This window comes from Pecten maximus, chromosome 15, assembly GCF_902652985.1.
Source record: "Pecten maximus chromosome 15, xPecMax1.1, whole genome shotgun sequence".
Lineage (NCBI taxonomy): Eukaryota > Metazoa > Mollusca > Bivalvia > Pectinida > Pectinidae > Pecten > Pecten maximus.
The window spans coordinates 10103834-10175922 of NC_047029.1; the positions used below are offsets into that span (position 1 = coordinate 10103834).

The 72089-nt window shown below is 36.7% G+C and overlaps 2 protein-coding genes across 2 annotated transcripts in view; one reads left to right on the forward strand and one right to left on the reverse strand.

The window, feature by feature from the left end:
- Nucleotides 1–7612: 7612 nt before the first annotated feature.
- Nucleotides 7613–40814, reverse strand: LOC117344188 (ceramide synthase 5-like). The gene is made up of 9 exons (XM_033906844.1): nucleotides 40607–40814; nucleotides 38841–38967; nucleotides 23327–23433; nucleotides 22061–22118; nucleotides 16738–16788; nucleotides 15004–15225; nucleotides 14554–14660; nucleotides 11423–11591; nucleotides 7613–10774 (listed from the first exon to the last, which is right to left on the reverse strand). Exons 1-9 carry the CDS (start codon nucleotides 40786–40788, stop codon nucleotides 10637–10639), a joined length of 1161 nt encoding a protein of 386 aa, XP_033762735.1. The 5' UTR covers nucleotides 40789–40814; the 3' UTR covers nucleotides 7613–10636.
- Nucleotides 40815–64509: 23695 nt separating this feature from the next.
- Nucleotides 64510–72089, forward strand: part of LOC117344170 (sodium/calcium exchanger 3-like) — a 12487-nt gene continuing 4907 nt past the window's right edge. Inside the window, exons 1-6 of the mRNA XM_033906825.1 lie at nucleotides 64510–64582; nucleotides 69002–69234; nucleotides 70244–70349; nucleotides 70587–70688; nucleotides 71403–71507; nucleotides 71772–72004. Coding sequence (XP_033762716.1) covers nucleotides 64510–64582; nucleotides 69002–69234; nucleotides 70244–70349; nucleotides 70587–70688; nucleotides 71403–71507; nucleotides 71772–72004 — 852 coding nt within the window. The remainder of the gene's footprint in view (nucleotides 64583–69001; nucleotides 69235–70243; nucleotides 70350–70586; nucleotides 70689–71402; nucleotides 71508–71771; nucleotides 72005–72089) is intronic.

Here is a 72089-nt window from a genome sequence, read left to right on the forward strand (position 1 = left end):
ATTTACATATTAAATATATATACATGTATGGGGCCTACACGTTCAGTATGAACTACCCGAATGGCGTATGTATGTTTTTAATCAGAAACTGCATTATACACCAGGCCCTGCATGGTTTCATCAATATTCCAAAATTGCAATTTATACAGAATATTAAATATGTGTGTTTTATGTGTGTGTATAGCTGTATATATTGTTTTATGTGTGTGTATGGCCGTATACATTGTATTATATGTGTGTGTATGGCTGTATACATTGTTTTATACACGTGTGTGTATGGCTGTATACATGAGAGTGTGCTGTATATGTTATTTTATACATGTGTATGGCTGTATACATTGTTTTATACATGTGTGTATGACTGTATACATTGTTTTATACACCTGTGTATGGCTGTATACATTGTTTTATACATGTGTGTATGACTGTATACATTGTTTTATACACCTGTGTATGGCTGTATACATTGTTTTATACATGTGTGTATGGCTGTATACATTGTTTTATGTGTGTATGGCTGTGTACATTGTTTTATACATGTGTGTATGGCTGTATACATTGTTTTATGTGTGTATGACTGTATACATTGTTTTATACACCTGTGTATGGCTGTATACATTGTTTTATACATGTGTGTATGTCTGTATACATTGTTTTATACATGTGTGTATGGCTGTATACATTGTTTTATACACGTGTATATGTCTGTATACATTGTTTTATACACCTGTGTATGGCTGTATACATTGTTTTATACACGTGTATATGTCTGTATACATTGTTTTATACATGTGTATGGCTGTATATATTGTTTTATACACGTGTTTATGACTGTATACATTGTTTTATACACGTGTGTATGGCTGTATACATTGTTTTATACACGTGTGTATGGCTGTATACATTGTTTTCTATACGTGTGTGTATGGCTGTATACATTGTTTTCTATACGTGTGTATGGCTGTATATATTGTTTTATACATGTGTGTATGGCTGTATACATTGTTTTATACACGTGTATATGTCTGTATACATTGTTTTATACATGTGTATGGCTGTATATATTGTTTTATACACGTGTTTATGACTGTATACATTGTTTTATACACGTGTGTATGGCTGTATACATTGTTTTATACACGTGTGTATGGCTGTATACATTGTTTTCTATACGTGTGTGTATGGCTGTATACATTGTTTTCTATACGTGTGTATGGCTGTATATATTGTTTTATACATGTGTGTATGGCTGTATACATTGTTTTATATACGTGTGTATGTCTGTATACATTGTTTTATACACGTGTTTATGGCTGTATACATTGTTTTATACACGTGTGTATGGCTGTGTACATTGTTTTATACATGTGTGTATGGCTGTATACATTGTTTTATACACGTGTGTGTATGGCTGTATACATTGTTTTATATGTGTGTGTATGGCTGTATACATTGTTTTATATGTGTGTATGGCTGTATACATTGTTTTATATGTGTGTGGATGGCTGTATACATTGTTTTATATGTGTGTATGGCTGTATATATTGTTTTATACATGTGTGTATGGCTGTATACATTGTTTTATACACGTGTGTATGGCTGTGTACATTGTTTTATACGTGTGTATGGCTGTATATATTGTTTTATACACGTGTGTATGGCTGTATACATTGTTTTATATGTGTGTGTATGGCTGTATACATTGTTTTATATGTGTGTATGGCTGTATACATTGTTTTATATGTGTGTGTATGGCTGTATACATTGTTTTATATGTGTGTATGGCTGTATACATTGTTTTATACACGTGTGTATGGCTGTATACATTGTTTTATATGTGTGTGTATGGCTGTATACATTGTTTTATATGTGTGTGTATGGCTGTATGCATTGTTTTATACGTGTGTGTATGACTGTATACATTGTTTTATACACGTGTGTATGGCTGTATACATTGTTTTATACACGTGTGTATGGCTGTACACATTGTTTTATACACGTGTGTATGGCTGTATACATTGTTTTATATGTGTGTATGGCTGTATATATTGTTTTAAACATGTGTGTATGACTGTATACATTGTTTTATACACGTGTGTATGGCTGTACACATTGTTTTATACACGTGTGTATGGCTGTATACATTGTTTATACACGTGTGTATGGCTGTATACATTGTTTTATACACGTGTGTATGGCTGTATATATTGTTTTATACACGTGTGTATGGCTGTATACATTGCTTTATACACGCGTGTATGGCTGTATACATTGTTTTATACACGTGTGTACGGCTGTATATATTGTTTTATACATGTGTGTATGGCTGTATACATTGTTTTATACATGTGTGTATGGCTGTATACATTGTTTTATACGTGTGTGTATGGCTGTATACATTGTTTTATACGTGTGTGTATGGCTGTATACATTGTTTTTATATACGTGTGTATGGCTGTATGCATTGTTTTATACACGTGTGTATGGCTGTGTACATTGTTTTATACATGTGTGTATGGCTGTATACATTGTTTTATACACGTGTGTGTATGGCTGTATACATTGTTTTATACATGTGTGTATGGCTGTATACATTGTTTTATATACGTGTGTATTGCTGTGTACATTGTTTTATACATGTGTGTATGGCTGTATACATTGTTTTATACACGTGTGTGTATGGCTGTATACATTGTTTTATACATGTGTGTATGGCTGTATACATTGTTTTATACGTGTGTGTATAGCTGTATACATTGTATTACACATGTGTGTATGGCTGTATACATTGTTTTATACATGTGTGTATGGCTGTATACATTGTTTTATATGTGTGTGTATGGCTGTATACATTGTTTTATACGTGTGTGTATAGCTGTATACATTGTATTACACATGTGTGTATGGCTGTATACATTGTTTTATGTGTGTATGGCTGTGTACATTGTTTTATGTGTGTATGGCTGTGTACATTGTTTTATACACGTGTGTATGGCTGTGTACATTGTTTAGATATAGTTGTTGTAAGATACATTGTCACATTCCTGTCAAGTCTCCAGTGTTAGACTGTGGCCTCCATTTATTATTTAAAACAGAGATTACTGATTTTAATGAAATATATCTATATCTTTTTCATTTATGATGTTTTTATCCTTCAATGATTAGAATACAATACGTAAAGTTGTGTTACGATAATTCTGCAGCCAAATAATTGATGAATTTAACAACACCTATTTTTTTCCAGTTTTTGAAGACCAAACTATAGTGATCTCCAGTTTTCTAGTTTTGACCAATCGACAGGTTTGTGGCTAGTATTACACGTTTATTTTAAGTGAAGTTTCAGACAGACTAGATCGTGAGCCAACTTGATATGCCTCTTCTTGACCATATCCACCAGTACTGGATATAAAATTGGGTACTATTGTTTGAACTGGCTATAGAAACGTCACTATTGATATATTTGTTTTTGTGGTGACAAATATTATCTTTTTACATGTTTTTCTAGGAAAGACATAGGCTTCCATCTTCCATGTAAATGTTGAATCCATTTTGTAAAACAGTGAAAGCTTATTGTGACGTTCACGTAATAAAAATAAAACAACTGTGATAACTACAGTATACATAATGGCTGTTTGAAATTAATAGCATTTGTCACAGTAGGAAACTATTTATAAACATTGTGTTTGCAAAATTATTGTACATACTTGCCAGCCTTTTTTTTTTTTTTTTTTTTTGCGATTTCTTTATTATTTATATATTTTAGAAAATCATTTATATTAGTAAGTCCACGAAATAAGAAATACACGTTGATTTGTTATTAAGCGGTAATAAGATGATTGAGATTTAGGTAGTAATCTCCCTTGTTTATCACCGGTAAAAGCCAATCCGTATAGCGGCTCTGTGGCGACACAGTATCTCCGGCTATTGCTGTTGACATTCATAAGATGCTACATCGCCGAGAGTGTATGCAAGGTAATGCATAAAATGGTACCTATGGTATAGAAATATCAAATCAACACCAACAAATGACATCCACAGTATGGAAATATTAAATAAACACCGTAAAATAGTAGCCTTTGTATAAAAATATCTAATAAACACAAATGACATCAATGGTATAGAAATATTAAATAAACACCATAAAATAGTAGCCAAGGTATAGAAATATCGAAAAAAAACACCATTAAATACAATAATATAACGACGTTCTAATAATGATTACTTATAAGACCGAATTATATACAAAATAGGGAGACAGAGCGGACATCTTTTTTCGGGATTCAATTTTGAATCAAAAAATGAAACAATAAATATAAGAAGATCATAATTTTGGAGGATTGTATTAGTTTAAAATGTGTAACTTTTATTGTATACAGTATACAAAAGTCTATTCTTGTTTTCAATTGATCTTAATTACTCTGTCGTAGATGTAGCATCTTTAAACAAAGGATCCCCTTGAGAATGGATTAATTGCTCTCCAGTATATGAAGCCATCACGATGTTACCATGTGATTTAAAGGATACAGTGATGGTCATTTTTTAATTAGCTCTGTCAATATTTGTGATGTCTTTATAGGTTTATATGAGAAATGTATGAGCACCTATATGTGTTTATGTAAACCCTGGGTGTGGTGGATTGTTTAGTGCTTGTATGACTGCTGAAATGTGCAGTTTTGTTTTAATAAAATATTCATCTTTTATCATATGCTGTTTATTTATGTCTGTTTCTGCTTACCTTACCAAATGCTTCTTAATTCTTGTTTTGTCCTCCTATGACTCGTCTGTTATGCTAAGGCTTTTCAGATCCGGAAACTCGAAATCTGAGCAATCAATTAAAATGTGTTCTACTGTAACAGGTGGGTCTTCAACCCGTAATAGAAAAGAATGGCTATATATGTATGTCCTGTTCGAAGTCGGGAAAGGACTACTTTCTCCCTACATTTTGCCTTTTAAGAAAGGTAAGGTTTCACCGTTTCCGGAGTTTTGAATAATTTATTAGTCTCTTGTGACCATCGTTATCGTTGCTTCATCTAACGTTGCACACATATTAACAAGGAACAAAACTCATACGAGAAATTATTACGACAAATACATGCCCGTCTTTGATGGCTGGTTTCAAATTAATGTCGGGTCTTTTTGAAAGTTTCACTAACGATTCTAACCTGTGTTGGAATTCACAGGAACTTGATCGGACTTTGTTTTAGAGCTGTATATTCTAAATATCAAAACGTCTGATTATGGCATCCTCAGGTCAAGTGATTTTAAACTTTCCAAGACAGACAGCTTAGAGAGTCCGAGCACATAATTGCTCTTTTGACACGGTTATCTTCGAGTGTCGAATCAATGGCTCGTGCTTCACCAGAGAATATAAAAGAACTTTGTATCATCAGGAAGGCGAATGAAAAAGGTGCAGTTCCTGGAACAGAATTATATCTGCTGCAACTCGCTTTCCGTCTTTTCACCCGTCATTGTGTAGTACAAACTATGGAGGATGATCTGAAAAGTTCGCTTTGTGTGCATTTGGAATTGTGTTAGACATGTCATGATCACGTAAGTCGTCTTTACATGGTGTTATAGTCCACGACTGGGCAGCAGAGATGTTGGTTGAAGCAATGTGTTGTCATTCAAGAGCGTGTATACTAAACCGACTTTAATATTAAACTTTTCTACTGTGTGACTTTATTTAGATGTACCGAACGAGGACAAGTTATCATTAAGGATGAACGCAATTTCCTTCTTGTAAAGTTTCCCTTTCGGTAGGACATTTATTCTTCCTTCCAAAAGTTACCCATACAAAGCATTCAAGTGCTTGGTCGCATCATCAAGATGCTCGACTGCTTATACCAAAATAAGCATACATGGGATTTTGAGAAATACGTGTCGACGAAGGAATGTACAAACGACGCTTTGTGACTTGTTTGTTCCTTTACACTTTGCAGACGATATTTTGAATTTCAGTAGATATGACAATAACATTGTGTATTGTAATTGTTTGATATCTTCTGGCATAATGAGTTTATGGCCTATCAATAGTTGATACGGTTGATGACCTAAACATCCTCAAAATGGACATATTTGCAATATTATATCTTGGAAAACAGGCCTCTCCCCTAATCTACTCTAAAACATCATCGGGGTAGGTCATTTCCATGAAAAATGTTCGTAGTCGCTGACAAAATGATAATCAAGAAATTGAGAAGTTAACTTACTTTTAGTAGAGTTCCAAAGCAGACATTACATCATATTGCTCCTGTAGGCCAGACTCGCAATGAGATTCTTGGATAAGTCTGTCACTCCCAATTCCCTTTGATTGTAAACCAGTTCCTGGTATCTCCAGGCTTCGTATTGGGTGTTGTAGCTACACCTGAGGTAAGTCATATATTTGCATCACGTGCAGAAACAAACTCGAACCGTTTCTTGCTATAACAATGCTCCAAAGGGAAAAAATATTGTGCATATCGCTGCCATATAAATGTATAATAGATTACAGTAATTGCAATTTTAGGTTTTGCAGTCTTTCTGCATACACTTGAAAACTCTAAATCCAGATAGCAGCTCCATTGCCGTTCTTGGTCCCCTCTTCTATTTGGTGGCCGTGATTCTGAATGGTGATCATTCTGGGCTTACGAAACTCCTATGTTTTCTACTATTGCCAACATTTGTGATCTCGCCATTGAAAAAGAATCTCCTGAGAATGATAAACACAAAGTTGAATTTGCCTTCTTTCACATTTATGTGGCATGAGAAGGTATTTTGAGATCGCTGCTGTGGTGCTCTTTTTTCGCTTTCGATCTTGACTAGTCTTATGCTGTATTGTACATTGTATGTTTCCATTTGCTCAGCATTTGTTCATTGCCACAATGATAAGAGGCAGTTGCCACCATACGCCTATAACACACAGTGCCTCGGGCTTTAACAGAAGCGGGTCATGTGCCATTAAAAATGGCGGTAATTTTGTGTTGATTCAGTTTTCAAAATTCAACGAAAATGGTAAGGCAGTGTAAATAAAAGTATTGAAAAGTTGTTTTAATGTTATAGTCGATATGGCAGCAAATGCATGATGGACAAATGCATGGGAACCCTTCCTAACAGGCTCCCATGCTGCATTTGCCCACGACACATCTTGCCTAAATGTTGCATGTTGTAGTATCCTCAACTGCATTATCACGCTTTGTGTGTTTCGTTAATAGTCAGTGTTTGCTTCGTCTCCCGTATTTTCTACAGGGTTTTCAGCAGGACGACATCGTCCTTATTGTCCACAAACATTCATTGGCGAAAAAATGTAATAAAAAAAAACCGTATGATTGCGCCCTGCGAGTTCCTGACATCACATTTGACCAGTTCTCCGTTTACAGTCAGCGATCGTATCTGCTATCTTCGAAAGTGTCTCAAATTAATGCATTCTTAGAGTCCAAAGTATCCAATGTTTCCATCGACTTATTCATAACTTCCAAGATTAATACTGTTTCGGAACCTGGTATTATTTCTATATGTAAACCTATATTACCTTCATATTTTGGTATGATAATGTTAGGATAGCGGCCCCTCACCAGTATCCCCATTTATACATTGCTGGACATGATAACCATAGAGAGAAAACATAACCAGTGAATCATGTGAAAATGTTTATTTATTAGTGAAAATATTTCTCACATAAACGTCAAATCGTCTCGGTACAACTTATCATGCCGGAGAGTCGTCTGAATATTCCTTCCTATCATATATGCTGTTTTAGGATTTTGATGTTGAAAGGACGGGTTAAAAAGAAAGGACGGATTCAGAGGAAATTTACGTGGCATTCCAAGTCGGATAATAACTAAACTCGTCTTCCAGTGAGTGAAGAACAGCAAGCCTCAAACGGACACAGGATTCACTGTTTTAGGGTTCATGTCTCAATGCTTAAGGTTGTGCTTTGAACTGATTATCGAGCATAGCTGTTTTTGTATTAGTTCAACCATTGATTTAAAGAAAACCTCATCATAACGTGATAATTAATCTTTAATTAATTTTAATTTCACGGGGAGTCACAATTCCCTTTTTTGTTCGTAATGAAGAATTTTCTGCTCTTGTTGGCAAGTACTGATTGTTACGTCGTTGATTTGCGTGAGAACATTGAGCCGTTTTCTCACAAACGGATGACGTAACTCTCATAAACAAATGACGTAACAATTAATAACTGCTCACAAGAGCATATAACTTACGAAAAGACGGAATAGGAACTTCTCGGGTGTACGTCAAGCATGTAACACATAATAAGAGTCGCACTTGTTCCAAGTGGGCGACATGGTAAAATCGTCAACTTTTCTTTGAACACAACATAAATCATTATTAAACAGCTGAATTATCTAAAATACATTGACACATTTATATATAAAATCGTATGGCAAGTTCTATGTATAATTGTAGCCATCATTTGTGGCTAAAGTTTTACATAAATTTAACAACAATTAACGACGACGGCTTAAAAATGTCCCGTATAAGATGTCTCGTTATTTTAACAATCAATTTTAAAAGAATATTGAGTACGTACAGAGGATGACGCGAAAACAATAACCAATGAAAACAATAAAAGTAAAATAATCATTTGTTATTCCTTCATTTAACATCTAAAAAAATATTTCATATAATATATCCTCATACGTACCTCTCTATAAAACCATATATTAGATATCATCGTATGCAATGATATTTAAATGTGGTAATAAACTATACTTGAATCTATAGATGTATCTCTATGATCCACAATCACAATCTACGTAGTGGAGACATTTGTTTGTTAATGAGGGCGCAATACTAAATTTGCCTCCCCGAATCCCAAATAACTTATAATTTACTGAACTGTAATGTCTATCGCCCGTTACGTATACGGCGTATATTGTACTCAGCTGTTTTTACCTTATTCAATCTAAGTGCGGTTAAATACATGTCAGTGGAATTTCAGAAAATTTATTTGAGGAAAAAACCCAGATTGTATGGAATGATGACCGTTTGTTCCGGAGACATGAGTAAACACATTTTCCTGAGCATATTTATGTTTTAAGAACATTTTTGATTCATATTTACTTTTTAGTAGTTAAATATAACAATTTCTACCTGAGTTTACTTTGCTTTAGTATAAATAGATTTGTTATTAAGCATAATATGTTAGTTCTTGAGCACATATAAATTCCTTATTGACTGTCATAGCATCTTTTAACCATGATCTGATGTGAATGATAGTAATTAGCTTGATGTTAATTGGCTTGCTTTCTAGCGTAATTAGCCTGAATGGTCCTAATTAGCTCGACTACTAGCTTAATCAGGGTGAAGAATGTTAATCATCTTGATTACTAGCTTAATTAGCGTGAATGATATTAATTAGCCTGATTAAGCTAAAAACACAATTGAAAGTGTTTGCCATTAGTGACTGGCCTGATCGTATGTATTTTGTACGGATACAAATGTATTACATACATATAACATTCCTCTAAATATTAGGTATCTATGGTGTTCATATCAGTCAATGCATTTGCGGGACTATATACCATACAAAACATCGACAAACAACAAGATATAATATAGTAGGGCAAATAATATATAGATTTGGACAGTTTCTTGATGATTATCAAATATATTTCACACGTATTTTTTTAGGTTTTCTTTTGGGATGCAAAGCTTTGGTAAAACTGCAAAATTTGCTTTATTTTCAATAAAAATTTCATAAAAATAAAATATTTTTTAAAGATTCTGAACCATCCCTCATGTAAGTAGTGAAACGTATTAAATAATAATCAATTGTTTTCACAAAGGAAAACGCGTACTGTTTTATCAAATATCCGAGAGCTTAATATATGTTTAACCACATGTATTAGTTCATATCTTATCGCCAATTTACAGCAAAAGGATTGGACACCGGTTCCTAATAACATAATCAACCGTATGCATACATCATACAGCTTCGAACTGGGAAGCATGAAACTGTTACAGTTTTTGTTCGATCTTAAAATGCAATTTGAATTAACTTCAACATACTCATACTTTATTGCTATATTGATGTCCCTAATGTTGTGGAAGATGTCCAATGTTAGTTCATGATAAGATACCTCGAATATCAAGATATGTGATCAATATTGTTCATATGTCGGATTCGTTAAATTTAGGAAGAAAACAGAAACGGTGATACAGTTTGTAAAAAAAACATTGCATATGCCTACACATCTTCGCTAACCAAGGGTTGAAATGGAGCTTAGCGTAGAGTAACCCTCGGTTAGCGAAGATGATGCCTACACGGCCGTAAAACCAAGCCGAAAGTAAAAAAAAAAAAAATAGCAGTAAGACACACGAAGAAAATCTGGGCGAGCGACCTGACATGAAATTCATCATATTGTCATATTTACAACATTGGTAAGGGAACCCTATGGAATGGCTTTAATGAAAGCCACGCTTTTTGAGTTTCGGGAGACAGCTCTCAAAATTCAAAAATGATTTGCTCATAGCAACTCGTCACATATAACATTATTTAGATATAACAAAATACAACATCAAATATTGTATAAATATGCAAAAATATCTGCCATCAAAAATAAGTCTTTGTATTTTACACATTTGTAGCAATCCTTTGAAATGTCACGATATAATAAGTATTTTACTGTGTCCATTAACCTCGGTTCCCTGTCGTTTGAGGTCGTCGACTCAGGCCGTTAATGGCGCCAGTGTTGTTGATGTCAGTTTCCTGTGCGATATCGTCATCCTCGACACCGGTGGAATCCTCGGTGTCGCTTCTCACGTCTCTCATCTGGTTAAAAATAGAACATATATTTGTCACCACATGATATGGAATGTAATTCATACTTCCTTAAAGAACGGTTGATACATCGAGTGCAGTGGGTTTTTTTTTCTCATGGTAACTATTTAAGACAAAACATATTCTACATAGATATATTTTATCACAAAACTGGGTGTTTTTATCAATAAATTATCCCGTGTGATATTTCGCATATATGTCTCTTACGTAATATACATAATAATGTACCATGGGGCTTTTTTCATTGGCAGTGCCAGTCCGAAAGTAACTGTGATATCATAATGAAATGGGAATTGCGCAACAAAATGGCTGTCTCCGTTTGGTTAATACCTCTACGTTTTGACAATAAAACCTGTCAAAATGGACCCTTTCTCAGATATGTGATTAAAAGTATATTGAGTTAGTTTTCATTTCCTGAGATTTTATCAAACGAGTCTTATTTTTGCGAGCCATGGTATATTTTAATCTTATCATTTAAAGATTCTATATATAGTAATAGCTATTTTATAAGTCTTTTTGCATGTTTCAGAACGGGGTCAGATCGCTTTCGCTCTCCGGACAGAGCGAACGTCATCGTATCCCCTGAAGTATCGAGGATGGATTTGTACCAACTGAAATGAGAGTCATTGAAACACTCACCTTCTTGTCACCAGTAAACTTTGAGGCGAGGATACCGACAATCATGACTGTCCAGATAATGTGTAACAACTGGAGTATCCACAGCAAACCGTTTAAGAACCAGTAACATGGATATCGCTTGACATTTTCTATATATCGTTGTGATTCGAAGGTAGCAGACCACACTATCCTGTAACATTGCCAAACGATTTTAGATACAAGGCATGGCGACTGCTCCTCAATCAAGAATAAAAAAAAATCACGTGTTATGTATATAGATGTAGTATATAAGTAAAGATATACGTAATGACAAGTAAATCTTGTCATCATGCATTTATGAAATACTCATCATGATAATCCCACCATGACCATCGTTTGTTAATGCTGTATTAAACTGCCATGGCAATTCTTACATTGTTTTTAATACAGTTTATTTACATTACACTAAACATGACAACCTGATGTTGTCGCCCTGCGACAATATACACCTCAAACCTATTTTTTAACGATATACTCTGGCTATAACAATACCGGACAATACACATTGACTATATACAATACCGGACAATACACAATGACTATATACAATACCGGACAATACACAATGACTATATACAATACCACACAATAAACAATGACTATATACAATACCTGACAATACACAATGACTTTATACAATACCTGACAATACACAATGACTTTATACAATACCAGGCAATAAACAATGACTATATACAATACCGGACAATACACAATGACTATATACAATACCGGACAATACACAATACTATATACAATACCGGACAATACACAATGACTATATACAATACCGGACAATACACAATGACTATATACATCCCTACAATACACATGACTATAGAAATACCACACACACATGACTATATACAATACCGGACAATACACAATGACTTATACAATACCGGACAATACACAATGACTATATACAATACCTGACATATCACAATGACTATATACAATACCGGACAATACACAATGACTATATACAATACGGACCAATACACAATGACTATATACAATACCGGACAATACACAATGACTTATACAATACCTGACAATACACAATGACTATATACAATACCTGACAATACACAATGACTATATACAATACCTGACAATACACAATGACTATATACAATACCGGACAATACACAATGACTATATACAATACCGGACAATACACAATGACTATATACAATACCGGACAATACACAATGACTATACAATACCGGACAATACACAATGACTATATACAATACCGGACAATACACAATACTATATACAATACCTGACAATACACAATGACTATATACAATACCGGACAATACACAATGACTATATACAATACCGGACAATACACAATGACTATATACAATACCTGACAATACACAATGACTATATACAATACCGGACAATACACAATGACTATATACAATACCGGACAATACACAATGACTATATACAATACCGGACAATACACAATGACTATATACAATACCAGGCAATACACAATGACTATATACAATACCTGACAATACACAATGACTATATACAATACCGGACAATACACAATGACTATATACAATACCGGACAATACACAATGACTATATACAATACCGGACAATACACAATGACTATATACAATACCTGACAATACACAATGACTATATACAATACCGGACAATACACAATGACTATATACAATACCGGACAATACACAATGACTATATACAATACCTGACAATACACAATGACTATATACAATACCTGACAATACACAATGACTATATACAATACCTGACAATACACAATGACTATATACAATACCTGACAATACACAATGACTATATACAATACCTGACAATACACAATGACTATATACAATACCTGACAATACACAATGACTATATACAATACCGGACAATACACAATGACTATATACAATACCTGACAATACACAATGACTATACAATACCGGACAATACACAATGACTATATACAATACCTGACAATACACAATGACTATATACAATACCGGACAATACACAATGACTATATACAATACCTGACAATACACAATGACTATATACAATACCGGACAATACACAATGACTATATACAATACCTGACAATACACAATGACTATATACAATACCTGACAATACACAATGACTATATACAATACCTGACAATACACAATGACTATATACAATACCTGACAATAAACAATGACTATATACAATACCTGACAATACACAATGACTATATTCAATACCGGACAATACACAATGACTATATACAATACCGGACAATACACAATGACTATACACAATACCGGACAATACACAATGACTATATACAATACCGGACAATACACAATGACTATATACAATACCACACAATACGCAATGACTATATTCAATACCTGACAATACACAATGACAATATACAATACCGGACAATAAACAATGACTATATACAATACCTGACAATACACAATGACTATATACAATACCGGACAATACACAATGACTGTATACAATACCAGACAATACACAATGACTATATACAATACCTGACAATACACAATGACTTTATACAATACCTGACAATACACAATGACTATATACAATACCTGACAATACACAATGACTATATACAATACCGGACAATAAACAATGACTATATACAATACCGGACAATACACAATGACTATATACAATACCGGACAATACACAATGACTGTATACAATACCGGACAATACACAATGACTATATTCAATACCTGACAATACACAATGACTATATACAACACCTGACAATACACAATGACTATATACAATACCTGACAATACACAACGACTATATACAATACCTGACAATACACAATGACTTTATACAATACCTGACAATACACAATGACTATATACAATACCTGACAATACACAATGACTATATACAATACCGGACAATACACAATGACTATATACAATACCTGACAATACACAATGAATTTATACAATACCTGACAATACACAATGACTATATACAATACCGGACAATAAACAATGACTAAGTAAAATACAATTTGGCAAACATTTCCACTACTCACCAGAATGGGTAAATATACAGCTTTGAGATAAACCACATCAGAGCGAATACCACAAACGTAATTTCAGCTAATCTCTGTTTCTTCAGATAGTTGATACTCTTTGAAGCCTGAAATTTGAAAAAAAAATTGTCCTGTTGAAGTTAAGACCTCTCGCGCTCTCCCTAACGGACCAGCAATCGTGATCAATATACAATAAATGCACAATTAAGTGTTTCGAAATTATTGTAAAATGAATAAAGCCTTCATAGAATTAAGAGAGAAAGTTGTGTTACATTAAATCGATATATAGATTATAAGAAACACAGGTTTTGTGTTAGTATCTTAAAACCATGAAGAAGAAAAGCTGAACAGTATTTAGCTTTGAATATAACCAGCTGGCTAGTGTTTTGTATTCCATGTTACACGTGTGGACCAATAGGTCTATATGAAGAATAAACAATGGTTACGTACCGCCATCCATACATCGTTGGAATCGTGTAGCAGGATAACAAGGGCACCAATACGAACTTGGTTACAGGCGAAGGAGAAATAAATGAGTATGATAGTGACTATATGATGGGCGACCATTTCTGGGAAATCTGATCTTTTCACGTCAGACATCAAGGTAAACAGTAACTGCCAGTAGAAGCCCATCTCAATGGTGTAGTACCAATACACATCGTTGGGTACATGCTAAAATAAATAAACAAATAAATAAATAAATAAATAAATAAATAAATAATAGCTGGCTATATATCCCCATCTCAATAGTGTAGTACCAATACACATCGTTGGGTACATGCTGAAATAAATAAATAAATAAATAAATAAATAAATAAATAAATAATAGCTGGCTATATATCCCCATCTCAATAGTGTAGTACCAATACACATCGTTGGGTACATGCTAAAATAAACAAACAAATAAATAATGAATAGATAAATAAACAAATAAATAATAGCTGGTTATAGAACACCATTTCTATAGTGGAGTACCAATACACATCGTTGGGTACATGCTAAAATAAACAAATAAATAAATAAATAATAGCTGGCTATAGATCCCAATTTCTATAGTGTAGTACCAATACACATCGTTGGGTACATGCTAAAATAAACAAATAAATAAATAAATATTAGCTGGCTATAGATCCCAATTTCTATAGTGTATTACCAATACACATCGTTGGGTACATGCTAAAATAAACAAATAAATAAATAAATATTAGCTGGCTATAGATCCCAATTTCTATAGTGTATTACCAATACACATCGTTGGGTACATGCTAAAATAAAGATAGATAAATGAATGAATGCAAATGAATGAATGAATGAATGAATGAATGAATGAATGAATGAATGAATGAATGAATGAATTGAGTGAATGAACGAATGAATGAATGAATGAATGAATGAATGAATAGCTGGCTACAGAGCCCCATCTTTATGGTGTAGTACCGAAGATAGCTAGATAAATGAATGAATGAACGAATACATTACTACTTCGTTAATTAATTAAATAAATGAATAACTGAACATCTACCAGTTCATACGGGTTTAGAAATCTATGTAACATCAATACACGATGTATTGCAGTAAGGAATCAGGTCTACGCCGTAAACCATCCATCACCATCGAACAGCAATCTTCAGAAAAACATAGACGTTAAAGTAAACACCAAGAGAACATGTGCAAAATAAAAATCAGGTGTTAAATTTTGATGAGAAAATAAGAAACGTGAATCTTAAATAGGTATACTTATAACATGTACTTATCTAAACCAAACATACCTAGATCAGGTTTACTTTTTTTTTTTCTTCTTCTTTTTTTGCACGGCTGGTTAATATGATTTTTTATCGGGAATCACGTTACTATATTTTAGCCAATCAGAGATTGTGAAAATTTATAATAAAAGTTTGTATACATTTTCTAACTTGTTTCGCTATTGTTATAAAATAAAATAAACAAAGTTTACAAGTATACCTAAATACTTCAAGAAAAAAATACAGAAAGTGTTATTACCGCGATCATAATAAGCGAAATGTTTTTATTACTCAAATTAGAATACAGGTGTACTACTTTAAAAAAGTACGTTTATATATCTACCTGTTCTTAAAAATAGATTCACTGCGGAACAACATACATATTATTTGAAATGTAACATATTTAAGTCGTTGCCATGGTAACATTGTCAAGATTACTTACCTGTTTTCCAGTGTTTATCCAGCAATACTTTGTATCCCAAAAATAAGGTTTCTACAAGTTAAGCAAAGTACATGTATCATATATTGCCTGTCAGTTACGTCATGCTGTTCTCAGTCAATCACATACCAAAGGTTGGTTAAATTCAGATATCATATAATCCCCTGTCTAGTCCAAAGTGCATGTCTTAAATCAGATTAAATCAGATAGAAGAAAAATATGTTTTGTTGTACTACATGTGCATGGAAAATGAACATAGTTTAGATGAATCTTTTAAGGAAAAGCGTAGCACTAACAACCACCATGGTCATACATGGAGAGAAAAAAAGCATTAAGCATGGTTGAAATTAAGAAAATGACCCCAATTTTGTTCGGGGGACTTTATAAGATCACTTGATATTGAATGATGCTTAAATGCCTAATGGTTTCTATTGCAAGTTTTGGTTGTAGAAATGGATTGTTCTAGGATGAACATTCTGTAAACGATTAAGTAGTTATACTTCTTATCGGTGGATTTATCCGGTCAACTGAACAACTGGTATGCAATAAATGTTCTTTGATCTTTTCCCCCCAAAATTTTATGATATTGACGTAATGCTTACTTCCAATGGTAAATTCGGGAAGCCTCGGCAGAATGAAGCCGAAAAGGGGGATAATGAAAGTATGTCGTAATAACTTTTAATCTTCAAGGTTTTCGATATAAAACCATCTCACCTGATGGACCTTAAATCTGATGACTGTACGAGGGAAAGTTGCTAACACTTTTGTCAAAAATGTATTGAAACTTCGAAATGCAATTTTTATAAATTTATTTGGACAAATTATCTACTCGATTTTTAAAGAGATGCTATTAACATCTTTGTCCAAAATGTATTGAAAAAATCCTCTTCAAAATGTAATTTTTATAAATTCATTTGTAACTAATGCTACTATCAGCATTGTCTGAGAGAGTCATCGTAGTCAGACAGACACTGGTAAAATAGGAATATATCAATTGATGATTAATGTGTCAAAACTGGGAACAAATCGTAGGTTGTGTCAATTTGCGCCCCGCGAATCTTTGGAGATATATTTCCATTGTTATAAAGATCCCTGTCAATTTTATCCGATAAAATATTATAATATTCACAGTGTAGGATTGTTTCCGAGTCAGAATATGTAAAAGTCCTGACATAAGACATTAAGAATATCTCAAACATTGCCAGACTTTTTAATGCTCCAAAATAAGATGATTGTATGATGTTTGAGCTTCATTCATTGTGTTAAACAATTGTCGGTGTTTTGTTTTTTTGGGTTTTATTTTTGTTTTTGTTTTTGTTTGTTTGTTTGTTTGTTGTTGTTTTTTTGTTTGTTTGTTTTTTCTTTTTTTATGTTACTCTTTTTCAGAGTGATATTAATCTACTTGTAATAATGCTTCCTAAAACTAAATACTAATTAAATTGTATTTATTTTGTACGTATGCTTACGTCTTTTAGAGTTGACTTTGACTTTCGCCGTTTGTATAACTTCTTGTTTTTTTGTTTTTGTTTTTGTCGAAATATATTTTTACCAGACATTTGAAGTAAAACTGTATTTGTACGTTATATCATAGATTCGTTCTATGTACACCTATCTCACCTGTGTGACACATCACCTTATCAATTGTTTTATCGCTGACGATCGATTCCCAGAAACGGTTGTATGAGGCAGTTTTATACTTATATATACGAGGGCTGATTTATTATTGTGAGCCTCGTATTGAAGGAGGTACTCAAGGGTGTTCTTTTTAAGTCCTACTCTTCTCTGACTATATAGGACCGTGTACCCAAGGACTGGTCTCATTTGGTTAGTTTATATCGACGAGATAGCACGCACTCTAAAGTAAACAAGACAAGTGGCTTTTGCGAAATGGACAAAGTCGGTGAAATAGCAGTGATCCAATATTTGCATAACAAAGGGTTTAACACCTAAGGATATCCCATCTTTACGAAAGCCGGTTGGGACCATTTTCGTAGAAAAAAATAAAAAAAAATTCGCGTAATAACGCGTTAGTTTCGCGTTATATCGCGAAACTTTCGCGTAATTACGCGAAACTATCGCGTAATTACGCGAAACTATCGCGTAATATCGCGAAACTTTCGCGTTATTACGCGAAACTAACGCGTTATTTCGCGAAACTTTCGCGTTATTACGCGAAACTAACGCGTAATATCGCGAAACTTACGCGTTATTACGCGAAACTAACGCGTAATTACGCGGAATATTATTATATGACTGTGATTTCCCCCCTTTCCAGATTGGGTAATTCTAAACATTATCCCTTTGATCAAATATTATTATCAACCCCGAATCCGTGCCTCAGTGTAGGACAAAACACCCCCGTCCGTTACCCCCACCCCCCGGACAAAAGCCCCTTCTATATAAATTTAGTTGGTATACGTTATATACTATTAGTAAATCTGTATTTTTTAATAGTATTTTATCAATAATCATCGATTACATGGTGCCATCAGGTTCCTAAAACATCTCCTTTTTCAGTATCTGTGTCTCAAGTTATAATATAATTTGTCCGTACCCTCTCTCGCTACAGAGTGATACAACCACCCAATAACTCGAATACGCACCCAAATATAATAACAGGGACTCCCCCGCAATCCGTGACGTCAAATCCAGGGTGACATAACAATCCAACAACTCGATTACACACCCAAATATAGTAACAAGGGAATGTCCAACTATCCGTGTCGTCAAAAATGCATGCTTACATGTACGTGTAGGTATGTACTCCCGGACAGAGTTTAATAGACTGAATTTTTAGTATTTTATCATTTACATTTTGTTGAATTTTAAGCAATAATAAATAATGAAGTTTAAATTCATTGTTGACTTTGACTTTTTAAATGTCATTTTGAACCTTTCTCCAGTCGATCAGTATTATTTTTTCAATCCTATGACAGGTAATGATAATCATTCTGTAATATGAAAATGTTGCAGTTTTGTCATATAATAAAGCAGTTAGCAACCTGTTTTCAGGTGAATACGATGACCTTCGGCCTCGGGAAATATCAGTTTCTCGAGTTGTTTATAAATCATCATATTTACCTGAAAACAGGTCGATAATTGTATAATATCACGAAACTTTTGCGTTATAATTCGCAGCAGGTTATATCAGACGATGAAATGGTTTCAGAGTATCAGATACTGACTGTAAAGATGGAGGGCGAGAACCAAGATTTTTTTTCTGTCCAGAATTTTGTAATTCTTTGAGAATGAATAATGCAACATCGTATATATCCGAGAACTAATTTCCTTATTGTTAAACACTATCGTTTCAGAGTTCGTTTACGTGTTGAATTGCTTAAAACAGCACTATCCACTATTGTTAAAAAAACCTCAAAATTTCAGCTTGGGATAGGAGGCTAAGCTCAAAATAAAAACTCATTAAACTGTCGTGCCTCATGTCAATACTCTTCAAAAGTAGCCGATACTTCTTATAACTATCAATATATATTCGCGATATAACGCGAAAGTTTCGCGAAATAACGCGAAAGTTTCGCGTAATAACGCGTTAGTTTCGCGTAATAACGCGTAAGTTTCGCGAAATAACGCGAAAGTTTCGCGATATAACGCGAAAGTTTCGCGATATAACGCGTTAGTTTCGCGTAATAACGCGAAACTTTCGCGTAATTACGCGAAAGTTTCGCGATATAACGCGTAAGTTTCGCGTAATAACGCGAAAGTTTCGCGTAATTACGCGAAAGTTTCGCGATATAACGCGTTAGTTTCGCGTAAAAACGCGATTTTTTTTTTATTTTCTTCTACAAAAATGGTCCCAACCGGCTTTCGTACATCTTCGCTAGCCAAGGCTTCTGATTACGTTACACTCCACGAACCCTTGGCGGATATAGTCGTGTTCAAACCGTCGCGCCCTGGAATCCCAGGGCACCCAATCAAATCGCGTTTTACATTCTGGCTTGGTTTCGCAGTAAACAAAAAATGCGGCACCCAGTACAGAGCTACATTGCCGACTATGTCATGGCATTTTACCTAAATACAAAAATCACAATCTTTGGGGGAACATTCGCAGTGTTTGATATAATATAATATCGTATAAGTCATTGATCACATATCTCATCGAAATGACACCAAACCTCGATGTGTGTTTGTAAACATCACCGATGAAGTAAATCGGTAACGCTTGTTTTGATTGGTCGAAAATTTCATGCGTGAAGGGTGGTAATTTCGAATCACCGCTAGAGGGCCAGAACTGACGCCTATATCTGCCAAGGGTTCGTGGAGTGTAACGTAATCAGAAGCCTTGGCTAGCGAAGATGGACTGACAGACGTGTCAAAGAAAGATGCATAGCCAGTAGAGTTGGCATTTCACAGGAAAGAGAACATTCCATTCTGACCGAGGATCTTGCAATGAGAAAACTTTCGGCCCGATGGGTACCAAGCTTCTAACATTTCATCAGAAGAACACCAGGCGCACATTATCGCATGCTAATCTGAACCTTTTTGAGGAGGATCCTACCAGCTTTCTTCTGAGATTTGTAACTATGGGTGAAACAAGGGTCCATCATTTTACCCCAGAGGCCAAATAACAATAGAAGAAATGGAAGTACTCTGGCTCTCCCCCGCCAAAGAAGGAAAAGACAAAGACTGTCCCATCAGTTGGGAAGGTTATGGCCTCGGTTTTCTGGGATGCAGATGGTATTCTGCTGATATAGATTATCTCCAAAAGGGACAAACAATCAATGGCACATACTATGCTTCACTTCTGAGGCAGTTACGGGAAAATAGTAAACTTAAGCGCCGCAGAAAGCTCACTAAAGGTGTGTTATCCCATCAGAACAATGCTCCTGTTCACAAGTCTGCCATTGCCATGGCTGCCATTCATGTATGTGGCTTTAAATTGATTGAGCATCCGCCTTATTGACTTGATCTCGCTCCATCAGACTTTCATCTATTTCCAAAACTGAAAACAGCTTTTTCAGGCACCCACTTTCCAGTCCGATGATGACGTCATACATGCAGTGGATGACTTTCTGAACAGCCAAGAAAAGGAGTTATATAAAAGTGACATTGAGGCCCTTAAACACCGCTGGCAAAAGTGTATATATACTGAAGGGGATTATGTTGAAAAATAATACAATACGTCCGGAGAAATTCCAAGCCTTCAATACAAGGCTCACAACTTATAAATCATCCCTTGTATATATCAAAGTTTGTCTCTTGTATAATATATTTGCACATTTATATTTTCTAACAAATTTGTCAATACTACAATCTGATATACATTTGGAGGGTGATATTCGGTGTACGTGTACAACATGTAAAAACTTACATCCCACAAGATGTAGAGGCCGAACAAAAAGCTGGATGTGTAGAACAGGAACAACCAACTGAAAATATAAACATCACAGTCAGATATACGTAAATATACCCCATAACTACAAAATATACCACACAACGACAAAATATACCACTCAACGACAAAATATACCACAGACATATATGTAAATATACCCCACAACGACAAAATATACAACACAACAACAAAATATACCACACAACACCAAAATATACCACAGACATATATATATATATAAATATGCCCAACAACGACAAAATAAACAACACAAAGACAAAATAACCCAGACAAATATACGTAACGTCAAAATATACCACATAACGACAAAATATACCACATAACGACAAAATATACCACATAACGACAAAATATACCCCACAACGACAAAATAAACACAGACAGATATACGTAAGTATACCCCACAAGGACAAAATATACCATATAACGACAAAATATACCACACAACGACAAATATACCACAGGACGACAAAATATACCACATAACGCCAAATATACCCCACAACGACAAAATATACCACACAACGACAAATATACCACAGATATATATACGTAAGTATACCCCATAACGACAAAATATACCACACAACGACAAATATACCACAGGACGACAAAATATACCAAACAAAAACAAAATATACAACACAACAACCAAATATAACAAAGATAAAATATACCACACAACGACAAATATACCACAGGACGACAAAATATACCTCAGTCAGATATAGTTCTCAATAACAACAAATGTAAGCATAACGATTTTGTATTGGTGGAATATGAATAAGTGTATATAAAAGCAGGTGTATGTACAGATATCCTACAGTCTAAAGCTAAATAGATATATTGGTGATAGATCAGGGATCGATTAAATCCGTCAACACGCAGGATAAAAAAATCCACAACATCGCGAATATGATACCTAAATACACAGTAGCGTTAAACACGAGTTTTCTAATACAGCAATCAGAATATACAAGGAGGTCAGATCCCCAACATATCAATCAATTAATGACGAGGTCTGACCTTAATGACCCGAATTGTTATCAGATCCTTGACATTTCTGGTTATTAGCTTAAGCAGGAGGTTAAAAGCATAGTCCTTCGTGAATGTGATTGCAATTTTAATAAAAACAATTCTGAATAGAAATACACTCTGAAATCATCTTGACATTATAGTAGATTTAAAACTGTCGTATGAGTGAGTTGATTGTGTATATACCTGCATTCTCGGAACTTTTTCATGCGGCCAGGCATTTCCTGACTTCGTCTGTGTCGGAACCATCTCTGTATCTGTCGTTCAGTCAGACTTGTCTTCTTGGATAATTCCTGTTAGAAACAACATGCATATGAATATTAACCATTAGTACAATACTATCAGTGTTAGACACGTATTAATCACGTGATAATTAACCATTAGTACAATTCTATCAGTGTTAGACACGTATTAATCACGTGATAATTAACCATTAGTACAATACCATCAGTAATAGACACGTATTAATCACGTGATAATTAACCATTAGTACAATACCATCAGTAATAGACACGTATTAATCACGTGATAATTAACCATTAGTACAATACCATCAGTGTTAGACACGTTATAATCACGTGATAATTAACGATTAGGGCCTAGTACAATACCATCAGTGTTAGGCACGTATTTATCACGTGATAATAAACCATTAGTACGATACCATCAGTGTTAGACACGTAATAATCACGTGATAATAAACCATTAGTACGATACCATCAGTGTTAGGCACGTATTTATCACGTGATAATTAACCATTAGTACGATACCATCAGTGTTAGACACGTAATAATCACGTGATAATAAACCATTAGTACGATACCATCAGTGTTAGACACGTAATAATCACGTGATAATTAACCATTGGTGAAACACCATCAGTGTTAATCACTTGATAATTAACCATTAGTACAATACCATCAGTGTTAGACACGTAATGATCACGTGATAATTAACCATGAGTATAATATATTCAGTGTTAGACACGTAATAATCACGTGATGATTAATTACCATTAGTACAATACCATCAGTGTTAATCACGTGATATGTCTCATTAACAGTATAATGTGATGGTAGCTCAAAAGAGAGATATAGAGAAACATGAGTATTTAACAAAATAAATTATTTTAAATGTTGGGGTGTTTAAATGGTAGATTAATGATAAAGCAAACGATATTGCAGTCTGTAAATTCCTATATTATATCAACTGTCAACATTGTTTTGTTGTTTTTTCAAACCAATCATGATTAGATTTTTAAAATGGAAACGAAAGGAATACCTATAGTATGGTGCTGTTCACGGATACAGTTGTTTGTTTGTTTGTTTGTTTGGGTTTTTTGGGGGGGTTTTTTATGGGTTTTTTTTAGGGGGGGGGGGGGGGGGGGTTTGTTTTGTATTTTTGTTTTTTGTTGTTTTGTTGTTGTTTTTTTTTGTTAAAGGGACTAAATGGTTAGATTTCAATAATTTCTACATGCATTTGATTTCCGGAAAGCGTTGTGATATTTGAAATTGGATTGTTTACAAAATAATGACACTTTTTTGTGAAATATTGGCAATGTTTATCAACTTCGAATTATCGCTGAACAACATTTGCTGTTTACATCGGAGAGAGCCGAGTGCGTCACATGATTTCAATATCCTTTTGAAATGTATAATTAACCTAAAGTGCATAACTTTTTACATCATTTCAAATCGTATACATGTATCCTTTTTTATATATTATCTAAGTGGAAATCTAGCCATTTAGTCCCTTTAAATTAAACCAAGCAAGAATAAATTTTAGAATGGACATGGAAGGAATAGCAAGTATTATGTATATATCATTAAACAGTTCACCCAATGTGTAAATGTTAAACTATGTCCACGTTAGGTTTGGGCGTATAAGATTTTGTTAACCTAGAATTACGGGCATTTGACAGAACACGTCTGATTTGCAATGCGGGAATTAAAGATGACAAAATTTAATATTTATAAGCTTTCACAATGGCAGAATATTGATAGATTTGTGTGATACTTGGCACTATATGCGGAATAAATCAGGAATTCCTTTGATTCTATATTGAAGAGATTGTGTTTGTTTACAAAGACGTGTTGCTCCCCACCTCACACGCGTTCACTACCGGTGTACAGACATTCACAATGGCTAGTCACTTCCTCAGAAGCAATGTCTCGAACACTGGAGGGAATTTAAATCTCAAGTGTCCAGTCGTTTTCATAGAAACATATGCATGGTTGATAGAGAAGGTCCGAGTGCTGCCTATATATTGTACAGTTGTTCATTTTGTGACTGTTCACTACTACAGTTGTTCATTTTGTGACTGTTCACTACTACAGTTGTTCATTTTGTGACTGTTCACTAATACAGTTGTTCATTTTGTGACTGTTCACTACTACAGTTGTTCATTTTGTGACTGTTCACTGATACAGTTGTTCATTTTGTGACTGTTCACTACTACAGTTGTTCATTTTGTGACTGTTCACTAATACAGTTGTTCATTTTGTGACTGTTCACTGATACAGTTGTTCATTTTGTGACTGTTCACTACTACAGTTGTTCATTTTGTGACTGTTCACTAATACAGTTGTTCATTTTGTGACTGTTCACTGATACAGTTGTTCATTTTGTGACTGTTCACTACTACAGTTGTTCATTTTGTGACTGTTCACTGATACAGTTGTTCATTTTGTGACTGTTCACTGATACAGTTGTTCATTTTGTGACTGTTCACTACTACAGTTGTTCATTTTGTGACTGTTCACTGATACAGTTGTTCATTTTGTGACTGTTCACTACTACAGTTGTTCATTTTGTGACTGTTCGCTAATACAGTTGTTCATTTTGTGACTGTTCACTGATACAGTTGTTCATTTTGTGACTGTTCACTACTACAGTTGTTCATTTTGTGACTGTTCACTAATACAGTTGTTCATTTTGTGACTGTTCACTGATACAGTTGTTCATTTTGTGACTTCACTACTACAGTTGTTCATTTTGTGACTGTTCACTACTACAGTTGTTCATTTTGTGACTGTTCACTAATACAGTTGTTCATTTTGTGACTGTTCACTACTACAGTTGTTCATTTTGTGACTGTTCACTAATACAGTTGTTCATTTTGTGACTGTTCACTGATACAGTTGTTCATTTTGTGACTTCACTACTACAGTTGTTCATTTTGTGACTGTTCACTACTACAGTTGTTCATTTTGTGACTGTTCACTACTACAGTTGTTCATTTTGTGACTGTTCACTACTACAGTTGTTCATTTTGTGACTGTTCACTGATACAGTTGTTCATTTTGTGACTGTTCACTACTACAGTTGTTCATTTTGTGACTGTTCACTAATACAGTTGTTCATTTTGTGACTGTTCACTGATACAGTTGTTCATTTTGTGACTGTTCACTACTACAGTTGTTCATTTTGTGACTGTTCACTGATACAGTTGTTCATTTTGTGACTGTTCACTGATACGTTTGTTCATTTTGTGACTGTTCACTACTACAGTTGTTCATTTTGTGACTGTTCACTGATACAGTTGTTCATTTTGTGACTGTTCACTGATACAGTTATTTATTTTGTGACTGTTCACTACTACAGTTGTTCATTTTGTGACTGTTCACTTATACAGTTGTTCATTTTGTGACTGTTCACTAATACAGTTGTTCATTTTGTGACTGTTCACTGATACATTTGTTCATTTTGTGACTGTTCACTACTACAGTTGTTAATTTTGTGACTGTTCACTGATACAGTTGTTCATTTTGTGACTGTTCACTGATACAGTTGTTTATTTTGTGACTGTTCACTACTACAGTTGTTCATTTTGTGACTGTTCACTTATACAGTTGTTCATTTTGTGACTCTTCACTAATACAGTTGTTCATTTTGTGACTGTTCACTGATACAGTTGTTCATTTTGTGACTGTTCACTTATATAGTTGTACGTTTTGTGACTGTTCACTACTACAGTTGTACGTTTTGTGACTGTTCACTACTACAGTTGTACGTTTTGTGACTGTTCACTAATACAGTTGTTCATTTTGTGACTTCACTAATACAGTTGTTCATTTTGTGACTGTTCACTGATACAGTTGTTCATTTTGTGACTGTTCACTGATACAGTTGTTCATTTTGTGACTGTTCACTGATACAGTTGTTTATTTTGTGACTGTTCACTACTTCAGTTGTTCATTTTGTGACTGTTCACTTATACAGTTGTTCATTTTGTGACTGTTCACTAATACAGTTGTTCATTTTGTGACTGTTCACTGATACATTTGTTCATTTTGTGACTGTTCACTACTACAGTTGTTAATTTTGTGACTGTTCACTGATACAGTTGTTCATTTTGTGACTGTTCACTGATACAGTTGTTTATTTTGTGACTGTTCACTACTACAGTTGTTCATTTTGTGACTCTTCACTTATACAGTTGTTCATTTTGTGACTGTTCACTAATACAGTTGTTCATTTTGTGACTGTTCACTGATACAGTTGTTCATTTTGTGACTGTTCACTTATATAGTTGTACGTTTTGTGACTGTTCACTACTACAGTTGTACGTTTTGTGACTGTTCACTACTACAGTTGTACGTTTTGTGACTGTTCACTAATACAGTTGTTCATTTTGTGACTGTTCACTGATACAGTTGTTCATTTTGTGACTGTTCACTACTACAGTTGTTCATTTTGTGACTGTTCACTGATACAGTTGTTCATTTTGTGACTGTTCACTAATATAGTTGTTATTTTGTGACTGTTCACTGATATAGTTGTTCATTTTGTGACTGTTCACTGATATAGTTGTACGTTTTGTGACTGTTCACTACTACAGTTGTACGTTTTGTGACTGTTCACTACTACAGTTGTACGTTTTGTGACTGTTCACTTATACAGTTGTACGTTTTGTGACTGTTCACTAATATAGTCATATGTTTTGTGACTGTTGTTGTTTTTTTGGTTTTGTGTGTGTGTGTGTTTTTTTTTAATTCAAGTGACACGTGAAAAGGGTTATTCTAGGACGAAATTCAATTCGCTGTGTCGTTGACCGCGTGGATAGTTTATTTTTCTCCTTTGTCAAATGACCTGACTACTGTTGACTTTGACTACATGTTATCGTATCATCATGTATGTTAAGACACACGTACATCTGGGGCAGTACGTTTACGCTAGTTTGCGCTGGAGAGAAATATACCTTCCTGTATTTGCCATGAATTGTGCCGATTCCATTACCCAATGGTCTCAAATTAAATGTTTGTTGTTTTATTTTACTTATCTGTTTTGTTTTATTTATTTATTTATTATACACTGTATAACATGAAAAGTCATTGTGTATAAATTTTAGTCGATTTCGTGGTTGCTGTGGAACCGGCAATATATGCAACGAAAATTGTTAATCATCGCTATATCATTGTTGCATGGGTGATCCGCGGACCGAGTGGTTAAGGTGTCCCGACACTTCCTCAACTTGTCCTCCACCTCTGAGTAGCGAGTTCGAAACCCGCGTGGGACAGTTGCCTGGTACTGACCGTAGACCGGTGTTTTTTTCACTGGTTTTGCGGTTTTGAAACTCTCTTTCCTGATGAACAGGAAGAACGCCCAAGAAGGACGAAGGACGAAACAGGTTTTTGTTTTCTGTTTTTGTTTTTTGTTGTTGTTTTTTTACATTCATTATTCTATCTTTTACATCCGTTATTCTATCGTAATGTATTTATTGTTAAATGTATGATAAACGGTATAGTTTTAATGCTGGTGGTTATCATGAAAAACTGCTGGTGAAATAAATTAAGGAACTAATGCGTTTCAGCACGGACATACAATTATATCTGTTTGAATCATTTTTGGCGATAATAAGACTGCATTTAAATCAGGAATATAATTTTATCAATGTGTCATTTTAAAAGATACATCCCCTTATTCAGCTTGCATTCAATCTTAACTTTCCTTCACTTTTAACTGCATGTCTGCATTTTGCATTTATCGCTACATTGACCTATCACATAGTTCATCTTGACCAGTAACGCCACCTGTCGCGTCATATCCGGGGCCAAAAGAATATCAAACGACTATGCCGAAAACGGACATTACTGACTTGTGTGTCTAGTTTGTAGATATTTGGGTTGCCCTACCGTACTACACCAGTGGATTCATACATCACTGTTATCACTGTCATTAGCTGTATGACCCCGTTCTGCTTCGATACATAAGTTAGTAGACTCTTTCTTACCAGGCCTCGGGCACAAAATATCCATCTAGGTATCCGTTATCAGATAAAACGACTCGGCTCGACAACTAATATCACTTGCATTGGAAGGTTCGTTTATACTGACGTATCTGAGGGAAACTGTCTTAATGATCCTAGGGTGAAACTGTCTTAATGATCCTAGGGTGAAACTGTCTTAATGATCATAACGTGAAACTGTCTTAATGATCATAACGTGAAACTGTCTGAATGATCATAACGTGAAACTGTCTTAATGATCATAACGTGAAACTGTCTTAATGATCATAAAGTGAAACTGTCTTAATGATCATAACGTGAAACTGTCTTAATGATCATAACGTGAAACTGTCTTAATGATCATGACGTGAAACTGTCTTAATGATCATAACGTGAAACTGTCTTAATGATCATAACGTGAAACTGTCTTAATGATCATAACATGAAACTGTCTTAATGATCATAACGTGAAACTGTCTTAATGATCATCAAGTGAAACTGTCTTAATGATCATAACGTGAAACTGTCTTAATTATCCTAGGGTGAAACTGTCTTAATGATCATAACGTGAAACTGTCTTAATGATCATCAAGTGAAACTGTCTTAATGATCATAACGTGAAACTGTCTTAATGATCCTAGGGTGAAACTGTCTTAATGATCATAACGTGAAACTGTCTTAATGATCATAACGTGAAACTGTCTTAATGATCATCCAGTGAAACTGTCTTAATGATCATAACGTGAAACTGTCTCAATGATCATAACGTGAAACTGTCTCAATGATCATAACGTGAAACTGTCTCAATGATCATAACGTGAAACTGTCTCAATGATCATAACGTGAAACTGTCTTAATGATCATAACGTGAAACTGTCTTAATGATCATAACGTGAAACTGTCTTAATGATCATCAAGTGAAACTGTCTTAATGATCATAACGTGAAACTGTCTTAATTATCCTAGGGTGAAACTGTCTTAATGATCATAACGTGAAACTGTCTTAATTATCCTAGCGTTTGGAGCCGTGATATTCGGTACAATGTGGCCCTCTCTCTTAAGGACGGAATTGCTGTATTAAAAATAACTGGTTGCGAAAAAAAAAAAAAAAATAGAATAAAGCTCTTTAAAATATGAACACTACAATAATAAACATTACAAATATTATCGCCATTTAACGAATACTACACGGAAAATATTGATGGTAGATACTAAATAATGCTTCTAGGACTCGTCAGTGATGTTAGAGACATCATACAGCTGTTTTGTCCTTCTAGGACTCATCAGTGATGTTAGGGACACCATACAGATGTTTAGTCCTTCTAGGATTCGTCAGTGATGTTAGGGGCACCAATACAGCTGTTTAGTCCTTATCGGTGATGTTAGTAGCCCGTGTTTCCTCTGGCCCTGACACTATGTCTTGTGTAGCCCGAGTTTCCTCTGGCCCTGACATCATGTCTACACCAGACATGGTGCCTGGGCCAGAGGAAACTCGGGCTATGACGTTCCATCCAGGACTCATCTGTGACGTTAGGGACATTATATAGAAGTTTGATCCTTCATTCAAAATTAGTTTTTATTTCTTGTTTGTTTTTGTTATTAATTAGTGAACTTTTGAACAATTTCAGGATAATTTTTCTGAATTGTTCCCATCTTTTTAATTAATTAAACAATCTATATATATGAAAATACAACAGAAACACTGGCAGGCAGGGTAGAGGCAACTTTTCTAATATATCTGCTGACTTTACATAGTTTGTGAAAACTGTCGACTCGTTAAATTTATTTATGTTTTTGACTTTTCATACACCTTTTGATCTGTTCCTTATGATCATTGTACCGTGGTTGTATATTATAACGATTAGAAATACCGACAGAGAAACATCAAAGTGACAGTCATTTGAATCAGACGACAAAACGTGACGTCGTCAACATCAACTTATAATTAAAACGAATCGTGTGAAACCAAATAATGTTTTATTGAAATAAATGCTACGCTAAGGTAGGCCTAGCAGTGTATAGTAAAAATGCCCAATTCTGAAAAATATGGCACATGTTTTAGATATGTGAACATTGACAGTTAACCCTACATATTACCTCTAATAAAGTATATATATTTGTAATCTTTACAATATTTGCAGTTTTAATACAGCTCTGAAGGATAAGTAAATTTAATTTTTCTGTGATTTTTAGGGCTGTGAATACCATGGTAACAGCTTAAAAAGTGTTCAAAAATTGCAAAATATTATGATATTTCACCCAAAATGACACAATTCTCTACACAATTTTTTTTTATGAAATCTATTTAAAATTAGATATATATCTACATTAAAGACAGAATTAATCTAGTTCAGACATATGTTGTAAATTAAGTTTTCCTGCTATCTTTCCTTTTCTGTGGGCTTCCATTTTTCGCTGTAGGCAAAACTAAATTTCCGGTGTAAACACACCTTCGGAAAATCCGGAAATTTAAAATCCGGAATAAATTTATTAATGTTTGTACTACTTCACACTGAATATACCAATTATAGTGTACATTTTTTTTTCATTTTTTATGCATATCATAATACAGGAGTTATTTACTTAACAAAAATATTGCCCATGGCCAGGCTGTCCTACTGTAGTGTGCTTCGGTCATCCCTCACTACGATCATCCCCCACTACGGTCATCCCCCACTACGGTCATCCCCCACTACGGTCATTCCCCACTACGGACATCACCCACTACAGTCATCACCCACTACGGTCATCACCCACTACGATCATCCCCCACTACAGTCATCACCCACTACGGTCATCACCCACTACAGTCATCCCCCACTACAGTCATCACCCACTACAGTCATCACCCACTACAGTCATCCCCCACTACAGTCATCACCCACTACAGTCATCACCCACTACGGTCATCACCCACTACGGTCATCCCCCACTACGGTCATCCCCCACTACGGTCATCCCCCACTACGGTCATCACCCACTACAGTCATCCCACACTACAGTCATCCCCCACTACAGTCATCACCCACTACGGTCATCACCCACTACGGTCATCACCCACTACGGTCATCACCCACTACAGTCATCACCCACTACGGTCACCACCCACTACGGTCATCACTCACTACAGTCATCACCCACTACAGTCATCACTCACTACAGTCATCACCCACTACAGTCATCACTCACTACAGTCATCCCCACACTACAGTCATCCCCACACTACGGTCATCACCCACTACAGTCATCCCCACTACAGTCATCACCCACTACGGTCATCACCCACTACGGTCATCCCCCACTACAGTCATTCCCCACTACAGTCATCACCCACTACGGTCATCACTCACTACAGTCATCCCCACACTACAGTCATCCCCACACTACGGTCATCACCCACTACAGTCATCCCCACTACAGTCATCACCCACTACAGTCATCACCCACTACGGTCATCACTCACTACAGTCATCCCCACACTACAGTCATCCCCACACTACGGTCATCACCCACTACAGTCATCCCCCACTACAGTCATCCCCCACTACGGTCATCCCCCACTACAGTCATCCCCCACTACAGTCATCACCCACTACGGTCATCACCCACTACAGTCATCCCCCACTACAGTCATCACCCACTACAGTCACCCCAACACTACGGTCATCCCCCACTACAGTCATCCCCACACTACAGTCATCCCCACACTACGGTCATCACCCACTACAGTCATCACCCACTACAGTCATCCCCACACTACGGTCATCCCTCACTACGGTCATCCCCACTACAGTCATCCCCACACTACAGTCATCCCTCACTACGGTCATCCCCACTACGGTCATCCCCCACTACGGTCATCCCCCACTACGGTCATCTCCCACTACAGTCATCCCCCACTACGGTCATCCCCCACTACAGTCATCAACCACTACAGTCACCCCAACACTACGGTCATCCCCCACTACAGTCATCCCCACACTACAGTCATCCCCACACTACGGTCATCCCTCACTACGGTCATCCCCACTACAGTCATCCCCACACTACAGTCATCCCTCACTACGGTCATCCCCACTACGGTCATCCCCCACTACGGTCATCCCCCACTACGGTCATCACCCACTACAGTCATCCCCCACTACGGTCATCCCCCACTACGGTCATCCCCCACTACGGTCATCACCCACTACAGTCATCCCCCACTACGGTCATCCCCCACTACGGTCATCCCCCACTACGGTCATCCCCCACTACAGTCATCCCCCACTACGTTCATCCCTCACTACGGTCATCCCCCACTACGGTCATCCCTCACTACGGTCATCCCTAACTACGGTCATCCCTCACTACGGTCATCCCTCACTACGGTCATCCCCACACTACAGTCATCCCCCACTACAGTCATCCCCCACTACAGTCATCCCCCACTACGGTCATCCCCCACTACGGTCACCCCCCACTACAGTCACCCCCCACTACGGTCACCCTCACTACGGTCATCCCCCACTACGGTCATCCCCCACACTACGGTCATCCCCCACACTACGGTCATCCCCCACTACAGTCATCCCCCACTACAGTCATCCCCCACTACGGTCATCCCCCACTACAGTCATCACCCACTACGGTCATCCCCCACTACAGTCATCCCCCACTACAGTCATCCCCCACTACGGTCATCCCCCACTACGGTCATCCCCCACTACAGTCATCACCCACTACAGTCATCACCCACTACAGTCATCCCCCACTACAGTAATCACCCACTACAGTCATCACCCACTACAGTCATCACCCACTACAGTCATCCGTCACTACAGTCATCACCCACTACAGTCATCACCCACTACAGTCATCACCCACTACGGTCATCCCTCACTACGGTCATCCCCCACTACAGTCATCCCCCACTACAGTCATCCCCCACTACGGTGATCATCCACTACGGTCATCACCCACTACGGTCATCACCCACTACAGTCATCACCCACTACAGTCATCACCCACTACAGTCATCCCCCACTACAGTCATCCCCCACTACGGTGATCATCCACTACAGTCATCCCCCACTACAGTCATCCCCCACTACAGTCATCCCCCACTACGGTGATCATCCACTACGGTCATCACCCACTTCGGTCATCACCCACTACAGTCATCACCCACTACAGTCATCCCCCACTACAGTCATCACCCACTACAGTCATCACCCACTACAGTCATCACCCACTACAGTCATCACCCACTACAGTCACCCCAACACTACGGTCATCCCCCACTACAGTCATCCCCCACTACGGTCATCCCCCACTACGGTCATCCCCCACTACGGTCATCACCCACTACAGTCATCCCCCACTACAGTCATCCCCCACTACAGTCATCCCACACTACAGTCATCACCCACTACGGTCATCACCCACTACAGTCATCACCCACTACAGTCACCCCAACACTACGGTCATTCCCCACTACAGTCATTCCCCACTACAGTCATCCCCCACTACAGTCATCCCCCACTACAGTCATCCCCCACTACGGTCATCCCCACACTACGGTCATCCCCACACTACGGTCATCCCCCACTACGGTCATCCCCCACTACAGTCATCACCCACTACGATCATCCCCCACTACGGTCATTCCCCACTACAGTCATCCCCACACTACGGTCATCCCCCACTACGGTCATCCCCCACTACAGTCATCCCCCACTACGGTCATTCCCCACTACAGTCATCCCCCACTACGGTCATCCCCCACTACGGTCATCCCTCACTACGGTCATCCCCCACTACGGTCATCCCCCACTACGGTCATCCCCCACTACGGTCATCCCCCACTACGGTCATCCCCCACTACAGTCATCCCCCACTACGGTCATCCCCCGTTACGGTTATCCCAATTACGGTCACCTCTCACTTCGGCCATCCCCCACTACGGTCACCTCTCACTACGGTCATCCCCAATAAGGTCACCGCCCACTACGGACATCCTCATCAACGTTCACCCCCACTACGGTCACCTCCCACTACGGCCATCCTCCACTACGGCCATCGCCATCAGCGTTCATCCCCGACTTCGATCATCCATCCCCACACTCCGGTCATATCTCACTGCAGTCATCCCCCACTACGGTCATCCCTAACTGCGGTCAACCCTCCTTACGATCATCCCCACACTACGGTCATCCCTCACTTAAAGAAACCCCAACATGTCAGCAAAATTGAATTAAAAGAAGGATAATATTGTTAGCTTTCACGCGAGACAACATGAAGCATAATTGGCATGGAGCGATGATCAGCGAACGTCACGGTTGGCTGGTTCGCCCTGAGTAGCAGACTGGTGAAATGAAAAGAATCTACCCCGGGTGGATTTTCTCACTACCATCATTCCTGGATGCACTGCCAATTAATTCGAATTTCCTTTCATTATAGATTGATTCTGAATTGCTAATTATTTGTCCACCAAACCCGAACAATACTGACATGGCTGAATGATAAAGCACTGCTCCAGTCAACACTAGTGTTTTGTGTCATCGTAATTCTCTGGTCCCAGTGGCACGAACTATAGCAGCAATGTAACGATTTTAATCATATTGGAAATCGAATCTATATATACACTAGAAATGTTAGTGACACATGTATATCGTCAATAATTCCATTTATTAAATGGAAATCATATGTGTACATGCTGTGCATCATATTTAGAATTATGGAGGATAACAGTGAATTATTCATCAGACAACGTACGGTAACCATGTGTCGAACCAAATACAGATCTCCTGACATGATTAGAGTACAGGTGTCACGGGGCACATACTACAATTAGGATAAGGAATGGATTGTCCCTGGTCTACTACTATACATCCTTTTTCCTAGAAAAACCATACCACAGTTATTGATCCCACTTTATGTACCCGACCTCTGTCTTTCAATAGAAGCAAACAGCAGACCGCGGGAGCTAAAAGAGAGCTTGGGTTACCATGGTGATGATGGTCCAGTACTCACAAGTCTGAATACAACTTAATGCATTGTTTCTGATAAAATTATTCTTCCTAAATCTTTAATGTAAATTGACAAAGGTATTAATTGAATTGATTTCTTACGCTGGGAAGAAGTAGAGTGAAACTCATTGAAGGACGCGACGAAGTCGTACAACTGGTGCCGATCATCCAAGTGTAGAATTTCTTTGTTGCAATCAACACCATCCGAAGAAAATGTCATGATAAATAATTGCATTCGAAAGATTCCAACGTTTAAATTCTTAACACTATCACAAGATAGTGTATAATTACCTGATGTGAAATCTAACACCACTATATACATTGTATAATTATCTGATAGAAATATATTACCACACCAGATACATTGCATATTTGTGTGACAAGAAATCTAACACCACAACTAGATTCAATGCATAATTATCTTATACGAAATCTAACACCACACTAGGTACATTGTATAATTAATACACAAGAAACCTAACACCATCGCTATTATCCGATAAGAAATCTAACACCATCACTAGATACACTGTATAATTATCTGATAAGAAATCTAACACCATTTAATACATTGTATAATTATCTGATAAGAAATCTAACATCTCACTAGATACATTGTATAATTATCTGATAAGAAATCTAACACCGTCAGTAGAACATTGTATATTTGACTGACAAGAAATCTAACACCATCACTAGATACACTGTACATTGCATAATTATCTGATAAGAAATCTAACACCACACTAGATACATTGTATACATATCTGATAAGAAATCTAACACCACACTAGATACATTGTATAATTATCCGATAAGAAATCTAACACCACTCTAAATACATTATATAATTATCGGACAAGAAATCTAACACCATGAGATACATTGTATAATTATCGGACAAGAAATCTAACACCATCACTAGATACATTGTATACGCGCTAGATACATTGTATAATTATCTGTTGACGTTATTGTATTTCCACAGACCTTGTCAATATCCGGAGAGGTGGTATACTTCCTTTTGGAACGATGGAACAATTAACATTGAAACAGGGCTAGATGTGAGTAGGCGGGTTGACTAGACGTAAATTGAACACGCGAGTTGACTAGATGTCAAAGTAAATTTCATCTATTTACTATTAAACATTTCTGACTTGGTCAAGTTCAATACCGATTTGCGTCAAATTTTAAATTGATTATTTATAAGAATTTTGTCTTTGATTTCACTACGAATTTTGCAGAAACTGATAACTATTCTAGCTGTGTATATATAATGGCACAGACTCCACATTACTGGGCGACGTCACAACACAAATTAAATCAACAAACAGTTGCAACTGCTGGTAAAATATCAATAAAAAGATAGTAAACGATCAACCTTAAATATAGATACGAGTGGAGAGATATTGAGTAGAAGTGGTATTAGTTAGATAAACTGTACATATACCTAGAAACCAGGGTAAATTCGGTGAGTTCCGGAAAAGCTTTATCATTTCCTGCACTCGATGTGTCAGTCGTCATAAACTTTTTTTCACTTTTTTTTTACTGATTTAAACACTAATGTTATCTACATACATACACCATTACAAGTTCAGGGACTTTGTTTAAGCCGATTAACAGGGTAGCACACCACAGTAAGACAGCCTGGCCATGGGCAATTTTTTTGTTAAGCAAATAACTCCTGTATTATGATATGTATAAAAAATGAAAAAATAAATGTACACTATAATTGGTATATCCAGTATGAAGTAGTACATACAGGCTTCACATTTATTAAAACAAAAATCAATAAATTGGTTCCGGATTTTAAATATCCGGATTTTCCGAACGTGTGTTTACACAGGAAATTTAGTTTTGCCTACAGCGCAAAATGGAAGCCCACAGAAAAGGTAAGATAGCGGAAAAACTTAATTTACAACATATGTCCAAACAAGATTAATTCTGTCTTTGGGATAGAGATATTTGATTTTAAATAGGTTTCAGAAAAAAAATTGTGTAGAGAATTGTGCCATTTTGGGTCAAATATCATAATATTTTGCAATTTTTGAGAATTTTTTAAGCTGTTACCATGGTATTCACAGCTCTAAAAATCACAGAAAATATCAGTTTACTTATCCTTCAGAGCTCTATTAAAATTGCAAATGTTGTACAGATTTCAAATATATATACTTTATTAGAGGTTATATGTAAGGTTAACTGGCAATGTTTACATATCTAAAGCATGTGCCATATTTTTCAGAATTTGGCATTTTTACTGTACACTGCTACCCAGACCTTTCTCGCGTGACCGTGATACAGACGAAACCCCTTTATATGAGACCATAGCAATTGACTTGACAACAAGTTAAGAACAAGTTATACTGTATATATCTCGAAGTGGTAAATCAAGTATCCCTCTCGGGTAAGGGTACAAAGCTATGTAAAACATATGTCTCTTCGTCAATATATTTAAGTAGATTACCTCTGTGCATTTCTGATCGTTCCACTTTTCAACAGCATAAGCGGCCTCTAGAATTGGGTTCTTCTCCACGCCATATTGCTTCTTGAAGGTCAGGCCCATATATTTCGCATAAGGCACCACAACTGTCCTATCAAAACAGAGAGAATACCATAATTCAAGTTCCGAATCGAATGAACGAGGGCAAAACATAGATTTGCATTGAGAATCATGCAAAAGTACCAGGAGAATAAAACCTGGCAATCCAGAAAATTAAGCGTCTTCTGCTTCATCGACGACACCCGCTTTACAAATCTAGGTCACAGCGACACCCGCCATACAAATCTAGGTGACGACGACACCCGCCATACAAATCTAGGTCACGACGACACCCGTCATACAAATCTAGGTCACGACGACACCCGCCATACAGATCTAGGTCACGACGACACCCGCCATACAAATCTAGGTCACAGCGACACCCGCCATACAAATCTAGGTCACGACCACACCCGCCATACAAATCTAGGTCACTACGACACCCGCCATACAAATCTAGGTCACGACGACACCCGTCATACAAATCTAGGTCACGACGACACCCGCCATACAGATCTAGGTCAAATCAGATTAAGTCACGTTCTGAAATGAGAGTAAGGATGGTGACAACGAAACAGCGAGGCATGTAAGTATCAAAAAATGTCTGGCTTCATATTGCATAAGGAAATGGAATATTTCCGAATACGACCATGATGTCGTCCATAGAACCTTTCTATTGTCCTCGTGAACCTGCATCTCTTGAAACCTTGTGTTGTCGATTTCAACGTCAGTAATCGACATCTGTGACGGAATCATAAAGTGAAATCTCTGATTCATTAAATTGATAGATTTTATATAATTTAGTGGTTAATACAAGTTTGTGTAATTTAACTGAAAGACAGCTCGTTTTCATCGTATTGAACCAAAAGGATTGACAGGTGCATACAAACTCGTTTTCAATCACCGTACAACTCGATTAATCAAAGCTCAGCCCCTTGACAGGGACGGTTATACATAATACGTGGGGACTATATTGATCTACTGATAACTGAAGTCGCCGTGTGTATCATACCCCATCCGGAACTCGTAGGTATAGCCTACCCGAGGATGATCCGAATGTATCATACCCATCCCGCTCTACACAATGACAGTATTTAGATGGCTGAGCGTGGGGTTCCAATGGAATGGCAAGCATCAGTAAGGAATTACTGTATCAGACGGGGTTTGTCAACTTAACATATTGTTACAGTTTTTACAGGTGTTAAATTCATTAACATTTACAGTAATCCAAAGCTTCTTTCAATAAACTGTATCAACATAGCATTATTTTCCATACCGGTCTGTTTACCAAGTGAGCTAAAATTTACCAAAATATCAAATTTATCAGAAGATCAAATTTACCCAAAACATCATATTTACCAAAAACATAAAATTTACCAAAACATCAAATTTACCCAAAATATCAATTCACACAACAACAACAAAAAAAACATAAAATTTACAAAAACATCAAATTTACCAAAACATCAAATTCATATTTACCTATACTACTTTCCTACTTTCAGAGTATACCAAGAAAACTTGTCTATTCATAAAACAGTCAGTAGATTTGAGATTGGACTAGTATCCTGTAAAATATAATTTTCTACTAACATATACACATGCATATAAATATTGTCATCAAATTACTTATATATTTGGGAATTTTGCAATATTTCATATCAATCTGGAGAATAAACACAGGTACATACCTATCATACATAACACGAATACCCAGAAGGATAAATCCAATTATAAGACTGGGCAGTAATATGTGCCTTTCTAGGGGATAATATACTCCTGGAGGTGGAGTTTCAAAATCGTCCCATGTCATATTGATCAACCAGTTCTCCTCATTCCAGAACCATGTCCGAAATTCCTGTGCGATCGCCATCTCTGTTTATCCGATCTCCCTATGCTTTTAACATACTCATTGTAAAAGGTTCAACACTCTCATGTAAATTATCTATATGTGTCCGTGTGTGTTCGTGTGTGTATACAAGGTAATTATGGAAGCCCGGACATGTCATACCACGATACATCGTGATAGATACTCAAGTCAATATGTAATGTGAATTTGTCACAATGTGATGTGAATTTGGCACTATATGATTTGAATTTGGCACTATATGATGTGAATTTGGCACTGAGTGGTGTTTATTAGTCATTTCAAGTTGTGAATTTGTCACTATGAGGTGTGAATTTGTCACTATGAGGTGTGAATTTGTCACTATGAGGTGTGAATTTTTCACTGGGAATTTACCTTTGGAATGTTATTTTGTCAATGTAATGTGATTTTATTGTAGTTATGTAATTTTGTTGTTGCATGATGTTTTTTATTGATCTTGTGAATTTATTCTCATTTGATGCGGTTTTATGTTGAAAAGAATAAGATGTTTTCGTAAAGATATGTGAATTTGTCATCGTATGATGTGAATTTATCATAATGTAAGTTTGTCATTAAGTGATAAGAATTGATCATGCGCTGTGAATTTGTCATTAAGGGATGATAACTTATTTTGTGAACTCGTCAATGGTTGATGTGAATTTACCATTTTATGTTAAGTAAGTGGTCTAGGTGTGATATAAATTTATCAATGTGTCATGTTAATTAATCAATGTATTATGTTAATTGATGTATATGCCATGTTAATTGATGTATGTGTTATGCTAATTAATGTACGTGTTATGTTAATTGATGCATGTGTTATGTTAATTGATGTACATCTGTATGTGTTATGCTAATTAATGTACGTGTTATGTTAATTGATGCATGTGTTATGTTAATTGATCAACGTGTTATGTTAATTTATCAGCGTGTTATTTCAATTGATATATCTGTGATGTGAATTTGTTACTGTGGATGTGAATGTATCATTTAAGCATTGAACGGCTTTCAGTTGGCATGCATTCATAGTCAATATGAATGCCAACTGGACAGAGGCAAATTCCATGAAGCGCGCTATAGAAACAAATCGATAGTTTGCTGTACTTGTGAAATGCACGTAATATTCATCGTAAAACAGTGAACAACATCTATATCATTATGATTCGAGAATGAATCCTTTTGTTGACTTTTTTATCATAATGTGATAAGTATCTGTATCTTGTGTTAATACCATTCCGCCTTGTGTTAAAATTTATTATAGTGACCTGCACATAGCTTTATATAAACGTTTTTATTCCGTGTTGGTGCCCCTACCTGCTGCCTGACTGTAGTTTTATATACTTTATTATATTTATGACAGCCATCCACATATGACCTTCGCTGCTCTGAAGACTTTAAATCCTAAATAAACGCAGCCATTTATATAATCATCGCCGGTCACATTGACGTTCCATAGACACACCTGATAGCCTGCCATGGTTACATATACACATCAGTGCATAGCAGGTATAATACAGGTGAAATGACCTGTGACGTTAGCATCAACATGGCGGCCCCTGACACTGAACCCATCCCCGTCTATCAGATAGGTCAGAGTCTGTGATCAGAGGTCTCGAGTCTTGTGTCCGTTTTAAAGTAAAATACACATCCATGTTGCGACGGCATCAACTGAATTGTAAAGATGTCGCCTTCGGGAGGACAAAGATGACAGAAGAACGCACCGGGTCTGTGACGGTGGCTGTGACAAATCTCCAGTTCGAAGATCTCGATTTTGATTTCGATTTAATTATTACCTAGGTTTTCTACTGTTCCATGTGACTCGACTTATGTTTAATAATTTTCATTCCAGAAAATAATTAAGCTGTAATTCTATGTCAGTGCACAATTTCAACATGTGTTTTCATAGATTTTGAGTTTGCTAGTTTTTTAGGGTTTTTTTCCCCAGATAACAATCTCGTCACGGGAATATTTTATTAAACAAAAATATTTGATGGATTTGGCGTAATTTGTCGGGGATTACTGTAGATGATAATAATTCGGTTGTGGTTCATATAAACAAAAATGTTTCGCTTGGACATGTTAAACATAAATGATAATACGTGGTTTATCGATTTTATCAGGATTTTGTCGGCTTATCGATATCTATGTAGAAATAATAAGTGTGCGCGTGTAGGTCCGCCGAAAAGATAAACTGTTTAATCTTACCGGCTGTAGCGTAGGCCACATTCGTTTTATTAGATACGTCCGTTCTTTGTACTTAAGATAACTTTAAACTTCAAGTTGAAGTGACGGATAAAGTTATTATTGTCACTTATATCCCTGGCCCAGAACCCTTATCCCTTAATTTTAATAGCCTACATGTTTACGTGGTATATAGAATAAGGATGGAATTAATTTGCTGACGAAGGGGAAATTGTTATGGAACTTGACAGAGTCGATCGGCGAGAGCATGTTGCTTAATTGAGTGCGCGCCTAACGTTTTCGGGACACAGGTTCGAATCACAAAAAGTAACAGTATCAATACTATTACTTTTCTAGATGACGGATGATTGATTGCGCGTCTAACGTTTTAGGGAAACAGGTTCGAATCACATGAACATAGTCACATTATCAATCACAGGTGCCTGACTCGTTTTATAAAATAATAACATATAGAGTACATATAAATGAGAAAGGTTCTGAACTCCCCCAGCCTTGAAATCTGATGTATTTATTTCTAAGTACCGTAGCTTCGGTTGTTTTGGGTGGATTTTTTCGAAGTAGGACTTAAATTGAAGAGAAATGGTCAATCTTTAAAATAAGCCATAACATGTTGTTGATTTCTCGATATTAGTTTACGAAATCGGGCGTGAAACTTCAAAATCCCCTCGATTTTGTTTAGTCGGACAAGTTGACGTATCGGGGTCACCACACTTTGACTCTATTGGACATAGCTTTAAATACGATGTCCACGGGTTAATCAAGAGGTACGCTTCATCAGATCACCGAATACAACTATTACATACACTTACTTTATGTATACGAGCACCCTATCGACGGCCCCGGGACTTTTTATGCATACTGATAGCAGATTTTCCCCTTGAGTAGCCATGTTGTGTCAGCCGCGGTAAATTTGAAAAAGCATTCTGATTGGTTATAGAAAATGTGTTTAACCAATCAGAATGCTTGTTCAAATTTACCGCGACTGACACAACATGGCTACTCAAGGGGAAAATCTGCTATCAGTATGCATAAAAAGTCCCGGGGCCGTCGATAGGGTGCTCGTATACATAAAGTAAGTGTATGTAATAAGTTGTATTCGGTGATCTGATGAAGCGTACCTCTTGATTAACCCGTGGACATCGTATTTAAAGCTATGTCCAATAGAGTCAAAGTGTGGTGACCCCGATACGTCAACTTGTCCGACTAAACAAAATCGAGGGGATTTTGAAGTTTCACGCCCGATTTCGTAAACTAATATCGAGAAATCAACAACATGTTATGGCTTATTTGAAAGATTGACCATTTCTCTTCAATTTAAGTCCTACTTCGAAAAAATCCACCCAAAACAACCGAAGCTACGGTACTTAGAAATAAATACATCAGATTTCAAGGCTGGGGGAGTTCAGAACCTTTCTCATTTATATGTACTCTATATGTTATTATTTTATAAAACGAGTCAGGCACCTGTGTATCAATACTATTAATTTTCTAGATGACGGATGCTTGAGTGCGCGTCTAACGTTTAAGGGACACAGGTTCGAATCACATGAACATAAAGTCACAGTATCAATACTATCAATTTTCCAGATGACGGATGATTGAGTGCGCGTCTAACGTTTAAGGGACACAGGTTCGAATCACATATACATATACGGTCAAAGTACCAATACTATTAGTTTTCTGGATGACGGATCGCTTGATTTTAGTCATTAAAATAAAATTTGAGGACAATGATTGAATCAGTTTTTACACAGGACGAATATCGAATTAATCAATTAATACAGAAGGTTATACAATTCAATGAACAGATTGAAAATTGATGGCAATTTTCATCAATTCCTATTTAAAAAAAAAAATCTTCAAAAGTGTTATGTTTATACTGACCCACATACATTTTAAATCATTTCATGTATACATTATTATTGTAACGTGCCACACGTGGTTAGCTGTATAGACACGTTTGACACTCTCGACATTCTAACGATATTTTCTTTTTATTTAGTAACATCAACAACAATCCTTTGTTTGTAAGAGGTGTTAGTTTAATCAACCTCTGCTGATTTTCAAAATGTTGTCACTAGATTAGTTATACTTGCCGTGGTGTGTGTAGCGCAGAGCGGAACCAAGTTCAGGGAACAGTGTAAATGACATATACACCGATACACAACATAGCAACGATCGATATTAACACTGTTAAGATAACCCTGACTTAGACATGGACGTCTCTGAACAGTGTTATAAAATAAAGTGCTTTGTCATCAAAATTAAAGAATATACCAGGAAAAACTGGACCTATAAGCTATTTGAAAAGCACAATGACAGATCTAAATTTCCAGTGTCATGACGGGATTTATTATCGTCATGTTCACTTACAGACTGTTATTTACTGTTCACCATATTCGGCACTTTGGTTAATAAACACACGAATCACTTATATACATGTGCAATTTATCAAGAAGACGTACTTCTGGTCAATTACGCAGGCATAAAGTCAAATGTTTATACACGTTTTGTTATTCCGGTGTGTATTGTGTTTTATCAGAAATGTTAGTAAGCCTATCCCGGACGGAAACTGACGATTTGCACAATTGAAATAATGCCACTTCCCCAGTTAATCGCTATACACATATGAACTATCCATGGCAATACAATTATTGCTTTATAGCATACTGACACAGACAATCTCCAAAATCTCCTGTTATTTTACAATCGTAAAAACCACAATGTAATATTTTGAGCGCTCTCATCATCGACAAAGTAACGACCAACTTAAACTAACAATACAATAGTTAATAAGTATCAATAATCAAACTAATCGTCGTCAGATCTTGTCAATATTTAATAACAAAACAACAAAAAAAAAAAAAAAAAAAAAATTGGATGTGTTATCTGACGCTCAACCCAAACTATTCTTAATAAAGTGTACAAATCTAAATCATCACATTATCCGAGTTCTATGTTCTTTTTTTATTTATATTGTACTTTCAAGTATGGGTTTCAAAATGGCTTAAGATGGTTACCTCTGTAGTCCTATGTTTACAAATAGACATAAATTTAAGTCCAAACACGTTTCCCTGCAGGTAGGGCGTAAGAATCGTACCTGTTGCCCCCATTGCATGATCGTAAGAGGCGACTAAATTTGGGATCTTATCTCCTCTTCTTTCTTAACAACTTTCTTCTTCCTAATGTCTCCCTTTACAGTGCCTCACTTTTGGTCTTCAGTTGAGCGTTCGCCCCTGTGAGGAAGGCTTTGGGCTCTGTCCCCTGGCCGAGACATACCAGAGTCTTTAAAAATGGTAGTTACTACTCCTGCTTAGCGCTCGGCATATTTGGAGTGGGACGACTGGTTCGCCCGTTGTCAATATAATGTGACCGGGTGAGGTGTCCTGCTGGGTGTCTTCGGCGGTACGCCTCAGTGAGGTAGCACTATAAATCGGCAAAAGTTCCGGCCTATCACAAGGAGACTTAACACGAACATACCGCAGCCTCCCAAAACACACATACGCACTCACCACACACATGCATGTCGCACGCACGGGAGGCCGTCCTTAAATGACCTTAGCTGTTAATAGGACGTTAAACAAAATAAACCAAACCAAACCAAACCAAACACGCAAGAAAATAGCGCTCTTTTTGTGCCAAAAACGAAAAAAGTAAAGTTTAGGGGTGAATGCTACAATATCATTCCTAATTGTTTTGAGAAAACTAAACATGAGCATGCTAACAATAATATGTTAGATCTCGCATATGCAGAGCAAGAAGTTAGTTTTGAATATATTAGGAACAGGAGACAAAAAATGTGAAGGATTTTGAGTAAGAACATGCTCTTTTGACATTAACGAAACTTACTGTAGATCACAAATACAGCTTCCTATTACAGTCCATTTGTAAATATGTGCTAAAAGACATCTTCAAACAGTATAAAATAAATTGCCTAAAATAGCTTTTAGGAGTTTTGTGCAAAGTATTTAAAAATTGATAGACAGCATTGCTATGTAATTTTCAAAGAAAAACGAGTAAAAGAGAAGAAATATTGTAAAGAAAACAGAAATAAAGTGTTTATACTCGGTTTTATCAGTACACAGGAACTTACACCTACACTAATAACCAACTAAACCAACTAAAGTGAAATTTCTACTTTCAAAACGGTCTCCATGTTCCTTGCTAACCACAAAAATGAAATGTTCTTTCAACTGATAAATCAATTTTCTGACAAGAACGCTACGTTATAAATTTATGTTGGTTTACAATATGGCTTCCTCGTCCTAGAATCTGATTGGCTATGTCAGTGTTGGTCTACATCGTAGTTCTAATTGTGCAAGTCGGCCATACTTAATACCCGGAAGATGACGGTTGGTAGCGAAATCTATATTAATTGAGGTTTGTCTTAAACCTTTTGACTTTGTATGCCAATGCTTAATGGTTTCCAAATGGATATAGTATCCTAAATAGCATATGATATTGGCTACGTTGGCACATGCCCCAATGGTTCTCTGTCCAGTAGGACACAGACAATGCTACTCTTTATGGAATTAATTGTGTAGGAGCTGTTATGCTGGATTCAAACATTGTACTTTACACTCCTCGATCTAATGCCTCGAGTGGACATAACACCCTACAATGCCCCGTGAGTGCCAATAGTTACAGATATCATAGTTACCATCATCACTGCACTCGGAACTCCTCGGATGTAACTACGCAGCATCACTGTGTAGCACAGCCGAGGAGTTCCGAATGTCATCACTGAGGTGCTCACTACCAGTGCTATTTGGTGTGTGCCAAAGGAGATTGTCCGAGTCTATATTTGAAAGTCACAATTATCCGCAATTGCATCTAGTTTAACAAATGATGACTTGGCCCGTCTGGTAAGATCTGGCTCATCTTTCACACGCTGAGCTAAGGTGTTGTGGACACTAAGGCGCTGCTTCATTTGCGTCTTGCTGTGGTATTCTAACATATATGGGTCTTTGGATCCCAAAAGACAGGCTGTTATTAGTCTAACGAGTGCCTCGATGACATCAATAAAAAAGTTGGCAAATTATGTTTTGGAAAACGGCCATTGCTTGAATGATGAGTGATATGCCTCCACTACCCATCTGGATTAAGTTATAGATATATCGGGGTTAGAGTAAAAGTGTAAACACCTGACGAAATACAATAACGACAATATATACATAATTTCACATGAAGTAATCAATTCTAATCTTATACATTAATATTATTCATTTTTTTTCTGCAAAACAAAACCCTAACATGCAACAGAATAAGAACAATACAAAGAGAAATTAGACCTATCATTTTTGTCAGATTAGGATAATGTACAGAATAATTTGGAATATATAATTGTCGAATTCGGCATATTGATTCATGCTTATAGATAAATGCATAAATAATGAAACTCGTAACAAAGACCCACAGAAAAATCATCGCAGCATGTTATTACTGTTTCATTATCGTAAACGAAAGTCTTTCGGGAAGTTGAGTTTAAAATATAAAAAAAATATAGAATTACATGGATGGATCACATTTCGAAATTGAAGGTCTGATCACTCACCGGTGTGTTATTTTCCGCATGGGATATTCTGGACGATAAACGGAGCAACAGATTAAAACAAGAGTGAACGGCCGGTAAACTAAAAACGAGTACAATATAATAGATATGCATGGTGACTCTTGAAAAAGTACAAAGGAATATGTTTCGAAAGGTGTCTCCAGCGTCATTTACGAAACCTACTGTTTCTAACATGTAAATTTATGTCAAATATGGATAATGCCACGTTTCCATAGTGAGAACCGGGGTACATTGTAGTTGCAACCACTAGACATATTAATCGTAAAGTATCAACGAGGCCCTGTTGGCCGGGGTAGTGACAACCACCACCACCACAACTTCCCTCGTAGTCTAACTACACCTGCCGAAATCCTGCCTTGTAGGTCTTCCTATGAGCAATCAACATCTAACACAACAATCATATCCATCCCAACAACCCAAAAAGTGAACCGTCACATGTCAGCACCGTAGGGATAGAGCTATTATTAAGAGAAATTGAGAATTTGATAGATACGCACATGTTCATATCGGCGACGTTGTAAGTACTTTGTGTACTTACAATGCACCGAATTTCACGTTCCGGGGTATACACGATCGGTGAGGTTCATAGATGTCTAGTCATTTAATAACATAATCGATATACATCTAAAACGGGACGCGGTTACTCACCTACAACGATAATATAAAGTGTTTATTAGTTATGCGATAATAAGTTGCTACCGTCAAAATATAGCTGTTTATATTTGATAGATAACATTTAGGATGTTAAGAGATTTTGTTCAGGTAAAGTCCGCTCAGCTCAAAGATCGGTATAAACACCACAACAGATGATAGTGTGTGTTATCTAGATGTTATAAAAATAATCTACAAGACCTTTTACAGTGTATGATATAATCCAATTCTAACTCTAGCAATAATGACTATCGCCAAGCCTAGATTTACTGATAAATTGTCTCTAAACATGTCCTTCGAAGAAAATATTAGATATCTTTCACAGAAGAAAATATAACCACGTTGACGATTCCGGAAGCTTTCATTGTCTTTTGTCAAGACAGAAGAGTCAATATAGTCATTGTAAGAAGTATAGTATCTTTGGTTTGAATACACGCTAAGTTATTTCTCTCCTACCTACATCAGACTACAATGCTGGACGGCATGACTTATGGATAACTAGGCTTATGATCCAGGCCAAATGTCAATCAGGAGTCATTTATGGTGTTTAAACTATAACATAGACAAATGTGTCAAAATTCACTGATGGAAAACATTAACATGTAATTATGGACAAAACAAGTGGTTTTCCAGAACAGATTTGTAACATTAATTAATTGATCTGCCCTGTCCTAGTTTCTAGGGAACTATTTCCTACCGCGTAGTGTTAGGTGTAATTGGGAAATTGGGAAATATTCGAAGAAAAAAAACTTCACTAGACGCCATGGGTACATCAACATCCCGGGTCGTATAAGGACGGGTGTCTAGGGGGACACTAACAGCCCGGGTCGTATAAGGACGGGTGTCTAGGGGGACACTAACAGCCCGGGTCGTATAAGGACGGGTGTCTAGGGAGACACCAACAGCCATGGTCGTATAAGTACGGGTGTCTAGGGGGACAACAACAGCCCGGGTCGTATAAGGACGGGTGCCTAGGGAGACACCAACAGCCGGGGTCGTATAGGGACGGGTGTCTTGGGAGACACCAACAGCCCGGGTCGTATAAGGACGGGTGTCTAGGGAGACACCAACAGCCAGGGTCGTATAAGCACGGGTGTCTTGGGAGACACCAACAGCCAGGGTCGTATAAGGGACGGGTGTCTAGTGAGACACCAACAGTCCGGGTCGTATAAGGACGGGTGTCTAGGGAGACATCAACAGCCAGGGTCGTATAAGGACGGGTGTCTAGGGGACACCAACAGCCAGGGTCGTATAAGGACGGGTGTCTAGGGAGACACCAACAGCCAGGGTCGTATAAGGACGGGTGTCTAGGGAGACACCAACAGCCCGGGGCGTATAAGGACGGGTTGTCTAGGGAGACATCAACAGCCAGGGTCGTATAAGGACGGGTGTCTAGGGAGACACCAACAGCCAGGGTCGTATAAGGACGGGTGTCTAGGGGACACCAACAGCCCGGGTCGTATAAGCACGGGTGTCTTGGGAGACACCAACAGCCCGGGTCGTATAAGGAAGGGTGTCTAGGGAGACACCAACAGCCCGGGTCGTATAAGGACGGGTGTCTAGGGGACACCAACAGCCCGGGTCGTATAAGGACGGGTGTCTAGGGGGACACCAACAGCCCAGGTCGTATAAGGACGGGTGTCTAGGGAGACACCAACAGCCAGGATCGTATAAGGACGGGTGTCTAGGGGGACACCAACAGCCCGGGTCGTATAAGGACGGGTGTCTAGGGGGACACCAACAGCCCGGGTCGTATAAGGACGGGTGTCTAGGGAGACATCAACAGCCAGGGTCGTATAAGGACGGGTGTCTAGGGGACACCAACAGCCCGGGTCGTATAGGACGGGTGTCTAGGGGACACCAACAGCCCGGGTTGTATAAGGACGGGTGTCTAGGGAGACACCAACAGTCCGGGTTGTATAAGGACGGTTGTCTAGGGAGACATCAACAGCCAGGGTCGTATAAGGACGGGTGTCTAGGGGACACCAACAGCCCGGGTCGTATAAGCACGGGTGTCTTGGGAGACACCAACAGCCCGGGTCGTATAAGGAAGGGTATCTAGGGAGACACCAACAGCCCGGGTCGTATAAGGACGGGTGTCTAGGGGACACCAACAGCCAGGGTCGTATAAGGACGGGTGTCTAGTGAGACACTAACATCCCGGGTCGTATAAGGACGGGTGTCTAGGGGGACACCAACAGTCCGGGTCGTATAAGGACGGGTGTCTAGGGAGACACCAACAGCCAGGATCGTATAAGGACGGGTGTCTAGGGGGACACCAACAGCCCGGGTCGTATAAGGACGGGTGTCTAGGGGGACACCAACAGCCCGGGTCGTATAAGGACGGGTGTCTAGGGAGACACCAACAGCCAGGGTCGTATAAGGACGGGTGTCTAGGGGGACAACAACAGCCCGGGTCGTATAAGGACGGGTGTCTAGGGGGACACCAACAGCCCGGGTCGTATAAGGACGGGTGTCTAGGGAGACATCAACAGCCAGGGTCGTATAAGGACGGGTGTCTAGGGAGACACCAACAGCCCGGGTCGTATAAGGACGGGTGTTTAGGGGGACACCAACAGCCCGGGTCGTATAAGGACGGGTGTCTAGGGAGACACCAACAGCCCGGGTCGTATAAGGACGGGTGTCTAGGGAGACACCAACAGCCCGGTCGTATAAGGACGGGTGTTTAGGGGGACACCAACAGCCCGGGTCGTATAAGGACGGGTGTCTAGGGGGACACCAACAGCCCGGTCGTATAAGGACGGATGTCTAGGGGGACACCAACAGCCCGGGTCGTATAAGGACAGGTGTCTAGGGAGACACCAACAGCCAGGATCGTATAAGGACAGGTGTCTAGGGAGACACCAACAGCCCGGGTCGTATAAGGACGGGTGTCTAGGGGGACACCAACAGCCCGGGTCGTATAAGTACGGGTGTCTAGGGGGACACCAACAGTCAAGGTCATATGAGGACGGATGTCTAGGGGGGACACCAACAGCCAGCTCATATAAGGATAACCAGGTTCGTATGATGACAGGTGTCAAGGAGTAGTTTAATTTGTTTTAAAACTAACTATTTTCATCATCCCATGAAATGAACAAAGCAAGATTCAATCTTTCTTTTTCAATCCAAAACGACCCTAAAACAGTTTCTTCCATCAAAACGTTAGACTTTACTACTTTTCTTACTACCATTCCCAATTCCAAACTTCAGGAACGCCTACGTTCTCTCCTATAAGATCTTTCTTTTCCAAGAAAGGCGAACATCGTTATAAGTACTACACAGTTGTGAACTGGAGCATATTCCGCTGAACATTTGACTAGGATCCATAGAAGAAAATACTCCGAAGATCAAATCATTAGAATGATTGAATTTCTGATCGACTAAATCTTTGTTGAGTTTGTTTACCTGAACTTTTAACAAATTGTTGTTTTTGTTTTTACACGAGGCTGATTATATTGAGGATTTTATCAAAACAGGTAACAATGACCTTGACCTTCAATTTCACCTTCAGGTAGGTCGACGATGTGTTATCTTTAAATAAAAAAAAGACTTTATTTACCGTGAATGTATCTTCCTGAACTTAAAATCAAGGACATTACTCTTCAACGGCAGCAGCTAACCTAGATTTGTACTAACAACATAACCAGCAGGGAAAGATCACGACTTAATTGTATACTAAGCGAGATGATTTCAGTCTCACAATTTTTAATTTTCCCTTTATAAATAGTGACATACCTGTTTCCCCTACATACATTGTTTACATCTCTTAGTTTATTTGGTATTCAATGGCTCGTTTCATCACAGGGGACGCGGTGGCCGAGTGGTTAAGATGTCCCGACACTTTATCACTAGCCCTCAACCTCTGGGTTGCGAGTTCGAAACCTACCCGGGACAGTTGCCAGGTACTGACCGTAGGCCGGTGGTTTTACTGCGGTTACTCCGGCTTTCCTCCATCTCCAAACCTCGCACGTCCTTAAATGACCCTGGCTGTTAATAGGACGTTAAACAAAATAAACCAAACCAAACCTATCATCACGATTTCCGTGACATATGTCGACTACTGACAGGGGATGCTGGTTGATGAAGGTGTGTCCGATGCATGTTGATTCAGTATTCCCCCAGTGGTTCCGTTGTCACCACCCTAGTTCTCGTTTTGAGAGTGTGACGTTAACCATATTGATCTCGATATGTATAGCGGGTGTCGTCAATGACGCGGAAGACGCTTACGCCTCAGGCACATCTGGTCTTATTCTCTTTGTACATATAAAATCATGCCATCGTTTAATTAATTTGGAGTTAGAATTACGGTCTCGTTATTATGTATGTATTCTTTGTTGTGCAAGTTCTTGCAAACTTTCACTCTTTCCTCTTATAAAACGTAAATGCTGTTGTCCAATTTTGTTGAAGTATCCACCTGTTATTCGACACCTTTGGTTGGATCGCCTTGATGGAAATCTAATTCAAAATAAGGAAATAAATTCCTCTCATTATCAATTGGACTTATGGTAACTTATAGCAGAGGAACGCATAATTAAAAGTATGACTTTGAAAAGTGTACCATTTGTCGCCGCTTAAACCGTTTTTACTTTACGCAATATCTTTGTCATTTTTTCAGGAAATTAAACTATAAATGACAATGATAAAGTTATTGATTATAAAATTGATTTAAAGCAAGATACGATAACAATCTGTACTGTCAACCTACATTACAAGTTGAGATCGTGTTAATATCTGTCAGATGTCCTAGGATTACATTGGATCTGTAAGCCAAACCACAAACACGCCCAGGTAAGATGGCCACTCATACTCTCATATTACTGTGACACTGCATGGTCAGCTTAACGCTAAACAAATCTGATAATTCTCCATTATTAATATTTTACTACAACTTGGCCCCACATTAACCAGATACATCAACATTAAAGCGAACTAGAGGACAATACATATTGTATACATATTGTGGGTACGATAGAAAGGTTAACGTAGACAACTATTCTGGTCTTAAACGCTGTTTACACACTGATTTATCGGTTGTATGTTTTGTTGTTTTACACACTGATTTATCGGTTGTATATTTTGTTGTTTTACACACTGATTTATCGGTTGTATATTTTGTTGTTTTACACACTGATTTATCGGCTGTATATTTTGTTGTTTTACACACTGATTTATCGGTTGTATGTTTTGTTGTTTCACACACTGATTTATCGGTTGTATATTTTGTTGTTTTACCCATTGACTTATCAGAGTTTAATGTTTCTATTTTACACACTGATTTATCGGTTGTATATTTTGTTGTTTTACCCATTGACCTATCAGATTTTAATGTTGCTATTTTACACACTGCCTTTTCGCATATTTTGTCAACCTAACTTCATTAAACCTCAAGTCGAATTTGTTTCACTTGTCGACAGTTTAACGTTACGGCTTTCCTATACCATCCTTTATCCCACTTTGCTATCTGCTGTAGACTAAACCATTATATACTTCCTAGCCGGCCTATAGCTTTCTCTAACGTAGTTAGATTAGCATCTCATGGAACATTTAATTAACAAAACGTTAGTTTTCAAAAAAAAAAAAAAAATCACTTGATACCGACATTTATCTGTTTACTAATCATTCAGATATACATGTCCTTGAATTATCGTGTTATCTGTTAACTGTGACTGGCTGTTTCGGAACGCGATCAATTTTAGTATTTATCCTGACCAACCTTGGGCCTTGCTTTTGTTATGTAATTTAAGTTTTTTTTTTTTTTTTAATTTCAACAAAACGTGCTAAAATGCATGTTTCAGGGGGAAGTTATTAGATCGTTGTGTATTATATATATTCCAATACAGAAATAGTCATGCCGTTTAAATCACAAGTGTATATAGATAACACACAATAGGATCATTGGTTTGACCGAATTTGACTTTATTTATGTACAAACACTTACTCTATTTTGACCTTGAAATGCAAATGGCGGTTGTGAATAATATCAAGCAAATATTTTGTTTTATTAGACAAAATTAAGAACTCTGAACATGACTGTTTTAGAAAAACTGCTCAACCGCTGAGTTTTTATTGATTGAAATGCCTGTCTTTATGCCATAATAAATTATTCACAGCCGCCGTTTGCATTTCAAGGTCAAAAGAAAATAAGTGTTGATACGTGCATAAAGTCAAGCACATTGCTACTATTGTGTGCTAAAGAAGACACTTATGTGTTGTATATTTTTGTGACATAATTATTCGCTACGTCATCTTACCAGGAGTAATTCTACATACATGTATATAAGAAATCGCTGGCATCTACCGCGAATTATTGACGATTTTGAGTAACTACATGTCCAGACAGGCATTTTGGTATATCACATGACAAGTTTTATGTAAATTTGTAGTTATTTATTCGCTTTTAAAATTCAACATTAGTCTCCCATATGGATGGCTTAAGGGACATTGAAGCTCCCACCATATAACTGCTTCTCCGTTAAATCACTTGGGATCTTTTACTGTCTTCATCTTTCTTTCTTTTCCTGTCTGACCCTTATTGTTTCATTCCTGCCAACAGATATGATCATATTTGTCTCCTTGTGATAGAGCGGAAATGATACCGAATTTATAGTGCTACCTCACTGAAGCATACTGCCGAAGATATCCAGCAGGACACCCCACCCGGCCATATTATATTGACAACGGGTTGATCCGTTTTCCCTCCTCAAAATACTGAGCGTTAAGACGACATCCCAACTACCACGTTAGAGTTTCGTAAATCTGAGTCTAGGAAGATAATCCATAGCCTTCCTCAAACTGTTAAGATAGATATAAAAAGATGGCATTGAGCCGACTGTTGCGAATCATGCAATGTGACAAAACGAACAATTGTTATGCCTTACCTGCAAGGAGACGTCAATATTTTCTCATCCAACACCAGCACCTCTCGTAAATTAAAAATGTGTGTGATAACCCGTAACATAGTAAAAGACGAGTATACAATTGTAAAGTCTCCCCCCTATATCTCTGTGGTCGTAAAATAACAGAAACATGTACTTACTGCACGACTGTCGCAAGTGTTTCAATAATCAATACTGTCAATAGTCACGCCGTCTTAATTTAGCTGAGAAATTCGAAAGATTGATTTCTGCAAAATTACACAAATACATCTCTATTGATCAAATTGGTAAAGGAATCATGTTTAGTATATTACCAAGCAATAAAGTTAACAGAATATTGATAACTTATATCATTCAGGGAGCTGGGTTCTATGTTCGTGCATCACCAATACCGTCGCTTAATTATAATAACTTTCTGAATCCGAGAGCTTTAAATTCGTTGTATAATATAATGATATATTTATTTTGTTATCAACATGACCGTCTGATCTGTTTGTGTTTTACGCCAATCCTTTACCATGTAGTTTAAAACGTCACATAAATAATAAATATTCAATTATAACCGGATGTTACCAATGTAAACTGTCAACACATCATGCAGTACCCTTCATAGTTTATTCATACACTTACAATAAGTGAAATGACTATCATTTCCTGTTGCACGCGTCCGATTGGTGAAAAACACTACCCATACACTACCCATACACTACCCATACACTACCCATACACTACCCATACACTACCTATACACTACCCATACACTACCCATACACTACCCATACACTACCCATACACTACCCATACACTACCCATACACAACCCATACACTACCCATACCAATGCCTTCCACACAGTTATGACTCGTGGTTTTCAGTGTCGGAAGTTGCTTTACACTTGTTTTGAAAATGACTTGATACATTTCTCATTTACATATAAAGTTGAATATGTTTGATTCTACATTGATATTGTTTACATCATAAAGCACTTCAAAATAAATTTACAATAACAAGCGTATAGTAAAATTTCATTTAATAAATGTGTTGAAATATTGAAAAATTAAAAATTAAAAAATATTGACTAAATATTAAATCACTGGTTAGAAGGGAGATAACTCTGCCAGTTTTATAGGAAGGTAGGGTAGATCAGGTTATCTCCCTTTCACAGCTATGTTACCTGTAACCTGCCCGCTTCAGGTCAGGTGACACAAAATGCCTCTTACCTCTGCCTCAATGTTTTATTGCATATGTATAAAGTTAAAACAGTTTAAAATCATGTTAGAGACATAGCCGAATCAGTAGTGAGGACTAAGTGGTTGCTATGGTGAATGTAGGTTTAGAATGTACTTGTCTCTGGTTTCAATCAAGTTCAAGTCTCGTTTTGATCTTGTGTAAGGGTTTTGTAATATTTAACAAAATATGGTTAATCTTGATCTTTAATTAGCAAACAGGATTACATTTTGTGAGATTGTCATCAGTGTCCAAATATGCATGTAAATCAAGGGAATGTACAAATTACACAATAAATTGGCACCTTTCGAAACGAATTGAGAGCTCGGAGTAAATCAGAGTGCACCATGCAACTCTGTTTCATTCTTTTAGGACTCGCCGATGCTCCTACGGGTATTGTACAGATGTTTCGTCCTTCCAGGACTCGTCAGTGATGACAGGGATATCATACAGCTATCCCGTCTTTCTAGGACTCTTCAGCGATGTTAGGGACGTCATACAGCTGTGTCGTCCTTCTAGGACTCGTCGGTGCTCCTACGGGTATTATACAGCTGTTTCGACCTTCCGGGAATCGTCAGTGATGACAGGGATATCTCATACAGATATCCCGTCTTTCTAGGACTCTTCAGCGATGTTAGGGACGTTATACAGCTGTGTCGTCCTTCTAGGACTCGTCGGTGCTCCTAGGGGCATTATACAGCTGTTTCGACCTTCCGGGAATCGTCAGTGATAACAGGGATATCTCATACAGCTATACCGTCTTTCTAGGACTCTTCAGCGATGTTAAATATTTATTAGTTGAAACGTTTAGTATGCTAATAATGTCTTGGACTATTAAAAACAAAGAACAGTTTTCGTTATTAAAGAGTGTGACAGAACCAAACAGCAGCAAATCTGCAGATAATTCATTTAAATTAAACACATTCGCAAGGTTTTGTTTCAATAATGGTTTGAAGTCACGTTGAGAGTGCTTGGTGCTGTATAAAACAGTGAAAAATATTGTAAAGCTATGTGAGAAAAATATTTCACCTGGAACTTTACATGGACATAAATGTGAAAGATGTTATTTTTGTCCATTTCTACGCTAGGAATCACATCTTTGAACCTCTAGATGTTTTACTTTTTCAAGATAAATTATCTCAAGTGAAGTTACTCCAGACTGAAAAGTATTTTAAGAATATTATGGTGACAATATGATAGAAACAGATTTCACCTGGAACCTTACATGGACATACATGTAAAAGAAAATGTTAATTTTTCCTATGCCTTCGTTAGGAATCTCACTTGAAGCCTCTTTACTTGATTCAAAATCTATGAGATGAACAAAAGTGGTGTTCATCCAAGCTGAGAAGTATTTTTGCCAGGGACAAAATGTATCCACGATTGACATTTTTGGCGCAACACGTTGTCTCTAGTGGAATCAGAAGCGTTTAAGAGACACATATGACCAACACCTCTATATAGGATTCTAGTAATGATACATGCCGTATTATCAATGAAAACTGCACCACAAAACACCTTAGTCTCTATAGGACTATTCAGTGTTTTTTGAGGGCAAATTCTTTAACAAAGTTCCAATTAGCATTTGCTATCTACGTCATGATCAGAGGAAACTGACTCCTTCTCTGACGACATTTTGTTCTCATGCAAATAAGTATATGAATTACCTGCCTGTAACAATTCATTATGGAAAGCCTAGACTGTCTGGTATCTTTAGTCCAATCACACACATGAATATATATTTTTAAGTCTTTTTTTTCAAAATCATGTTTAAATCTGTTTCAATCGTGGGTATAAATTAACATATACTTACGTGCGCATTTCTTTACTCCGTCTCCAACGAGTCCCTTGTTACATTTGCACGTGTCCACGGATTCATCACAGCGAGCATTGGGCAAGCACTTTCCGTAACATGGACCTGTAGTTTGGACGTATAGGTTATAAAGACAATATTCAATCCATTTGTAACCCTGGTAAATACTAGCCGCAATATACCGCTCGGCTAGAGAGATCTTCTCTTTAGCTCGATCGGTTGAGCGCAAGACTAGTAAGCCAGAGGTCCCGGGTTCGATCCCTAGCGGAGGCAGTGATTTAAATTTAATTAATCCTGCTCTCTGTTACATTGGCGCCCATGTAGGGACTCGGGAATGATACTCATCGCTGCTTGCAAAAGCATCTCTGTTACCCCTGGAAACTCGAGGACGAGTTCTTTCCTGGAGGGGGAGTATGTAACCCTGGTAAATACTAGCCGCAATATACCGCTCGGCTAGAGAGATCTTCTCTTTAGCTCGATCGGTTGAGCGCAAGACTAGTAAGGCAGAGGTCCCGGGTTCGATCCCTAGCGGAGGCAGTGATTTAAATTTAATTAATCCTGCTCTCTGTTACACATATTGTCATATTGAGTATCTTCTTAAAACAATTATAGAAAAATGATTGCCATTGTACGAACTTTCAATCTTATAGGTATTAGACTTGTAGTTACAGTAATACAGTACTAAATATACTGCACGCGAGTAAATATTCAAGTTTTACGTGTTTCTGTAAGTTCTAGAACAAATGATATCGTATTTTTCGTCACATTATCAATATAACATCTGATAGTAATAATTATATTACTTTAAGGTACAGATCTACAAGAAAATTCAAGAGGTTTTTCAATTACTTTTTAACATGATTACGGACGTCCTATGTAAAAAACACTTTGATATTACAGCAAACAATAGCATCAATTCATACACAAGTTAAAATTAAAAAAAAAAAAAAAAAAAAAGATTGACATCATTTCGTCGTTCTCGATCGTAACTACACCAACTTTGGGAATTACGAGTTTGCCGGTTTCTGTGACGCTTGTCAGTTCGACAGAGAAAGTTTCGGTCGTCTCAAACAACTGTTAAACAGTAAAATGATATTTCAACCTGCTTATTACAAAACTTGAGCTCTGTTAAAACGGAAAATATATTGGTATTAGAAATGAATAGTATTAAATAGGCGTTTTCATTTCATTGGAGATTGATTCGATATTCAGTGTATTAAACATTTAATATATGAAGTAACACAGTAGGTATACATGTATTTCGTTAACTTTTCAGTCCTTCATCAAATGACTATCATCAGGGGATTGCTTTTAGTGTCAGAATAACGGTATTATGACGTAATAATTGTAAACGAGGATAATTATGTCTGTAAAATTTTTTAGTCGTAACAAACTGTTCATAATTTATACTAATTTTAATGACGTGATACCTTAATGGGCATTCCTTCGTTCGGACATCAGAAACATGTACAATTTCTATTGGTGTAATCTATGTCTGAACCATGATTATATGAGTGTCTGTACCTATATGTAAAGAAATTAACGCCGAAATGTACAAGACAAAGACCTTCGTATACAAATACCGTATGTCTTTGCGGTAATTAGTGATACTTCGGGTCGAATTAAGAATTTCAGGACTTAATAATCGAAGAACTTTGGTTTATCTTGAGAGTATAACTGTCGTAGTAATGTAAAGATTATAACTTTTACTACTTGGAAAAAATTCGTATTTTTCAGTAAGTTTAATTTTGACGACCTAGACTTAATTCAAGCAAAGGAATGCCCCTTTAATGTCAATAACATAATTACTTCCCTTTCTGTTCCTATCGATATCATTATCTTAACTGCATAATATAGCTACCCAGGTGACCTTGATCGCAACTTGACTTGATACTGCCTCAGTACTTTAATGTTAAGTGTGCATGATCGCCAACTTTCAAGGGCAACTTGTTTTTTCAAGCTTCAATTCGCTTGATTCTGTATGGAAAAGAAAGTTTTAAAGGTTAAGAATTGTTCATGTCTGAAACCAATTTTTCATGGATATATAACTCAGCTCAAAATGAATTTTGAAGAATGAAATACATTTGACAAATTTGTTACGATATTTCATACAAATAGAGGTCTATAGCTAATATTACTAATAATGATTATAAATATTCGTACGTTACGTAATTACCATAATCCCTTCTGTGAAATGTAACTTACTATCGCATGCTATCAACCATGGTTACCATGGAGACCTGGTTTACAGTAGCATTTAAATTGCTTCGCGTTGCAGAGGGCGTTCACGCAGCATCTTCCTAAAAATGGTTCTAAAGTGAAATAGACAGCATCATATTGGGCTAGTATTTAAAGAGTACCATTTTAGACAAAACAAAATAAAAAAATTTACCCAATTTAACAGTTTTATTTGGATAATTACTGTAAGCCAGTTTGATACATTATTTGAAAACTACGAACTGCGAGATTTTGAAAACATTTATTTCATTCATCAAGCAACAAGAACAAATGACCAATGCTTTTTATCTCGAAACAGTTGGTGCTTCCCCGTTTCCATCTTGTGACCTCGATTAAGATTCATATAATCTTGAATTCTACACATTTCATGTCTGACTAGTCGTAGGACGAATACGAGACAGATTTCATTTTTCGTTACAGTGTCTATTACTTGATTTATATATGGAAGCGCTGTTACATGTGTGATTTGTATTTTTTAAGATATTTTATTTTTCATGCAAATGGATATTCCAAGGGGCTGCGTTATGGCATCAAAACATAAATACATCTGGTTATTCCTCATATGTAAGTGTTTGTTATGTCTTCATTTGTGACATTCCTGATAAAGATCTGTTGAATGTTAAATAATGTATGCTTATAGCTTATGCCTAATCCCATTGTTCATCAAACCTTTTCACTACGTTCCCGCTACTTTTGTATTTAGTTAAAGCAAATACAATGTGATTCAGTCAAACCTGTGTAGACACAACATTACATCGTAGATAAATCAAGATAAGTAAAAGTTTACCGTCACAAATCAAATACACTTAGATTAAAAACAAAACTTAAAACATGTGTTAAAATTGTCACCCAAATTCATATTTGGATGCTGGCTATTGTCTATGAAGCATATCTGTAAGTAACGTTATAATCATTTTTTGCTCGAGGTACAATGAAATATTATTTTGATTTCCAAGAACACGTTTAACGAAAAAAGTTTCCCATCTGAATGACACGGAGCGAACCTTTCAGTACCAGATTTTGACCCAAATCAAAAAGTTTTGACTTGATCTTGCCATTTTTCGTCGGACATGTTAAAAAAAGGCATAAACACACGAGGACGAAATACGAACTATCAACTGCTTCGAACTTTATAAACTACAATACAATAATATATAAGTTTATGCGGTGTACTTACGTGATGCTCAGATGAACAGTAGGATAGAGACGGTGGTAAAGCAAGGGCTGACTGTGGGTAGTTGGTCAAACATCTTGCTTGATGATGAAGGTAACTCACAAAAATGCTCTCTACATTGCTCTATTGATAACGAACCCTACCTCGATTTCGGCCTTAACCAATGAAAACGAGTCAGCATCAGCACGTGCTGATTACTAACGCTAACTTTGGAATTGTACAGTATGTCAGCATTTTTCTATTGTGTAATTGCATGTAATCTCGTGTCAAACATGGTCTATTTTCTAAGTAATACCATAATCGGTGTGTTACACAATCGACAGAGACTGTTGTTGGAGGTCATATTCAGTATTTCTTTGATGTATAACAGGTGTATATTATACGGGATAATTCCTTTATTGAGGATCTAGTGTGAGGGCATTCAGGTGTTATAAATATGTGCATTATTAGGTCACGTGACATGCAGATTGGCTCGGATTAGTTCAACATATGGAGAATTTTATCTTGCTTGACATTTTTCATGGATGCTGGAATTTAGGCGATTATAAATTGTTCCTACATTTAAATATAACTTAAATCATTCATTCTATATATTTCAATTCTTTTTTGGTTGGAAAAATGTCCTTTACACATTTCAATTTCATTATATAGGTTTTCTCGGTCATGTAAACAAACCTAAACAAAGAAAGAATCATTAACGCACGGAAAACCCGAGGATACCATCGAATTCAAACGAAACAGTATTTCAAACTTTACATAGATAAAACGGGGCCAAATATGAACGAAAATATAGGTTTTCATGGGCACAAGGAGAATAAATGTAAAAACTGTATTTATCAGAGTACAATATACAAGGCCTTTTGGTGTCTTGTTACCGGATTAAGAGTTGTCGCTTACAACAATTGCGAAACAAGTTAAATCAACTTATATTAATCACGCTTTTAGGCCCGGATTGAAGCACGCGAGGGTCTTGCTGTGGCAGAAAAGTGGAGAACTCTGGGAAAACCCATGTGGTCGGGTAGGTGACCCCATACCTTTTCACATCCGATCGGGGATCGAACTCCGGCCGCCTAGGTGAAAGGCAAGTGTGTTACCACTGTGTTACCCATCCAACCAAGGAGAATAACACTAGGTTTTCCGGGGAAATAATATGACATAATAATTTTCTACCAACCCTTCTTACGACGATGGATTTAACAAAAAATACAAACTGAGAGTCAGATAATGCAGAACCCAAACAATGAGTTAAACTGTACGAAAACAACTGTTTGGGGTTCCTTTTCTTTTTGAAGTACGTTTTAATTTGAATTCATTGGTATACCTGTTTGTTCAATGCATAATTGATTGTTTATCTTTTTAGATTTGCTTACATGACCGGGAATATCTACATAAAGAAAAAGAAATGTGCAAACAGTTTTTTTCAACCAGATTTTGTTAAAACTTTTGAGTTTTATAAAAGAATTGAAATATAATTTAAGTTATATCTAAATGTAGGGACAGTTCATAATCACCTAAATTCCTGCATCCAAGAAAAATGTTCAGAAAAAAACATTACCATATGTTGTACTAATCCGAATCAATCTGCATGTCACGAGACCTAATAATGCACATATGTATTACACCTGAATGCGCTCACTCAGATCCTCAATAAAGGAACTATCCCGTATAATATACACCTGTTATACATCAAAGAAGTACTGAATATGACCTCCAACAACAGTCTCTTTCGATTGTGTAACACACCGATTATGTTATTACTTAGAAAATATACCATGTTGGACACGAGGTTACATACAATTATACAATAGAAGAATGCTGACATACTGTACAATTCCAAAGTTATCGTCAGTAATCAGCACGTGATGATTCTGGCTCGTTTTCATTGGTTAAGGCAGAAATAGGGGAATGGTTCGTTATTATAAAAAGGGTGTAGTAGAGAGCATGCTTGTGAGTTACCTTCATCATCAAGCAAGATGTTTGACCAACTACCCACAGCCAGCCTCTGTTTCACTGCCGTAACCGCTCTACTTCTGATAGGAGCATCACGTAAGTACTCCGCAGAAACTAAATATATTGCATTTTATCTTAGATGGCGCTTTGCAGTTCATGAATAACAAATCTCGTCCACGAGTGTTTTATACTTTTTTAAAAACTTTTCCGACAATTTGCAAGATTAGGTTAACTCTTTTTGATTTAACGAAACATCTACAATAGCAATTTTTGTGTTTGCAAGACATGTTCTTTCGGTAAATTTGGTTAAAACCAGGCACTGAATGGCTTGTTCCGCCTCATTAAGAAGAGAAACTTTTCCTCGAAAGTATTCATGAAAATGAAGATTTTTTTGTGTGTGTTGAACTGAAGTGTTTTAGCTTTGAGTCGGTAAACTATTTCCTATCATGATGTATCTACGATTTAACAGTGTGCCTACAATAATGTATAAAGGCTTTACTATCGCAGGAACGTTAAAATAAAGTTTTGATGAATACATGGAGGATATTTAGTGGATACCCGTTGAATATCATAAATGTATGTAATAAGATTGTAGTGGGAGTACATGTCATATGGTTGATATAGTTTGTGTTTAATCTCTACACTATTTGAAAATCATGTAATGCAAGAACAATGGGAAAGATATAAGCATAAGTTTTTTAAACATGCATCAAATGAATAATAGGAGTGTCACAAATGACGGAATAACAAACACTAACATACCAGGATTAACTTGGTGTGTTTATGTTAAGGAGCCATAACGCTCATACACAAAAACGGAGCGGTTTCTGATGAGAGTACCTTCCGGTTGTTTGAGTTATAGCTCACTAACATAACAGACATATTCAAATTATTCCTTATAAACTTATATACTGCACACACTCCTTATGAAATCTATTTTTACCGATGGACTATTTTCTCTTAGAAATGAAGAAGTTGTATCAGCCAATCAAAGCCAACGTAACAAATGGCGACTTCATTTTTACATTATGGGCTATTAATATGATATCTTAACCAGCCATAATGCTTGTTAGTGACATTGCTTGATAAACGATTAAAAGATTAAATGGAAAGCAAATAGCAGAAGCTATTAAAAAAATTATATCTGTTTAAATGTTAAAGTCATCAAAAAGAAAATAATATGCGTTTACTTTTGTTTTCTAATTATACTTTTTTACGGTGACTCGTTAGATTGTCCTAATGATATAGCTATCTGATATTGCGTATTGGATTCTATTTGTATAGGGGGAACGTACATTCAACCCCCAACACTGCATTGTTGTGAAAATTCAACTCCTATCAACGGACGATGTGTGTGTAAGCCTAACTACCACGGAGACAGTACTCACAAATGTGTCGGTAAGTATAGAATGGTAACAGTACAACATACTGATAGCTTACATTAACATGACGGTATAACGAACATTTACCTGATAACTAACATCAACATGACAGTATAAAGAACAACTAACATCAACATGACATTATAACGAACAACTAACATTAACATGACAGTATAACGAACATTTAACTGATAACTTACATTAACATGACAGTATAACGAACATTTTACTGATAACTAACATTAACATGACAGTATAACGAACATTTTACTGATAATCAACATCAACATGACAGTATAACTACATTTTAACTAATAATTAACATTAGCATGGCAGATTAATCACATTTAACTAATAACTAACATTAACATGACAGTATAACGAACATTTAACCGATAACTAACATTAATATGACAGTATAACGAACATTTAACTGATAAAGAAAATTAACATGACAGTATAACGAACATTTAACTGATAACTAACATTAACATGACAGTATAACGAACATTAAACTGACAACTAACATTAACATGACAGTATAATGAACATTTAACCGATAACTAACATTAATATGACAGTATAACGAACATTTAACTGATAAAGAAAATTAACATGACAGTATAACGAACATTTTACTGACAACTAACATTAACATGACCGTATAACGAACATTTAATTGATAACTAACATTAACATGACAGTATAACGAACATTTAACCGATAACTAACATTAACATGACAATATAACTACATTTTAACTTATAACTAACATTAACATCACAGTATAACTACATTTTAACCAATAACTAACATTAACATGACAATATAACTACATTTTAACTTATACCTAACATTAACATGACAGTTTAGTTACATTTTAACTAATAAGTAACATTAGCATGACTGTAAAAACATTTTATAAATAATGGAAGTTTTAATATTGCTGTTCGATTAGTTTTGTTAAAAATTAACATTTTAGTTTATCTTTTAACATGTTGTAGTTGGATCCTTTCCACATTATTTACAGATTAGTTAGGCACACGTGTAAATGGTTATTTTTAGAAAGTGTCAAATAAATGTGCTGCAATGTGATTCATATACTGTGTTTCTTTCAGAACCATGCTGGGGAAAGTGTGACGATAACGAAGATTGCGATGTTTTCAAATTCATATGCTCGTGCAAACCAAGATATGTCAAAATAAACAACAAGTGTCAATGTAAGTAGGTCAGCTATACATGTTTTTTTTAAATTTTGTTTGGGTTAAAATGTACTATATTTCAGAATAGTTGGCATTTTACCAAAACGAATTGAGAACGTGTTCACTATGCATGTATATACTGTAAATGCTTGATTGTTTTAATGGGAGTCTATCTACTGCATCCCATTATCTCTAGGCCGCTAGGTGGCGCTGCTCCGAAAACATCATGCGGGTAGTTAATATTGTATAACATTGTATGTAAACAAGCAGAACACTTAGGACCACGACATGAATGATTGTATTCTTTGTACTTGTATTATTGATGCGCCTATGAGCCGTAAGGCTCTCGGCAAAATAAAGAATCTGAATCTGACATGTACATAATGAATACATAGATATTTATATATACATAGTTGATACTTTGTCCATATTCCCCTTCTAGAGAATGGCAGATACCATTGCCACTAGTACTTGTCAGTAAAGAGGCTGTATTTGTTAAATTATTCAAACCACCACTGAATTATCATTAGCTATACTATTTAGTGACGCGCGATATTTTATTGTTAGTAATGTTATTATCTCCCCAAATGTTACTATGTATTACGTCATGATGTCGTAACTAAGATATTAAAGACAATCGCCTCAAGATGGCCGCTGTATGAGGCCTGGAAACGTTAGCGAAATTCAAATATTTTTACTGTGTTGATTTTTTTATTCAAATATTTGACCGATACACAAGGCAATTTAAGGTTTAAATATATATATATATTTACTGTAACTTTTCTAATTTTCGCTATTTTCTGGGGAAAGTGAAAAATAGATGAAATATATATTTTGAATATATTGAACGATTTTGAAAAAAGGCGACAAAACACATCTTTACCTTCACAATTGGTAAAACTACAAAGCATCTAATTAGACATCATTTCATTATAGTACCGTGTGGAGGCGATTGTATATCCAATGCCAGGTGTAATAGAGGAACCAACAAGTGTGAGTGTATCCCGCCATTTATCGGAAATGCTGACGTGAGGTGTTATAGTAAGTAACTATTGTTTGTCTATCGAAAGTTAAAAGGACGGATTAATTATAAACAGTCAAAAACATATTAACAAAAACATATTTCTAGATCAGAATCGATAAAACGATAACAGAAATTACACAAAAGATAAATTAATATAAGTATGATGACACATGGTAACGTCCACAGGGAATAGGACCAGACGTTTCTGCAGGATAAACATCAGCTTAATTTATTGACGACACCGTCCATGTAAATCTTGATCAAATATCATTTTGGAAAATGAGCACCAGTGGATGTCAATCACACTTGAAAACTAAGTTTTCTTTTTCACTGACTTATACAATCTTATTACATCGACGTCAATATCTTTAACATATCCGTATAATCTAAGAGGAAAGCAAATTCATTGATTAATAACGTCGACGTCTATATATGATTTATTGAGATGATTATTTTATTAATGGCTACATACTTGTCTGGTTATTATCCAGATATTAACTTGCAACAACTGGGGTTTGGAATAGGCATTTCCGCGAAAAAAATATAATTTAAGAAATTACAAATAACACACGTAATATCACTTTGAAATATAAAACAAGGAATAGATACCGATTAATGAAAACTGTGCCGTATCCGTCGTAAGACTAGTCAGACATTGAATGTGTGGAACTCCAGACGTTATGAGTCTCAATCATGGTTACAAGACGGAAACGGGGAAGCAGTTCGATTTTCTGCTTATATTGGCATGTTGTTTCGGCTTAGACATCATCGGTCATTTGTTCCTGTTGCTTGATGAAGGGAATAAATGTTCGCTATTCTTAGTTTCCAAATGATGTTTGTGTTTTAAACTAACTTATAGAATATATCAAAATGAACATTGTTTAATTTGGTCTTTTTTTCATTTTAGAGCCAAGTACGTTCCAATTACTACGGCCACAATATATCGTTGACGAGGATGATGGATTTGTAAAGATACAGGTCAACAGAATCGCGGGAATTTTTGGAGCCTATGACGTAATTTGGAAAGCAACGGACATCACAGCAACAGTTAGCAAGGATTACAAAGAAAACAGCGGCACTGTTAAATTCGCAAACCTCCAGACCACTGCCTTCATATCTATCCAAATCTTCGATGATCCGGTAAATTATTTTTGTCTTTTTGTTTAAAAATGGTACACTTTAAACAAGAGGACCAGAGGGCATGTATCGCCCACCTGGACAATTTTGAAAACAAATTTAAAAATTATATTCATGTTCAATTTGTTAATAGCTTTATTTGTAGATGTCTAACAATGTTATATATGGAAATGGAGTTAAGATCCCAACTGATTCAAAGATACAACCCAGAAATGAAGTCAAACATTAATATGAACGTGTTTTAAGAAGCTAAGTCACTTAGGGTGTGGAAAAACCTCAGGGCTTTTACAACGTGGTAGTGTTTATCTTTTGATGCCTAGCAATTTCAAATATAGTTAGTTGGTGGGGTTCTCAACGATTTCAAAAATCCAAGAAATCGTTCCTAGCAATTTAGCCAAATTGCTCCTTTTTGCCCAGCCCCTTATATCCCCAGAGGGCCAGCCTATCATTTATATAGATTTTAATCCCAGGAACCTAGGGATGTTACCACTGAAATAGAAATGTCATGAATTGCTTAGTTCCAGAGAAGAAGTCGTTAATATCAATGTAGCCAAATGGACCTCTTTTTGTCCAGCCCCTCAAGCCCATTGGAGGTCAGCCCCATCATTTGTATAAATTTGAATCCCAGCCACCTTGGGATGTTACCGCTGAAAATATAGATGTCATACATTACTTAGTTCCAGAGAAGAAGTCGTTAATATCAATATTGCCTAATTGAACCCTTTTTGCCCTGTTCCTCGGACGCTTGGGGGTGAGCCCTATCATTTGTATAAATTTGAATCTCGGCCAAATAAGGATGCTTCCTACCAAATTTGGTTAAATTCGTATCAATGGTTAAGAAGAAGAAGTGAATTGTCGACGGACGGACGAAGAATGCCGGACGCTACGGTATGGCATAAGCTCACATTCGGACCAGGTGAACTAATAATACCATGACTATAGCATTTAATCCTAGCCCAATGTGAAGTTGTACATACACAATGTAACCTGGGTATCGTATGTCTAAATACAGATCGATGAACCCGACGAGACGTTCAAGGTCAAGCTAACAGAAGTCACTAACGATGGAAAACTAGGAAACATCATCGAGACAGTTGTCACCATACGTGATAATGATTGTAAGGTTTTTCCACAAATTTTCTGTGAACTATTTCAGACTTTTCTTTAACATAATGACCATTCTCTGACATGTAATACATTCAAATAACTACTAGCTTGTCACTATTAATAGCTGATGTCATAGTTTTGCTTTTGTAGTTCTAATAATAATAAATAAAAAAAAATGAGTAAATCTACTATGAATATGACCAGAGATCTATGCAGTATACTCAGTTTACCTTTATGTATTATTCCAGTGCCATGCCAAGGATTATGTAAACGAAACTCTTACTGTAACAAAGCCACACAGAAATGTCTCTGTAATAGAGGATTCGTTCTTTTCAATGGGAAATGTGAAAGTGAGTATTCATGTCAATAAAGCAGTCAGGTTAACGTTTAATGATTCCAATCCCATTCCTGATAGAATAAGGTCTGATCATCGCCAAACTGGTTGGAACTAAATGTTTATAAACAGTTGTTAGTACCTAGTATCAATGGCGAAGTGTCCTAGAGATAATAGATACAGATTCATCAGACGATATCAAGAACATTAATATAAACACAATCACGAAACTCTTCGTTTTCGATAACACGAGTATATTGACCGAAAACATCAGATGTGATAGAACATATCAAGAGTATTTTGGCCTGACACATAAGACACATCAGGATTATTGATTCCCCTCCAATATCATTATACGATATCCGTTTAATATCTGCTGTTCCCGTTATTTAACTCTTCCCCAGTATTATCATATACGATATCCGTTCAATATGTGCTGTTCCCGTTATTGTCCTCTTCCCCAGTATTATTATAAGATATCTGTTAAAATCCGCGCTGGTTCCGTTAATTTCCTTTCTCCAGTTTTATAATACGATATCTGTTAGATTTGCGCTGTTCCTGTTATTGTGCTTGCCTAGTATTATTTAACAATATCTGTTAGATCTGCGCTGTTCCCGTTATTGTGCTTCCCCCAGGTTTATGATACAATATCTGTTAAATATTCCATGTTCCCTCTGTCGTCTTTCCAACATTAATCTCCAAGTTTAATCGTTTTGTCTATTTCATTTAGAACCATGCTTCGGAAAATGCTGTGTGAACGCCCTCTGCAACGTGAAGCAATTTAAATGCTACTGTAAACCAGGTTTCTATGGTAACCCATTGATAGCATGCGATAGTAAGTTATATTTCACATATTATGGATAAAGTCCAGCCCTCTAGATATATGTAGACGGATGATTACGTAACGTAACCGTATATATATACATTATCAGTAATGTAAACAATCGACGTATTTGCATTTTATACAACATATCAGTAATAGAGTAAGTCAAATGTATTTTTTCTTCAAAATTCATTTTAAGATGAGTGATAATTCCATGTAATATTGGTTTCAGACTTTAAAAAGTTCTAAACCCTTCAAATTTTCTTTTTCGTACAGGACCAAGCGAATTCGCGCTTGAACAATCAAGTTTTTCTGTGAAAGAGGGTGATGGTACTGTTGAAATCAAAGTACTGAGGACAGTATCTAGTCAAGGTGCGGTCAAGGTCACCTGGGTAGCTAAGGACGGCAGTGCTAAACATGGAACCGACTTCGTTAACCACGGAGGAGATCTCTTCTTTGCAAATGGCGAGAAAGAAAAAGTCATTACAATACACATTTCTAACGATCAGGTAAAACGTATTATGCATTTGCTCAGATTATGGCATCAATAGCAACAGAAAGGGAAGTAATTATGTTACTAACAATAAGGTATCA

Coding starts and splice junctions, on each gene's coding strand:
- LOC117344188 (XM_033906844.1), bottom strand. CDS start 40,788: ATGGCGATCGCACAGGAATTTCGGACATGGTTCTGGAATGAGGAGAAC. Junction 16,789..22,060: donor GCCTCTACATCTTGTGGGAT/GTAAGTTTTTAC, acceptor CTTAACTTGTAG/AAACCTTATTTTTGGGATAC. Junction 15,226..16,737: donor GGATAAACACTGGAAAACAG/GTAAGTAATCTT, acceptor TATTTATTTTAG/CATGTACCCAACGATGTGTA.